Genomic DNA, 65,516 nt, shown 5'->3' with positions numbered 1-65,516 from the left:
CACAATCAGATGAAAAGGTAAAAGCTTTTCTTCCGATTACACCTAATCAGAAGTCATATTCGAGTTTTTGTCTCCCGATTATGCATCAATTTGGGTTCAGAAACTGATATATAGTTATGAGACATATATAATCGAAAGGTATTGAAAATAACATATCAACCGGTTGTCTATACTCGGAAGTAAATAAATAGCCTTTGGCTTCCGATTAAAACGTAGCCCCGAAATAGGATTTTGCTAAAATCACAAAATTTTCAAATTTTAAAACTTACATAATCGGTAGTGTGTTGAATTCGTTTAATCTACGATTATACACAATAGAAAGACAAATACTATATAATATATTCCGATTCTGGGTACCAATTGTGTGTCCCTACATGTTCTAATTCTCTGTTATAATCGGAGGGCAGCATATAACCTATCTACTGATTATGTCAGTTTTATGGTTCAGTGGCAAATAGCTTTGTATAATCGGAAGTAATCTATAAAAATTAACTCCCGATTGTGGTCGATGTAACCGAAAACCCTAGAAAATGGACATAATCAGGAGATAAATGTTAGATCTATCTACCGATTCTGGGAAATAACCGAAAACCCTAGAACTTATTTTCATGGATTCGTCTAATTGAAGAAACATAAACACATAAAACGACAGAAACTTACCTAATTGGGGCCATTTCCTGGAGATTTTGATTATCAGAATCACCACCACCACCTACCCGAGCGACGTCATCCTATTCATGTTCTTCGTGTTCGTGTTCTTCGTCGTTTGAGGCAGTTACAATCGATTTGTTCTTTAGTTTTTCTCAATCTCTCGAGGGTTCATTAGTATCAGTCATCGTTTTATAGAAGAATCGACGATGTTTTTGATTCGGCGATGAACGACTACGATGAATTGAAGTTTGAATAGGGGGGAATAGTGTTTTTACTATCCACAATCTGAAGGGAAGAAGAAGAGGAGAATAAGAGTTGAAAAGAAAAGAAAGAAAATGAAATGAAATTAGATTTTGGGTGGTCTTAATCGTTCAAAGGTTGTGTCAGCAACTATAATCGGTAGTCATATGATGTTCTTTTGCTACTGATTATAGACGGTTGCCCCAAATTCATTGTTTCTTCAAAACATATAAAATTGCGTTAGCATACTAACATATCATATATACCTATTATTAAAGTAGAAAAACGCAATTTTAGTATTGTCCTAAACAAGGGTTTGACAATTATTTCATCCTTCTATGACTCTCAGTGCATTATGAATCTTGATGATATGAGGTCCACAAGTGGTTTTTGTGTGCTTTTTTAGGTTCCAATCATGTTTCTTGGTCCTCAAAGAAAAAACCAAATATTGCAAGAAGCTCCACTGAAACTCAGTATAGATCATTAGAACCTTGATGTTTTATTTCTTTTCTTCTACTATTGTTCGTGATAACAAAAGATCAATTTCATTATTTAGCTCCGTGTCCCAAACTTCATATTAGAATGAGGTATGCAACTATTGACTTTCACTTAATCAGGGAGCTCACCCAAGCTAAAGTGTTGAAGTTATATAAGTTTCTACTTTCTACTGATTCCTTTCCGTTTGTTGATGGGATGGTAAAAGGATGTAGCCCTTATGCTACTCCTGAGTGTCTTTAACACTCTCCACCTTTTTTTTTGGATCTATTGTGATTTCCTACAGCTGCCGGTCTCTTTTGGTATATGACCTACTGTATCCGGTTCACACTTTTCTCTTCTCTGTTGTATATAAAGTCATAAACCCTATGTAGAATCTTCGACTTGTCCAAGATTATCATTGCTTACACAACAGTAGTGTATGCTGTGTCACGGGACGGCTGAGATACATCCGTTGTATCAACTTGCGATTGTGATCTCTCCCTCCCCTCCCAGATTTGTTTGATCCGGTGGCTATCATTGTTAGTTGTCGTTTGTAAATGCCACCTGGTCATTACTATCGTGGCCCACCAACTTTAGAAGGATCAAAGAAACTCCGTTCACTCTCTTTTCTAACGCCTCAATGAAGCCTCTGTTTACTCTGAACGATTCACTTACTCCATTATCTGTGATTGAATCTTCAATGTCCATTAGTTCCGTTTTTTCAATACAATCTCAGGTCGCTCGAAATTCCCCTTCAAACATTTTCAGAGCTTATGAAATAAGTAACGGTTTTAGGTTTGCCCTAATAATTTGATATCTGATCGGATTGATTTATTGGTGGAATGAAAACAAAAGAAACGCACGCCATGAATTTCATTGCCTGCGGCCTCTATAAAGTGTCTCCGAAAATCACAGGAAATCATAAGTCTCACAGGTTCACCATGTAAGTTTCCACTCTGTTAGAGCATAGCTCGGTCGACCTCGCATACGTTGCTATCTCAAGCATGTTTGTCAATGTTAGTGATCAAAACTATGAGTCTTGATTTCTAGCCTACATAGCTAAGTCTCGGACTAGGATAAAAAAGTGTAGTTGAGCTCAAGGACTTCATGACGATTCATCATACAACGACGAAGATCTACTCAAGGAACCGTGAAACTTCATCAACAAAAAGGTATGTGGAGACTTGAACTTATCTATCACTCAAAAGTCTATATGTTCTATCTCCTACTTCTTATGAGACAAAAGTCGTATGCTATATAGACTGGATCATACACATTTGATATCTCGAGCCGAGTATATCTCGCCTGTCTATATCTCGGAATCATGTGTTGGTAAAGCGTTTCGCTTTGATCAAGTTTATCTCCACCTAGTGACGAAAGTCACGAAAAGTTTCAATTACTTTGAGAATTGCATAAGATCTCATAGCAATTGAACAACTCTCTAACTAGTTCATTTGAGTCAATTGAACTAGTTATGGTGAAGAAGAACAAGGTTAATATGAAATGCTTATACGGTTAACCTTTTGGGTTACTATGTTGAACCAACATACACGTACACATTTGGGCATGGTTTTCACAAACCCAGTAAACGTCTACCCAAGGGTGTGTGACAAGCTAATATTTAGATCTAATGGTTGAGAAATATCAGCTTGAATCTAAATCAGGTTTTCATCTAATGTTGAATATGGATTCCTTTGTAACTAAGGAAAAACCCTGATTTGAAGACTATATAAAGGAGACATCTAGCATTGTACAAACTAATCCCCACACGTCTGTGTGATACTAGTGCGCTCGCTAGAGTCGATTCTCCTTTAAGCTTTGGTTTTCTTCTCTAAAACCAGGTTAACGACTTAAAGACTTCATTGGGATTGTGAAGCCAGACCGATACTACTTTTACGTAGTTGTATGATCTGATCTTGCATCTTCTATCGTACGAGTACAATCTTTGATTGGCTTGAGATCGTGAGAGTTCTCCGATAGGCAAGATAAAGAAGTCACAAACATCTTCGTCTCACTGTTTGTGATTCCTCGACAAACCGCCTGTGTAGTCAGGAAGGATTGTAGAGAGGTGATTGATTAATCTAGGCTGTTCTTCGGGAATATAAGACCGGATTATCAATTGGTTCATGTTCACCTTGATTTCATATCTTAAGACGGAACAAAACCTAGGGTTTATATGTGGGAGACAAATTTATTCTTTGATAGACTTTTCTGTGTGAGAGAGATTTGTTTATTATCAAGTCTGCGATTTTGGGTTGCAGCAACTCTTGGTTGTGGGTGAGATCAACTAAGGGAATCAAGTGCGCAGTATCCTGCTGGGATCATAGGCGTAGGAGTACAACTGTACCTTGGATCGGTGGGAGACTGATTGGGGTTCTACTATAGTCCAGTCCGAAGTTAGCTTGGAGTAGGCTAGTGTCTGTAGCGGCTTAATATAGTGTGTCTTCAATCTGGACTAGGTCCCGGGGTTTTTCTGCATTTACGGTTTCCTCGTTAACAAAACTTCTGGTGTCTGTGTTATTTCTTTTCCGCATTATATTTTTTATATAATTTAAATAATACAGGTTGTGCGTTAAAGATCATCAATTGGAAATCCAACCTTTGGTTGTTGATTGATATTGATTGATCCTTGGACATTGGTCTTTGGTACCGTCCAAGTTATTCCTTGTATTTGATAAAGACTCGCTATTGATTTTAGCTTGAGTAAAAATCAAATCAAGAGTGAGATATTAATTCCTTGAGATACTTTTATCTAGATTGAGTCTGACTGTCTAGTTGATTCTCTAGCAAAGTATTTCGGAGTTAGTCCATACAGATTGCTAAGAAAAATATTGGGTGGTGTTGTTAGACCCCCGCCTTTTCAATTGGTATCAAAGCAGGCAAACACGGTAAACCTAATAATTTTGTGTTTATTCGTTCCATATAAATTTCCCTATGGGAAATTTCTTTGGAAAACTTGCTCCTGGCATCTGTAACGCACGCCAGAATTCCTTTAAGATTGTTCAGAGATTGTTATGGTTAAAACCTCTGGGTTCTCATGATAATCTTACTTCATCTAAAAGGGGAGATTTAGATGATAAGAAGCAATCTGAAGGAAAAAAATAAAAAGAAGGAAAAACTGGGAAAACGTTCAATACGCTCAAGGATATGAAACCTCACTAGATTAACTCTTGATCTCTATGAGGAATACTATCATGATGGATCAATTGATAAAAGTCTGTTTAAAGCATTCGAAGGCGTTTTTAAATTCTTAGAAAAACTTAATTCTGTTAAGTCTAAGAATCTTTCCGGAGAGGGTGTTGGCCGTGTTAAAACTGTTAATACCAAATAACCCAGAAATCGGAAATATCCTTCTTCTAGCCCGAACCAACGAAGAATAGAAAGATCCAGCTGCCCTGACTATCATCATTGTTTTGATTATACTACAGGGACTGTTCACACTTATCAACTAGACGTGTCGGATGAGAACTCCTCTGCGCATTATGCCTCTTGGTAACAAGACTGGCTTTTCCCATTTGTACATATCTTGAAGTGGGACAAAAATTGGCTTGAGTTGTGTACAGTTATGCTGTTGATTGATTAACTTTCTATTGCTTCTGTTATCTTCCACACTTATGTTGGTTGTTTACCTCTAATATGGAAAGGGCTAAGATTTTTCCTTACGTCTTGTGAGTTACGGTTCGTGTACAACCCAAGCCCATGAATGAGGAATTTATATATGTTGGTGGTCCGCATACCTCCTCCTTTCTCATCTTCCGTCCGCGTACTAGGGTTTGTGCTTCTCCACCATTAAAGCTTTTTTGAAGAAATCAAAAGAAAGGGTGTTTGAGGTTCTCTTCAAGTAAGTAATTTCCTCTTGTATATCTCTTTATGATGATTTCTAGAAGCATGAAAAGGAGTTCTAAAAGCTCAAAATCCTCTAGCTTGAATCCTCCTTGTGATCAAAATTCTCTTAGAATTAGGTTTGTAATGATTCTTATGATAGAAATTTTGATAGGATTGCTTCCAAAGGTTTTATTCTAGAGAAGAAATTGGAAACCTTTAGTGGAAATGAAGAGGATTTAGCTTGCTTCAAAAATTTCAATCTTGGGAATATCTTTAATGGCCTTGGTGAAGGTTTTGATTCTCTAACAAGGATTTTCTATACCAACATTCATGATGTTGATTTTAAGAAGATGGAATTCGAATCCATGATAAATAGAGAAATATTTCTTGTTAGTAGAGAGCTTATTTCAAGGGTCACCGAAATACTGTTGGGCAACGTACGGTTACCTAGACCAAGTGATGAACGTCCATCATATGATGATATCTCTATTGGAATTTGTGGAAAGAAGGTTGTTTGGAGTCAAGGAAAGTTTCCTACTAATGATATTAGTATTGCTTTGATGGCGTTTGGAAAACTCGGTATCTCTAACCTTTGTCCCACCACAATTGAGAATTCTTGGTGGAGTTATGCGTTTGTAGAATTGATCTTCTTCCTTGCATACGACAATACAAATATTGATATTTGTGGTTTTATCATCTCTCAAATGATGACGATGACTTCTCACATCAAGATGTTAGGATATCCTTGTTTGATTAGCCAAATTTGTCGTGATCATGGACTTGACTTTATTGGAAATTCTCTTGGGGTTCCCAAACTTGTTCGTCCGTGTACCTTTCGGCGTATAAGGGAAAATGTTCGCAAGCGACAAAGAGGTACTCCTCTTGATGTTGAAGACCCTACCACCTTGAGGCTTATTCAAAAAGTTTACAATGGTGTATGCAAGGTGAATGCAAGAGTAAAGTGCTTAAAAGATCAAGTGTCATTAATTGGAACCAAGTGTCCCGAGATCAAGGAAGAGTTGGATTCAATTCAAGCTACTTGGAAATTGTCCGATGATGAAAGTGATGAGTAATGCATCTTCTTATATGCCTAGTATGCCTTCTTTTTGGATTAGTTGGAAGAATAACTAGTGCTTTCAATAGCGAAAATTGTGACTACACATAGCTATTTTTGTTTTCATCTTCTTATGTTATTTTTTAGATTTATTGGTTTCTAAAAATATTTGGAGGATGATGTTATTGCAGTATTGACCGTTATGATTTTGTGATATTGCAATTTGATTATGGGACATGTATTGTTTGCGTCCGTGAACTTGAAGGTCCCATATGCTGTCAAAAGTAAAGTCGTTAATGAATTGGTATTCGTAATGATGAAAGGACGAATGGACTTTTGACAATTACAAAGTTATGCCTATGCAGTCATGTATTTGATAGAAAATAGGATAAAATCTTTTGTTTGACAAGGATAAAGTCTATTATGTCGTTATGATGGAAAATAGAATAGATCCTTGTATGTTATCCACAGTATTGATCTTCATTGATCCATTTTGTTATGTTTTACCGTGAAGGCTCCATTGTGTGTCTTATGTTGAGCACGATACAACTAAGTCGATTATTATTATTGGCTTTGTTGGTTGTTCCATAAGATGTTATATGTTGAGCATTATGAACTAAATTAATTATCTTGGTTGGATATTTAGTTATTTGCTCCGAAAGTCTTCTTTTGTCGAGCAAATCATTTGACAATTAAATTGATTATTTTTGTGATTAGTTTGGTTGTTTGTATTCCAATTAGATTAATTATAAGTTCTCTTGTAATTAGTCTAGTTGAGTTTTCATATATTTCACAAGTTCTTGTGTTAAGTATATGAACGGCTATACAAATCATGTTCTATTGGTTGATGTAGTCGTAGCTCCGTAAGTTTACTTATGTTGAGCACCTTCAATTAAATTGATCACTTTTGTGGTTTGATTTAGTTGCGTATTCCAATTAAATTAATCATGGGTTTTCTTGTGATTAATTTGGTTGAGCTTTGGATATAGAAAATCATTTCTATGGTTTTTGGTGTCCAATTTAAAAATCCTTTTTTCTTTCGAAATTAAGGTCGCTCTTGTTGTTCTTTCGGAAATGACATCAAATGGGGGAGAGTTCTTTTGAACCTGTGCTTAATGGTAATATCTTACGGGGTGTGCGGCTATGGAATTTTATAGGGGTTATCTTGTATCTTAAAACTCCTTGATGAATGCATTTAGCTTTGGCTTTATGATTGCATCTAAATTAAGTTGATATGTGTTTTTCTTTTAGTCTATGAAATGTCTCTTGTGGAAATTTCATTATGATCCCGTTCTTGTACCTTTGCCAATTTTATTGATAAAAAGGGGGAGAAATATTGTAGTTCACACTACAAATACATATGATTTTTGGATCATTGTGTAAGGGGGAGTGGTTTCCATGATCGAGATGGAGTATTGACTAAGGGGAAGTGATACATATCACCATAGTGTTATTGTTAAAGTCGTGATAAAATTGAACTTTGATGTTACATAATAATACTATGACACTGTGTAATAATGATCGAGAATCTCGATTTCTCTCATTGTTATAATTACAAATCTTCAACAACGGTGATGCTAAACTTACAACCTTTGGGATCATTGGAGTACTTGGAAGGACGAATATTTCAGGGAACGTTGAAGATTAGACTATGGAATAGGAGCCACCAAAGTTTATCTTTTTTGTATTTCATATGTATTAATAGTTTTGTAACTAAAATTGACAAAGGGGGAGACTGTTGGAGCATAGATCGGTCGACCTCGCATGCGTTGCTATCTCAAGCATGTTTGTCAATGTTAGTGATTAAAACTATGAGTCTTGATTTCTAGCCTACATAGCTAAGTCTCGGACTAGGATAAAAAAGTGTAGTTGAGCTCAAGGACTTCATGACGATTCATCATACAACGACGAAGATCTACTCAAGGAACCATGAAACTTCATCAACAAAAAGTTATGTGGAGACTTGAACTTATCTATCACTCAAAAGTCTATCTGTTATATCTCCTACTTCTTATGAGACAAAAGTCGTATGCTATATAGACTGGATCATACACATTTGATATCTCGAGCCGAGTATATCTCGCCTGTCTATATCTCGAAATCATGTGTTGGTAAAGCGTTTCGCTTTGATCAAGTTTATCTTCACCTAGTGACGAAAGTCACGAAAAGTTTCAATTACTTTGAGAATTGCTCTGACGCAAAATGGTCTGTGAATAACGGCTATATAACGTCCTCTGAGAATGTCTCAATGATTGGAACGAGAGTTTAGATTACATAACCATGTATTCCTTAATCCGAAGCTTTCGAACTTTGTTGATTGAGAGAAACCGGAGGAATTGGCTTTGCCAAGTCCGCGAACCCAGTCCGCGAACTGACGGAAGTTCTTGTACCGAGAATTTCTGCTGGGATTTTTCAAAAAATCGTTTGCGTGTAAGTCCGCGAACCTAGTCCGCGAACTGGCGAATGTATATTTGCCGAGATTTTCTGCTGAGTTTGGAAAACTCCACCGGTTGTCTTAAGTCCGCGAACTTGTTTGTGAGCTTAAGAGGTTATGATCTAAAGATGTGCTTCGAACACGAAACTTAAATTACTAAGGAATGTTTTATGTAAACAGTGGCTATAAAATTCATGAGACGATTCAATCAAATCGAATCATCTTTGTTTCAATTGTGTCTTGTGTAGTTACATAAGATCTCATAGCAATTGAACAACTCTCTAACTAGTTCATTTGAGTCAATTGAACTAGTTATGGTGAAGAAAAACAAGGTTAATATGAAATGCTTATACGGTTAACCTTTTGGGTTACTATGTTGAACCAACATACACGTACCCGTTTGGGCATGGTTTTCACAAACCCAGTAAACGTCTACCCAAGTGTGTGTGACAAGCTAAGTTTTCGATCTAACGGTTGAGAAATATTAGCTTGAATTTAAATCAGGTTTTCATCTAACGGTGAATATGGATTGCTTTGTAACTAAGGCAAAACCCTGATTTGAAGACTATATAAAGGAGACATCTAGCATTATGCAAAACTAATCCCCACACGTCTGTGTGATACTAGTGCGCTCGCTAGAGTCGATTTTCCTTTTACCTTTGGTTTTCTTCTCTAAAACCAGGTTAACGACTTAAAGACTTCATTGGGATTGTGAAGCCAGACCGATATTACTTTTATCGTAGTTGTGTGATCTGATCTTGCATCTTCTATCGTACGAGTATTATCTTTGATTGGCTTGAGATCGTGAGAGTTCTCCGATAGGCAAGATAAAGAAGTCACAAACATCTTCGTCCCACTGTTTGTGATTCCTCGACAAACCGCCTGTGTAGTCAGGAAGGATTGTAGAGAGGTGATTGATTAATCTAGGCTGTTCTTCGGGAATATAAGACCGGATTACCAATTGGTTCCTGTTCACCTTGATTTCATATCTTAAGACGGAACAAAACCTAGGGTTTATCTGTGAGAGACAGATTTATCCTTTGATAGACTTTTCTGTGTGAGACAGATTTGTTTATTATCAAGTCTGCGATTTTGGGTTGCATCAACTCTTGGTTGTGGGTGAGATCAGCTAAGGGAATCAAGTGCGCAGTATCCTGCTGGGATCAGAGGCGTAGGAGTACAACTGTACCTTGGATCGGTAGGAGATTGATTGGGGTTCAACTATAGTCCAGTCCGAAGTTAGCTTGGAGTAGGCTAGTGTCTGTAGCGGCTTAATACAATGTGTATTCAATCCGGACTAGGTCCCGGGGTTTTTCTGCATTTGCGGTTTCCTCGTTAACATAATTTCCGGTGTCTGTGTTATTTCATTTTCCGCATTATATTGTTTATCTTGATAATTGAAATAATACAGGTTGTGCGTTAAAGGTTAATCGATTGGAGATCCGACCTTGTGGTTGTCGATTTTATTGATTAACACTTGGACATTGGTCTTTGGTACCGTCCAAGTTATTCCTTGTATTTGATAAGGACTCGCTATTGTTTTTAGCTTGAGTAAAAATCAAATCAAGAGAGAGATATTAGCTACTTGAGATACTTTTATCTAGATTGAGTCTGACTGTCTAGTTGATTCTCTAGTAAAGTATTTCGGAGTTAGTCCATACAAATTGCTAAGCGAAATATTGGGTGGTGTTGTTAGACCCCGCTTTTTCACACTCTCTTCCTTCGGTTTACAGTTTCTATCAAATGTTTTTTTGTTATTTTTCATTAGAGTTTCCACTTATGATTTCCTGTTTAGGAATATCACTTGCTTTAATTCGAAATCGCCTTCTCCTCTTCTTGATATTCAATATTTTTCGGCGTTAGATAAAAACGCTCATCTCAGTTTTAAATGTGGAAACCTTTATATGATGTCTCATCCAAATCGAATGTTCCATCAGTTGAGCGAGGTTACTTTTCCTTACCTTTCTTCAGATTTCACCAAAAAAGAATTAAAAAAATGTTGCTCATATGGTTTTGTTGTTATTTTAACAGATTTGATATTGTTAGGGTTTTGTAGGTACTTTAGTTGCGATTCTGCGAAATTGGATTCATCCATGATAATTACGGTTGATTGCTCATCAATATATTTTCAATTTATTTTCTCACGATAAGTTGTCTGTTTAAGGAATAGAATAGATGTATAACTTAACCTGAGAATCGTAGGATAGGTTGCTTTTCAAATTAGGAAATTTTGTGTTCTGTATAAGATTATACAAATTTTCTTTGTTGTTTCTCTGTTGAATTGCTTATATGGTGATGTTACTTTTGTTTTTAGTACGCGGCTACTGCTTATAGCTTTATAATTTTTCTTAATCCAGATTTTACCCCATTATCCCTTTGATGAATATGGCTTTTAAACTGTATGTAGCTACCAATAACCGGTATGGGATCACAGGTTACTTGCAACCCCCAGAAGATAGAAGATAGGATCCTCAATGAGAAGAGTTGAATCAAAATTAAACTTCAAGAGCTTACGATCCCTTGACGAATCAAAATTAAACTTCGTTATAGTACGGGGAAATGGGAAGAGTTGAACTTTATGTTCACCAACGGTCGTTACCAGTGTGGATATGGTTATCATTTTGACAATAATATGTTGTTTGGGGATACAATAATTTTTGTTCTGATGCAGTTTCTTGAATGATATCGCACAACTTATCGTGAGATTTTACAGTCATGCTCATGATGATGCAAATTTTCTGTAACCTCCTCTTTTTGTAGTGAACTTAAGGTAATAGTCACTGTGTTTCCATCTAATATATATAGTACATCAGATGTCTATCCATTTTTTCTGCTCCAGTGTATTGGTGTCACTATGTTAGGGAAAATGTAATTTCTACCATGTTTGCAATGGTGCCTCAATTGGCATGTTGTGCATTGAAGGTTGCCACTTCCGCCCTCCATAAAAGTTTCCTTGCATTCCCTTGGTGAACGAAAATCATTGGCACCAGTGTCGAGTCAGTTTTAATCAGAAGAGCCGGACTTCCTATCCACAAATGACTTCGCAGGTTAATAGAAAAGTTCCACAAAGAAATTTTGTAACCATGAATCCAAATTTCATCTCTTCTACTTCCAAAAAAAAATCTTATTTTTGGCGTTTCTTCTTGCAGCCTGATGTTTGTTGTCCTTGGATTAATTGCAGGATACAGGTGAAGAGATTCGAAGCAACGGGTTTCCTTGGTGAAGGTTGAAAAATTGATTAATTTGTTATTTAATGTCGTGTGTACTCATTGGAAAATTGCACCTGACCACTGGGAAGCTAAATTTCGTCAAGCAAAAAAAAAAAAGAGGAATTTTTAGGCGGGACACATCCGTCGGCTTCCTTGATGTTCACTCTATGTCCATGTTGCCCTTATTCATCAAATCTAAATATACCCAAGATTATTCATCATATATGTGAACACATAAATCACGAAGTCATCCACGTGTTCACAAACAATATTCGTAGACACTCTAATTCTAAAATTGTACGTTGTATGTGTAAAGGGGATGATTATATCGATTCATCGACTCAAAGCCTTCAAGCTTGTCATTGTCTAGTCGAATATTATCATAAGTAATGTTCGTATAAAGGAATAAACAGAGAATCAAGTATAAATGTAAAGCACATGAAGTACAACGCTGAATGTGAAGTGCTGAAATGTAAATACGACAAAGATTTACGTGGTTCGGCACTAAGGCCTTCATCCACGTGGCTGGTGTTTCACTATGTATTGAATGGTTACGAAGATAGTCGAATGACTTTAGAGTATACATAGGTCTGCGGAAGTAGGGGGATTACTTACTCTTCCTATTTCTCTCTCATATGTTCTCCTCTAATTGCTCTGGATTGGTCGACCCCTTCTCTCTTGGTGGAGAGGGGTATTTATAGGGTTGAAACGTGGGTCCTACTTCTGAGATGTCGTTGCAACCTTATCTTCTTGTGCTTTGTGCCCATTACGCAGAGGTCTTCGGCATATGCTGCGATCTAAGCTTGAAACGAAGAGCTATCCTCGCTTATTCCACGAGCTGGTTGACACGTGTATATCTCTTGGTATTTAATGCGGGCAGTTGGACGTCCGCTTGTGTCAGACAAGTGTCTCTTAGTCTGGTCACATCCACGTCAGTCAAACTCTCTCTCAGCCGTTGATCTTGGATCTTCCTCGGGATAGGATGTACTAACACCCAAGGGGTATTATCTGGTGCTCCTCTTTGCCATCATACCTCTGTGATCCTCAGTCCATGACCATCAGATCTGCTGACCGGTGATATTTTCTTATGAGATGCTCCCTAGGTTATGACTGCTTGTTATCATGTTTTGATGTCTCGCTTTGCATGCTTTCCACGTGTCTCTTCCTGTACACGTGGTGGATGATGAAATGTGTACATACAATTTTCCCCTCTTCTTCTGACCTGGGCGTATTTTGCAGTTTAGAAGAAGAAAGATCGTCATACACGTTTTATCTCTCCTGAAATAACTTCCCCTATAAATACGGGCACGTTTCCCACTTTCGCATTAACTGCTCCTTGGTACGAGGGATATTTATTGTCTTCTCTAGCTTTATCTATAGGAAAGAGAATGTGAAAATAACTTTCATCCTCTTCTTGTCAGTGTTCATCCTCTTCTTGTCAGTGTTCATCCTCTTCATGTGTTTTTTGTTTCTATTCTTGTTCTTTAGTCATTGATTATCGTCGTCCTTGTGAGGAAGATAACAACATTCAATTTTCTGACTCTTTCGCTCTCGACTGCTGCTGCCCCTGTATCAAAGATAACTTGCTTTTGATATCTCTGATCTTTCTATCTTCGACTGTGGTTGGTGCTTGTCGTCCTCTTTTATACAGATATGGGGTTTTTCATTATTTCCATCATTGATTCATCTATTTTTTGTTGTTGTATCTACCCGTTTGTCTTCTGGTGCTGTACTTTTGGCTTTGTGATGAAGAACACATATGTCAAAGCATATATGCTTGCTTCTGTTCTTTTTTACAAAGTCTATAAGTCTATATCTAAGTATCATCTCTGGAGTCTGATAGGGTATTTTTGGTTATTTTCAGATTTTAGGGTTTTTGATGTTAATCCGGATGAACCATCAGTTTATGGGTTTTTTGATCTTTAGTGATCCCCTCGTATTCTCCTCTAAACTGTTTTTGTGTTTCCTTGTAGCTATGTATGACCGTCCATGGGATCCTTACCATACCCCGCCTTCTAGTCCGCCAAGATCCCCTCCGCGTAGAGATTCTGAAAGATCTCCACTTGGGGAAGGTTCTTATAAATATTCGCAATCGGATCCTCGTGGTCATAGGGTTTCATCTTCCTATGGTGCGAAGGCTTTTCCTACTAAGAAAGAGGATCTGCCGAAGGGTCCTTCTGGGTCTAGGTATGCTGTTAACCGCGCTCCTTCTCGTCCTCGTGAAGATTCTAGGAGTACGCAGGCTCCTCCTCGTGATGATTCTAGGAGTAAGCGGGCTCCTCCTCCTCGTAATGAAACATTGGATGTTCCGCCCCTTCGTTCAATGGCTCCTCCTTCAGTGCCCCTGCAGAGTTCTTTGTCGCCTCCTCCAATGGTTTCTTTCAAAGGGAAGTACTCCAAGGGTACTATGTCGAAAGCTGGTCCATCTAAAAATCTTCCTTCCAAAAGGAAAGCTTCAGAATTGAGTCCTACGTCAGATTCCGCAGACGAGGAAGAAGCTGCCCCCGTGATACGCAGCGTTTCAGTTGGTAAGAAGAAGGTCACTTTCAAGCATATTGATCTTGAGATGTTCAAGGAAAAACATGATCTTCAAGATTTTGAGGTTCGCTTATATGCCCCTGACGATGATATCACTTACGAACTCCTCTCTAAGTATCAGTTTGATGAGTTCCATCTGTTGACTACGGTTGGAGCCTTCGAGGCGGGTCTCATGTTTCCCTTGTATAATTCGGGTGACTCCTTTTATTATGATGTGCTTGCTAGTCGCGAAGGTTCTTCCACAAACACTCATAATCGTTCCGCGTCACAACTGTCTGGGAATTATCTTCGTGCACTGAAGGAATGTTACCTGCGGAGCAAGGGGGAGACTATGATGACCTTCTACGTTCCAAATCCTGCTGAGAGAGAGTGGTACACTCCTCAAAATTTTAACAGTTCCTTTGGGGATTATGTCAACAGTAGAAATAGTAAGCCGTGGAGTGTTAGTCTTCGTAACATTGCTGCTCCTCGGGGTGAAATTCGTCTTTTGAGTGAAGTGAGTGATGCCAAGCTGAAGTATGTTCCTGGTACTGAGGGATCTGCTAAACGGAAACTCTTTCCTGCTCGTGAAAGGATTAAGCGTGATCATGATTATGAGTGGCATGCTACTGTCATTGAAATAGTTGGCCCTTGGGCTTATGGTTGGATTCCTGGTCCGCGCGGTTGGCGTCCTTCTGAAAATAGCAAGCCTCGTGAAACTCCTCCTGCTCGTTATGGAGATTTCTGTTCTTGGCGTCTGAATTTCGCGGGCATGAATTTTCCTTACGCTCTTGATGTCGTTGATGGAGATGAGGAGGAGGGTTCTGGTGCTACCCTTCCACCGAAAAGTGCTTCTACTGCCAAGGTACAGTTTCTTCCTATATTCTCTATTCTATTTGCCCATTTTTCCTTGGTTGAAAAAAAACATTTTTTAAGTGAGGGAGAAAATGAGCCTTTGTTGGGACGTGTACTGGTTTGTAGGTGTCGAAGAAGAAGAAAATTGGACCCAAACAATCTTCTACTATTGTGACCGGTGAGGCTGAGGTTTATGAGGAGGTTACTAGTCTTGTGAACGAAGGGTATGCTGAGGATTAAGAAATGTACGATGGAGAAGAACGTACTGATACTCTCTCGTCCTGATGACGAGGGTGGCAATGGTGAAGAAGAAGTTTCCGCGGGCGGTGATGGTGAGTATGAGGGTAATATTACCGCAGGTGGTACTGGAGAGGGGGGATCTGCCCCTGGTGGCGATAATATTGGTGGTTTGGGTACTCTGCCCGTTATTTCCCCTGAATTTTCTTTTGGTAGGATATATTATGTGGGGGAATCCTTTGATGTAAACGCTGCCATGGTTCTTGCCGAAGACTTCTCAATGCTTTCCCCAAATGATGATTGGGATGTGCTTGGGAATCTTGGTAAAGAAGGTGCCACTGGTCAGCAGGCTGAAAACGAAGGTGGCCATGCTGAGGGTGGTGATGTCGATACTTGCGCGGGTGAGGAGATAACAACCAAGGGGAAGTCTGCGGTTGAGTCTCCTTCAGAGGATTTCCCTTACTCGCTAATGCCTGAAGGTGAAGATGCCATTTTGGCTTGGCTTAAGAAGAAGAACCTGATGTTCGTCCCTAACCCTGCCCCAGTGGTCACTGGTGAGAAGAATTCCGACGCTTATACTCATCAGATGATGCAATTGTCTTCTGAAGCCCGCGTTGCTGAGATGTGGGAGAAGAATCCGAGAGATTCGGAAGCTAACCTAGTGGTTGACCCTCCCTCCTATGTTGCTGATATGATGGCCATAGATGATGGGTACCAATACGGTTTTCCACAGCAGCGTGTCTTAGAGGTAAATCCTTGTACTTTTTTCTTCATGATATCCGAACATTGTATTCTTCGTGATATCCGATCCCTTTGGTATAATAATGTTTGTTATTTGTGATATAGATGATGAGGAGCGAACATTGTAACCATGTTCTATACCAATTCTTCAAAGCAAAGTCTTTAAAGTTGGAGGCTAAGCTTCGTCATAGAGAAGAGGAATTATCTGCGGCTGAAGTGGAAATAAATGAACTGAGGGGCCGTTTGAAGGAAAAAGAACAGCTGGGTAACGCTGAGGAGAGTCTTCGTTCGTAAATTGCTATAGTCCGCAACGAATTGGAGCAGACTCGTAGAAATGTCTCGTCCCTCACAGGTTCGTATTTTACCGATCTTTCACTCCTCGTGATTCCCTATTTGTACTTTGGTGTTCTGTCTGAGTCTCCCCACCCTATCTTCAGTGGGTGGAGTCCCCAAGCTGATATGGCTTCGGAAAGAAAGGGAACGACATAAATCCCGCATTGCACAGTTGGTGGGTAAGTTGAAAAGTGAAGCCGTAAAGTGGAACGCTCGTGCCGATGAGCACAACGCCTTAGCAGCTGAGTGGCGTGAAAAGCGAACACTAATGGTTGATATGCAAAATAAGTACAACCATGATCGTCGTCTGTTTAATGGTACGCTGCGATGGACACGTGATAACCTGCGGGAAGATCGAGGACATGCTTCGGACTTAGAGGCTAGAGTGCGCCTTTTGGAAGGAGAGTTACAACCGCCTCGTTTTTTCTTAGGCCCCGGGGTTAGGGATAGTATGTTGCATCTTACCGAAGAAAGAGATAATGCTAGGGTTGAGGTCGGCGCTCTTAGTAAAGCCCTAGCAGCGTCTCGAGCTAATGTTGCCCGCCAAGTGGAGTCTGAGAGAGATCTTGAAGTAAATGTGTATCGACTCCATAAAAGGATGGGGGAGATGAATGATGAAGTCAACCATCTTCGTCACTTGGATTCAATGAAGCAGGTAGACTTAGATGCGAGTCAATTTGCTCTTACGAACTTTCAAATGGATTATAAAAAATTACCCGACGAGTATGACTTTCTTGATGAGGCACGGGACGCAGTTGTTAATGAGTATGAAGAGGCTTCGGCTAATGTCGAAGGTATAACCTCGTTTATCGAGTGTGATTCTGTTATTTCTTTGTTTTAACCCCTTGGTATTTCTTGTTTTCAGCGCTCGAGGGACAGCTTCACGCAGCAAATGATGAGCTTAAAAAAGCTCAATCTGCCTTAGTGCAGCAGGAGGGACAAGCCAACTATTTCAAAGGGTGGGCCGCGTCTCGTGAGGAAGCAGCAGAGATTGCCTCCAAAGAGGTGGAACGCCTATCTGCATTGTTGTCTCAGGCCCACCAGCGGACCGCTGTTATCACATATAAAGCTCGATGTCAGTTGGCTGAGGAGACCAACAAAGTCCTAGACAAGATTGAACTTGATCTTAAAGCCGAACATGGTCTTGTCAAGAATTATCCGCGTCGTCCCCTACATGCACCCTTGTCTGGTTCTTCTGGCCCTTCTTCAGGTGGTAGTGTACCTTCATCTCGCAAAGACAACCCTGTTGATGGAGATGTATCGTCCAAGTAGATTTCTTTTATTAGTCATAGAAAGTTGATTCTTGTTGATTATATAATTTCGGATCATTTTTTGATGTGTTTCTTGCTCTATCTTATTTGCTGAACTTGTAATCAACTCTTTATGATATGGATCATCCTTTTGGCATACCTGCGTTATCAATTCATTTTTAGTTTAAGTATTGTGAAGCGTTAAATTAGAAATAACTTTCTTTGTAAAAAGTTAAGAGTGTTTGGGTGCGACATCAAAGGTAAATACCTTCGTGATCATCTTGAGACCTATCACCCCGCTGGCGAATCCTGGTCCAGAGGATTCCCAAACGGTGGGGGCCGAGGCAACGTTCTAGGATATGGGATGCTTATTTGAAATATTTACATGCACCCATTCCGTCGACCCGCTGCCTTAAAATTGGTTGGGTATCTCTTTCTGTTGGGTGCCTTCCCCCTGGTCTTACACTCATAGACACTGATAGGGGATCCCTAAGAGATTGTAGATTAACTACTTTCCCCAATATTGTTAATTTATTATGTAATGTACATGCGTTCACCCAGCGGGTCTTTTGACCATTTCGTTTGCTTGAAGATTTTGCAAAAAGTTTGCTTGATCGATAGGTTGAGGCCTGCTACTCCTCGTCCAGAGATAGAAACATGTAGAGCGGTTACGCTGCCTTCTTCTTCTGGTATTCTTCACGCAGATGCGAAGCTGCGCTGCTCCTATGGGTAGTACGGTTTGAGCCATTTAGCATTCCGAGGGTGTCGGAGGACCTCGCCTTTCAGATTTCGAAGATAGTAGGAACCGTTTCCCGCAATGTCGTGTATTATAAAAGGTCCTCCCCATGTAGGTGCTAACTTGCCCCATTTCTTCTCTCGTTGATACTGCGGGATTGTTCTTAGCACATACTGCCCTTCTACAAAATTTCGAATCTTAACCTTTTTGTTGTATTCTCTCGCTAATCTCCAGTGATAATTTTCCATCTTTTGCAATGCTGCTTCCCTCCTTTCTTCCAGGTCGTCCAGTCTCTCTAACATCATGTCTGTTGTGAGATTTTTCTCCCATGCTTCGGTCTTTGTGGTTGGCATGAGGATCTCTGTTGGGATGACTGCTTCAGCTCCATAAGTGAGGATAAATGGGGATTCCCCGGTGGCAGATCTTCGTGTTGTTCTGTATGCCCATAATACATTGTGTAGTTGTTCACACCACCGCCTCTTATGTTCGTCTAATTGATTTTTGAGGATAAGGGCGAGGGTCTTGTTAGTAGCTTACGCTTGTCCGTTGCTATGAGGGTATATGAGGGTGGACTTGTTCTTCTTTATTTTGAAAGTGTCGAAGAGCATGTCTATATTTTTTCCCTCTAATTGTTTACCATTATCGGACACGATTTCTGCTGGTATGCCAAACCTGCAAATGATGTTTTGGAATATGAAAGTGAACACATCCACGTCTCTGATCCTGGATAAGGCTTTAGCTTCCACCCATTTACTGAAGTAGTCCGTGGCTACTATCAAAAATCGTCTTTTCCCTGACCCTTCGATGAAAGGCCCAACGATATTTATGCCCCATTTTGAAAATGGCCACGGACTATCCACAGAATTTAGCGTTGTTGCTGGTGCGTGTATCTTTTTGGCGAAATGATGACATTCTTCACATCGTCGGGACATTCTTGCGGCATCTTGTATCATTGTGGGCCAGTAATATCCTTGCATTTTTGCTTTGTCAGCTAGTGATCTCATGCCGCTATGATTCCCTGCGTCACCATAATGGATGTCGTTTAGAATTCGATGCCCCTCTTTCCTGGATAAGCAACGTAGTAACGGTCCGAGGAAAGATTTCTTGTACAAGACCCCATCCCGAAGATCATATCTTCCTACTTTGGAGAGTATTTTCCTGGCTTGTTTATGATCCGCGGGTAAAGTTCCCTCCTTGAGAAACGCATGAATCACCATTCTCCAATCATCTTCGCTGCTGAAATCTTCGTCTTGATTTGCTCTTGATAGGATATCTTCTTCGTCGAAATCGTTATGGATGTCTTCTCCCACTTGGTCTTCGATATTTTCTTCTACTGTATCTTGATTGGTAGCAAAGGAGAATTGTGATGCAATTGAAGGCTCGTATACCCTTGTTATTTTGATAGCTTCAATATTTTTGTCCTTCAGCATGGATTGTATATATGCTAGGACATCCACGTGCCTGAGATCTCTCCTGCATAAGTACCTGAACTTGATGTTCGGAATTTGTGATGCCAATGTTTGGACCAAGGCCATGTAAGCTGAGAGGGTGTCGTCGTATGCATTTTATTCGAACCCTATTTGTCGTATGATAAGCTGCGAGTCACTTATCAGTATTACATAAGTTACTCCCATCTCTATTATCAAGCGGAGGGCATGTACGACTGCCTCGTATTCGACGATGTTGTTAGTATGCTCTTTGAATTCCAACCTGAGTGCATGTACGATCCTTTCTCTGGTTGGGGTGGTGATGACAATGCCTATTCCCGCACCTTCCTTATTTTTGGAACCATCGACGAAAACTTACCATCGTCTTTGGCTCATGGGTTCGAGGACGTCAACTGGATCCTTGTTTTCCTCGTCAGCTTCTGGTATGCCCCTAATATTTTCTTCGTTGTCCATGGGGAGGTCTTCTAAGAAATCCGCCAATACTTGGGATTTTTGGGAGTGTTGAATTTCATGGATGATGTTGAATTGGTCCAGGTGGGTGTTCCATTTGGATATTCTCCCTACTTTCCCCGCGCTTTTGAGGACTGCTTCCAATGGTGCTTTGCATGAGACGCGGATGAAGTGAGTTAGGAAATAGGTTCTCAGCTTTTTATTAGCCCATACTAATTCCAGGATGAGTTGTTCAATCTTCGTGTAATTCCTTTCCGCAGAATTGAGGGTCTTGCTGACATAATAGATAGGTTGTTCTATCTTCGTATTGGTTTTAACTAGCACTGCGCTAACTGCGTCTTCTGTCGCTGCTATGTACAGTGCCAAAACCTCATCGGGATCATGTTTCTGTAGGATCGAAATTGAAGCCAGGTATTCTTTGATTTTTTGGAAGGCTTCTTCACATTCTGCGGTCCATTCAAACTTAAACATCGGCTTCGGGTCCCCAAGGACAGGGACGTTATTTAATTGCTATTTGGTATGTTTCTGTCCTTCGCTGGCTGCTGAAGTACTTGCCTCTGTCCTTCGCTGCTTTTTCTGTTCGTTGTTGATACGATCCTGAGTGGCCTGACACTCCTTTGCAAAGACTCGATCTACCTTAATTTCCATTACTCCCTCGGGTGTAGGGAATCTGAGATATTGGTAGTAAGTTGCTGCCACTCCCTTGAGTTTGTGTACCCATTTTCGGCCAATAATGGCGTTATAGGGGGATGGGGCGTCTACCACGCTGAACTGTGTTTCTACTTTCATGGGACCGGTGTTCACCTGCAACATGATATCTCCCAATGGCTTTGTGGGTGCTCCGTTGAACCCGTAGATGGTGTAATAAGAGGACGTTGAGCTTCATCCGTCTGAAGGTGTCGTAGAATAGAACGTTAACTGAGCTTCCCCCGTCGATGAGGATCTTTTTGAGGTTACATCCGACCACTGGTAGTGTGAGGACCAAGGGATCGTTATGGTCTTCCATATCTTCTTCGATGTCTTCAGTATCGACGATATAGGTGCGTCCATCCACTATTCGTGCTCGTCCACCTCTACTCCATCAATCTTATATAACTCGCAGTGATCTTCGAATTGCTTTCTTAGCCTCTTTCCTATCTGCGCTGTAAGTGAGGGTCATACGGCTTCGGAACACGAAATGGTGTTGATTGTGCGGTTTCCTTCTGGAAGTTGGACTTGCTTGGTTCGTTTGGATCTATCCTCGATGACTTCCTTTAGTATGTATTGCTTGAGTTCGCCGGCATCAATCAACTTTTGGATCATTATTTTGAGGTTTTTGCATTTCTCGGTCTGGTGACCATTGAAGCAATGATACTCACAGTAATCTTTTGACTTCTCGGTCCTTGGGGGCTGTTTTCCTTTAGACCATGGCCACTCCAAATTTTCCCTTCCTTTGATCTCTCGCAAGATCCGAGCGTAGCTATCATTGAGCTTTGTATAAACCTGATCTTCGAATTTTCGATCGTCTTTTTGTCGATCATCTCTTTTTTCCTTCCTATCTTCGTGCGGTCGTTCCACTGAGCTATTCCTTTTGGCCCCGCTGGTTTGTTCTGCGGAATTGGTACGGTGAGACCTTTGCGTTTGTGCCCTCGGGTTCTCACGCTGGATTTCTTCAAGATGAGCATACTTCTCAATAATTATTCGAAGATCTCCTTCTGTCTTAGGTACGCTTCCGTGGATCTCAACAAACAGTGGACTCATTCCGTCTAATCCCCATTTTTAGCAGTTGATGCTTACTACGGGATTCACACTCCCTATAGCTTGACAGATCTTATGCCATCTGTTGGTGTATTCCCTTGTTTTCTCCTTGTAACCAATTGCCAGTGAAAAAAGTTTATCCATTCCGGTGTTGACAGCTTTGTTGTACATGTAAGTTCTCAAGAATTTCTCTGCGAGTTGATCGTAGGAGTTGATGGAATCAGGTGGCAGGTTGTCAAACCAAGACAAAGCCGACCCCTTCAGACTTGATGGGAAATACCTACAGAGGACGGCGTCGTTTTGACTCCATCGAGCTAAGATACGATTATAATACCGAATATGTGTCACGGGATCACTGGATCCGTCATATCATTCAAAAGTTGGGACAGGGCACTTCATCGGAATGAGGGTATTTGCCAGGCGATGAGTTAGGGGCGTGGAGTTAGCCTCTTTCATCACATATTCAAGCCTTCCTCCCCCTTGTCTGGATTTTAACTGCCTGATCTCATCCATCATCTCATTACGCAGCTCTTCCATCGCGCGGTAATGTCCCACGTTCTCGTGCTCAGTTGAGCGTTTCTTTCTTCGGTCTTCACTGTCATAATAATCTGAGTCTTCGGCGGCATAATCCGGATCAGATGAAGTGCTTCCCCTAGCGGCGTTTGCTAGGATGATTCTTCGGTCTCGATTAGGCTCTGGCGCCTTAGAATTTGCTTCGTCCAGTTGTTGGCTGGTCTTCGTGCTTTGAGATTCCGATCTTTTAAGTCTTGATTCTCTCTGTCCAGCAGAGCTACGACATCTGCGTAGACCTGCTGGCTCTTCTTCAATTCTTCGAGCTCTACCATCAGTCGATGGGACTGGTTAGACCCCTGATTGGGAGTTCCTGCTTGTACCCCTACGGCCATGGTTCCCCCTTCATCTACTGTGTGTATTAAGGGTGGTAGAGGATCAACTTCGATTGTTGGTATCTCCAAGTTTGGTCCCCTGGGTTGAGTTTCCACCCGCGGTGCTAAAACCACTGGTATAGTTTGATTCTGACCGTTTGTTGACGGCATTCCGAAGGATGGCGGGTGCGCGGGCTGATGTGTCATTGATTCTGCCACCCCTTCTCTTTGTTGATGGACTTGGTTTGTAACCAAAGTCTTGTTAGCTTCTGCAGCCTGGAGGGCCGCAACAGTTGCATTGCTCTTCGTAGATGCTGCTTTGAGAGCCGCGACTGCAATGGAGTTAGTGTTCATAGGTGAGGTGATTTCCGCAGCATCCTGCCTCTGATTAGCTGTCTTAGCTTTGTCTCCTTTCTGCTTACTTCGGGTCATGACCGGGGTAGTCCTCGGTGTCTCATTTGATGAGGCTTTGGTTTTTCCTGCCTCTAGTGTCTTTTCCATCTTGAGTCCTTTTCTGCACAGGGGAATTTCAAATAGAGAGAACCAAAGATATCCACGAGGATCGGGTTAGTGTCATTCGTACCCGAAAAATGTGTGGAATAAAAAGTGTTTACCTTAAGAAAGAAATGAGTTGCCCGAGGGCCTTAATAAAAGAAAAACATAAAGACTTCAACGGTCTTGTTTTCGCAATACAAATCCTCTAATAAACAATCATGGATCTACATCCGCAGTGAAGATAAAAAAAAAAGGAAATCTTTTGAAAAGGCAGATCCGTAGCGAAAACTCATGAATCTGATTATTAAGTATTTTACTTAGTTTAAAAAACGCCGCACGTGTAAATCTGTGATAGATAGCCGTGGATTTGTCTGCTTTGAAATGGTGTTTGTGAAGATAAAGACCATGAACCCAGAATAAAAAAGGTTTTGAAAGCACGCTGAACCCATAATAGAGCACAGCCATAATGCGCGTTTAAGGTGAAATCACAGGATAAGATAAATCTTTTACCGGGACAAAGTCCCTGTTTCTAGCGCCAGATTGTGAACACATAAATCACGAAGTCATCCACGTGTTCACAAACAATATTCGCATACACTCTAATTCTAAAATTGTACGTTGTATGTGTAAAGGGGATGATTATATCGATTCATCGACTCAAAGCCTTCGAGCTTGTCATTGTCTAGTCGAATATTATCATAAGTAATGTTCGTATAATGGAATAAACAGAGAATCAAGTATAAATGTAAAGCACATGAAGTACAACGTTGAATGTAAAGTGCTGAAATGTAAATAATACAAAGATTTACGTGGTTCGGCACTAAGACCTACATCCACGGGGCTGGTGTTTCACTATGTATTGAATGGTTACAAAGATAGTCGAATGACTTTAGAGTATACATAGGTCTGCGGAAGTAGGAGGATTACTTACTCTTCCTATTTCTCTCTCCTATGTTCTCCTCTAATTGCTCTGGATTGGTCGACCCCGTCTCTCTTAGTGGAGAGGGGTATTTATAGGGTTGAAACGTGGGTCCTACTTCTGAGATGCCGTTGCAACCTTATCTTCTTGTGCTTTGTGCCCATTACGCAGAGGTCTTCGGCATATGTTGCGGTCTAAGCTTGAATACGAAGAGCTATCCTCGCTTATTCCACGAGCTGGTTGACACGTGTATATCTCTTAGGAATTTAATGCGTGCAGTTGGACGTCCGCTTGTGTCAGACAAGTGTCTCTTAGTCTGGTCACATCCGCGTCAGTCAAACTCTCTCTCTCAGACGTTGATCTTGGATCTTCCTCGGGATAGGATGTACTAATACCCAAGGGGTATTATCTGGTGCTCCTCTTTGTCATCATACCTCTGTGATCCTCAGTCCCTGACCGTCAGATCTGCTGACCGGTGATATTTTCTGATGAGATGCTCCCCTAGGTTATGACTGCTTGTTATCATGTTTTGATGTCTCGCTTTGCATGCTTTCCACTTGTCTCTTCGTGTACACATGGTGGATGATGAAATGTGTACATACAATATAAATCAAAATTTTAATTTTTTATTGGTGATGCTTAACCATGTGTTGTTTGTTTGATGTTCAGGATGTACCTGCAATGTTCACAAAACTACGTTGGATCACCCTACAAATGGTATCCATTCTATTGAGTAGAAAGACGGTCTTGGAAATATTTTACAAGGGACTATTGGGCTTAAAAGATTGCTACACAGTCCGACATTATCGCTTTGTGTTTTTTGTTAGACAACAAAGTGGATACACTGGATTCAACATGGTTTCCCTTTGGCTCAGCAGATTCGTAAGAAATGAACTTATCATGGAAAACTATACAATTTCAGCAATTGTCATACATCTGGGATCATATGCACTGCAACTTCACAAAGGTGATACATCTGCACTTACTTTGTCATACTCCATCACTCAACTACATTGCACAATAATTTTAAATGACAGGATGGTTAATTCTTACCGAAAAAGGTCCGATTTTCCAAGAAAACGTAGCCACCAGATAAATGCTGGGAAGCTGGGGGTTTATCTACATAACCTGTTTGAATTACATTGTTTTATTTTTTATGGAATTATATTTTTGCATGTATTGTTGCTGAATCCGTCTGGTATTCAAAGTACATAATGATACCTAATTAAACGTGGTTACAATTTTGATTTAACCACTTCCGGGATGGTCACGTAAAAGGTATTCCTATGTGGCCCTGAAGTTTAGTCATCTTTTAGGGTTGTATTAATATGATTTTTTTTTGTCAGTACCTCATTGTTAAACAAGTTATTTTCTTTTGCCGATGAATGAATGTTTACATCCCTAAATTGGGGTGAACATGGTTCCGGTTTTCACCCAAAACCGGATCGAACCAAATCGATTAGAAAAAAACCGAACCAAACCATTTATTAATGGAACGGTTTTGATTAAAAATGTTAAAAACCGATAATAATGGTTCGGTTTTGGTTTCTGTTAAGAACCGAACCAACTCCCAGTGGAAAACCGATTGTTAGTGGAAGGGTTATTATCCTGATTTTCCACCGTAGGATTTAGGTATTAAATCCTACCCATTGATAAAGACAATAAAATTAGAAACTCTAGAAACTAAATCTCTTTTTTTTCTCCCATCTTCTTTCTTCTCCTCGTCTGCGGCTGCTACTCAGTACCCCATTTTTTTCTTCTATTTTTATTTACTTTCTCATCTCTTTCTCATGTTTCTACAAGAACAAGAATATAGCAAAGCTTAATAAGAACAGATATAAATCAGAGAAAGCTTATTTGTGTAATATAAGTTGATTTAGGGTTTTCCATATTGTTTATTTTTATTTATAGAATTGTAGATATTGTTTACTGACTGTTGAATTGATTGGGTTATTTTTTTTTTGTAACGGAGAAGATGTGGTGGTCGTCGTTAGTGATGGTGGTGTTTTTTGTATGCAGTGGTGGTGGAGACGTGGTGGTTACTGATATATATTATACTATGACCTCTTCTTTTTTCTGGTGAGGTGAGAAACTTGTTTTCTCCTTTTCAATTATCTGATTCATTATATCTTTCAATTGAATGTTTGCATGTTAATTTTAACATAATAATGTTTTTGTTTGATAGGTTGTTTGTAGGTTTAAATTTGGATCCAATTATTTGATTTTTACTTCAATCCAGGATAATGTTGCTGGACGTCTTGAGTATTATGTAGATCTTGCAGGAGCTGCAAATTCCAAGCACAAGATTCCTTTTAACGTCCCAAATCCCACTCAAGGACATTTACGATTCATGTTCTCAAGGAACCTTGGTTGATCCCTGGTTATACATGTTTCTTCTTCAATCTTTGTAAACTCTTGGTTACATTGTCCTGTAACTTTTTTGGGGGTACATACCCATCTTGTGAATCCAATTTCATAGATAAGATAATCATATATGTAAATTCCTTTTGATGTTAATGATGAATTTAGGTAAGGTTCTTTTGTGATATTTTATTTTCTGTGACACAATTATCGGTTATCCAAAACCTAATGGTTAAAACCGAAACCGAAGGATAAAACTGAAACCGAAACCATTGGTTAATGGCTCGGTTTTGGTTTGAAAAATTAGAAACCGAGAGTAGTGGTTTCGGTTTTGGTTTTGCTAGAAATCGAGCCGAAACCGACCTTGAACAGCCCTATCCCTAAATGCTTCAAACATATGCAGGAGTGGAAATGACGTCATCTCTGTAAAATATGCCTGACTAAAGTCGAACCTACGTCAAAGTATCAGTCCCACATGAACTGTTGATCCAAAATTTTCATTTCTATCTATAAATCAAATTCCTAGACTCAGCCTTAACATGGAGGTAGGCAATCGAACAGGTACCTCACCTTTTTCATGTGATAAACCTTGTATTATATACTTCAAAAAATAGGATATGACATATCATATATCAGTCGTTGCAGAAACCAGAAAGGGAAGACAACAATGGCATAGACTCCGACGAAGGATTGGCCAACAGGATTACGGAAGAACATCTTGAGCTACTTCTTAAGCAACTACATATACATAGCACGCCCTTGGAAGGAGATTTGGGAGGAACTGGATTGTCTTTATGGCATATATGAAGGATGAAAGTTGGAAACATTATTCGATCTATCAGGAAAAGTACCTAGACTTGAATTGACGTTATGGCATGTGAAGGATGAATGTCGGAAACATTATAATACTTCGAAGGAGAAGTAATGGGTTATAAAAGTGAAGCGTGTAGGGGTTTAAACTTAGTAAAAATTAGTATGGGTGAAATGGACAAAAAGAAAATAGCAAGATGAAACTGGATTCATCGCGCCTTAAACTTAAAAAATAGCAAGGATGAAACTGGATGCATCCTGATATAAATTAAAAATAAGAAAAAATATTTGAAAACGGGTAGGATGAAACTGATTACATCCTGGCTATTTTTATATTTTTGTCCATTTGAACAGTATCTTTTTAATTTTTGTCCATTTAAACAGTATTAAAATGTACAAGTCTTTTTCACCCAGGAATTCTTGATTTTGTTCTTTTTAACCAATTTTGCGTTTAATCATCGGTAAATGTCTTATTTTTCCGAAAATGAAGTCCGTAGACCACGAGGCTTTTAATCATCTATAATTGTCTTATGGAGTTTTAAAAATGAGAGAAAAAAATTATGTTATTTTATAAATATATGCTATATAATGCAAAATATTTTTTCTCAGTAAATATGAGTATCCATCCGAATAGGATACAAGTTACGTGTGGAATGAAAAACAAACCAACGGATGAAGAAAACAGATCTTTTTCTTTGCGTGAAAGGGACCGGGACATTATTTACAAAAATAGCAACAATAACACTCCTACATTCTAACCTCCCTTGGATTATCTCCACAGTTAAAACGAAAATCCACTAAGCTGCAATTCCTTTGATCCCTTGAGACTTTATGGAATCAATTTAAAATGAAGACAAGCTTCTCAGTTTTCATCCATATTGAAAAACTTTGATACTATTCAGTCAATTCAAGTTATTTTTCACTCTTCTCTTCTATTTTGTTCTAATTGCATGCCCTAAATTGACTTCTTTCTTACTGTTGCCTTCTCCCATTGTCACCGCCAACACTACCCTCCTCTGCCACCACCACTACTATATCAAGCAACTCGGTTATGTACAACTTGAATCGAAATAGAAAATTGGTATGAATTGAAATTGGATTTATCAAAGTTGGTCTTGATACAACTTCGTTTTCAAATCATACTAATTTCGTTTTCATACAACAGATACACCTTCAGATTTCTAAGAGAACACGATGAATTTTCAAAGACATTGGTAAGAACTACTTTACAATGGGTCAGTTCCACGCCCTAATTGAAATTTTTGCTTACTTTTTGAATTCTTATTGTGTCTGTTTCCCTTTGCTATACTCCGTAGTACTAAAGATTAAGGTTGTGAGCATTTGTTATTTGTAAAAATGCCTAACAGAATTTAGTAATGAATATGTGATAATGGAATCTGTGACTCTATGAATTGAATGCAAGTTTAGGGATTGAAAATGTCTACTTTCCGTGCTTTTAATCCTAAGTTTCTCTTTGCACCAGTTTATCACTTTTGATTGGGAAGCATATTTACTTTTAAATTTTAGTGCTAGAAACACCAATTTGAGTAGCAGTCATCTAGTAGTAAATACACAAAAAACAAACCCCTCATTTACGTTCTTCTCTTTCGTCTTCAAGAATCGCTGTTTCTTTGGGAATCGATGAATTTCCTACTTCGTCTTTTTCCTGTAGCATATTTTTTTTACTATTTTTTAAATTCTTCGGCTCGTAATAATCATCTTTAAAGAAATACAGAAACACAGAAGAAGGAAATTGCGGATGCAATTGGAAGAGATTTTAAGAAACTTAAGGCAGGGTAATTGAAGTTTGATTAGGTTTCAGAGAAGTTAGTGTAGTGATGGATGAAGAAGAAGAAAAGAAAGGGCCAATTATTTTTCTTTAAAAATGATCATACTTTTGTAATTCAGTCACAAAATGATACTTTTATAATTCATTTACAAAATGGTCTTTTTCCATCCGATTTAACACTTTTGAATAAAACGGTGTTATGTTTTCCAAATATACCCTCCCTCCAAATACCTTTTTGGTTAACTAATTGGTTGGAGTGGTGGTGGTGGTGGTAGAAGCTTAAGAATACCTGTTAAACCCCGGGAGGCAAGCGGTGAACCCTTTGGGTGAATGCGGTATAACGATCCTGAATGCGGTGTAACGAACCTGAATGTGGTTTTACGATCCTAAATGCGGTGTAACGATATGTAAGCGGCACCACCACCACCTACAAATAGCACCACCGTCAAAATAATTATTAATGAAGGCAAAAGTTAAAATTGTGTGTAGAAGGATAATATGAAGGACATATAGGTAATTTTATTAACATATTTAACTGTGAATCAACACTTAACTCCATTTTTAACGGAAGTATGATCATTTTGTTAATAGTTTGTAACCGTATGATGCTTTTGTGAATCGGGTCCTAATACTAGGACTGTTTTGTACATTTTCCAAGAAAAAAAATGGTGGAGTTGATATCTAGGGCTTTGGATGAAGAAATAAATAAAGAAGAAACTAAAGATTCAGTGAAAGATGTAATTAGTGGTGAACAACATATCATTCTTGTACTAACAACAGCACAAGATGATTTTCTTGAAACTAAACCTATTCTCCATCTCAAAATCTTGTTGAGATGAGTAATTGGAGGGATCTTATTTTAGGCGATTTTGATTTTGATACCCTAGAAATGATGATCATAAAATTCTGGGGGAAATGGTGCGATTCAGTAAAAGAGGAGGTATGTCAAGTTCATTCCTTAACCCTTTCTATGTCTCATTCTGAACTAGTGGGCAAAGGTAGTACTGAACTGGATGATTCATTCATTGCTGAAAAAAATAAAGAAAAGCAGATTTATTCTAAAGATTCAGCAAAAGAGGAGGTATGTCAGGTTCATTCTTTACCCCCATTTATGTCTCAATTGGTAAATGCTGTAGTCACAAGATGATTTTCTTGAAACTAATTCAATTTCTCCATCTCAAAATCTTGTTGAGATGAGTAATTGGGATCTTTGGATGATCCAGATTAGTGGTAGTAGTAATGGAACATTGGTGGAAATAGGAAGTAGTTGCATTGTTAATGGAAATGGCTGTGGAAGGAAAGTAATGAGGAGATGCATTTCTTTGGGTAAAAAGGGCTAGAATTGGCTGTGATGAGATTAAATGGGGGAAGTGCTCAGCCTCAGGTAGCAGTAGTAATAATGGAATGTCTTCGGAAATCGGAAGTACTCACATTGTTAGTGGATATGGCTGTGCAAGGAAAGAAATGGTGAGTTCCATTGCTTTGGTAAGAAAAGGGCTGGATATTGTTTTGAGAACATAAGGCAACAAGTCGAGAAATGTTCCAGGAGAGAGTTTACTGAAACAAGCTTGAAGAAAGATGTTTTGAGTAAGTTTGTTGAAGCTAGAAATGTCTTCTGTCAAAAGAATTTGGATGCAAGTTATTCAAGTGAAGAAATGGAAGTGCTGAGGTTTGAAAATTCATATCAACAGAGTCAGATATGGCGAGAGATTACTCTGGGTTGGGTCCTATTGTGGCCAAACAACTTAATCTTTTGGCAGAGGCTAGGAAGAATGGTAAGGCCATCACTGACCAACAACAGCAACATCACCATCCCCAGCCGCATCACCAACACCCACGACAACACCAGCAACATCACCGATACCCACTGCAACATCACCAATACTCACAGCAGCAGCAGCAACACCACCAACACCCAAGGAAACCTCGGCAGCATCAACACCAACTTGCTGGGTTGCACAGAGAGGATACCTCATTTCTAGGTGTGTCTTTTGTTCTACTCTTAGATTCTTACATATGATGTTTGAGGTATGCTAGTAGTGTGAGTATAATCTATAATGCATGCTTCTTGGATATGTTTTCTGATTTGTCGACATTGCATGATTTACTTTTTGTAGTTCCAAGCAGATTAGCTTCTTGTTAGAGCAGTTTAAATATTGGTAGAAATAGGTTAGCTAGATTAAGGGCATTTGCTGATACTCAGACATGAATCACTGCTTCTATCATTATATAGTTACATTAGCAAACTTTGGCATCACCTAATTGCTTCTTACAGAACTCTAATTCCATCTCTCAAAATGGAGAACAAGGTCTTAGTATGTACCCTTGTGCCACTTTCATGTTACGACTCTTCATCATGTCAGTCCCTGTTTGCCTTTATTTGCTTTCTGCCGGATTTCCAATTAGCTAATGCCTAATGATCCTCCGGGTTTCCAATTGAACTGTCGAAGATATATTTAAGCTACTAAGAGTTATTATTATCCGGTTTTGCATAAAAGTAATGCATGATTTCAGAGGATCCTGTGTCAGCTCTTTGATGTCGTGTTTGTGTCCATCGTCTTCTATCTTTCTTCCTTGTACCAGTTACATCACACCTGGGATATTGTAATGAAAAAAGGACTTGAGAAATGATTATATACACTGAAATTTCTGTATGAAATACATACACCCTTTTTATATTTTGTAGCTCTTTACCAGCATCTAATTCTTCCCTCTGGATAGTTGTGTATTTGCTTCTCCTCTGGCTTAATGCATACCAGATTATGTCAATTTGATGGGTTTTGTTTCTACTCGCAGGTGCTGGCACTGCCATAGGGAGACCAATCCACTTGTGAATCAACATGAAGAATGCCCGAACAAACTGCTATGTCTCTTATGCTCATCATATACCAGTATACTACAACATGAGTCATTAAACTCAACTGACTACGCGGATACAGCCACGTCCCAGTACATGTACATGATATGCCTACTGTTACCCATATTCAGCCGACTTGTGAAGAAGATATTATATGTTTCAACTGTACAGCATTGAGAAAACCGTATGGTAGACGTTAACAAACTCGTACTCTATAAATACGTGTATTCCTTGTGTGAATCAAACAAACTTTCTTTTGTTTATAAATGCGTGTTGTTTCAAATCGGTTGCCAAATTTTATGGAAATATAATTTTGTTTTGGTAATGTCACTCCTGGTTTGTTTTTGCACCCATTGCCACGATGCACAGTTTGAATTGTGTGTATAAGTCCATTTTACGGGTCTTGGTTGCAGTTCTTTGGTAAAGACAACTATTCCTGTTTTGCCTCCCTCACATTATGTGAATTCCAATTCACAGGCTTCTTGCACTCACAGAGATCATCAAAGCCATGTGGTTGGTGTAAGAGGTTTGGAGCATTCAGGTTCACGAGTTTCTTCTACTACTAAAGTTCTTCAGCCGATTGTCATAAGAAGATGTTCAGATAATTCACATTCAAGGGTACATGTTAGTGGACAGCATCAAAACCATGGGTTCAGAGGAAAATGGAGATAGGAGAATTCTCATTTAAGCAAGGGACAGCATCAAAACCATGGGTTTGCCAGAAAATGGAGAGACGACGATCCTCATTTAAGGGTTTCACCAGGTAATGCACACCATCAAAATTATGGGTTCGGCAGAAAATGGACAGAGGAGAATTCACATTCACTGGGTTCACCCATTAATGGAGATCGTCTAATTCATCAACCAGCTCTAGTTGAGGAATATTCTGGCAGTGAAACTACCGATAGTCTGATGAGCACCACTCCTTCGACCCAAGAAGCAATGAGTGGTTCAGGTTCTAGTTTCGGACACTGGAAACCTTTTTGCTCCTGTAAGAGTGAGAAAAGTTGGGCAGATATGGTTGAAGAAGAAGAGGAAGAACGTTTTGCCGAGGTTTTGTTCCGTATACATAACCATATGGCTGAAATTAGACTTTAGGTGACAGTTTTTGAAGCAGAAACAGTGATCTAATGCTGTCAAAATCGGGGCTAAAGGGCAGTTTCGGGTTTGGAATGTCTACAAGGTTTACTTGGATTAGGAAACTTGTATGACGGTTTGGAGGAGTGTTTTCCAAGTTTAGGGTTTCCTAATTAAGGTATTAGACTATTTTTACGAGTTCTAAAACTTGGGGAGCAAGGATTGTCTACTATATAAGAGGGCTTATATTGTGAGCAAGAACCATTCTCTTGGTTAATTCTCTTGTAGAATCCTCTTTCTTTATGAGAGTGATTGTGTCACAACCCTTGTGTCCTACGATGGTGGGTGATGGGGGAAAATTCATGTGAGAAGCGAGACTTGTAGTGAGAATGGGTATGGGAGAAATCTAGGGTTTCTAGGGTTCGTATGGGAGAAGCTAGAATTCATGATGTTCTTCGTGTTCTTCTCTAAAGTCAAAGCAACCATGGCGGTGGAGGTTTATGGAAGAAGAAGGACAAAGGAAGAGGTAAACTCTTCGTAATATGTCTTGTTGTTTCTAACGTTTAGCGCCAGTGGGTTATATAACTAGTTGATTATCTGATGTGTGCCGATGTAATAACTTGTTATGATAATGAAGATTCTCGGGGTGGTTTTGGCCGTTGATGTAGCCTACAAAGGTGAACCACGTAATCTTTGTGTCGTGTGAGATTGTCTATTATCATATTGATTATATATTCGTGCTAGTATTATCCGACCATGCTAATCTAAATATGTAAGTGGAGGATTCGAGCTAAGTTATCTAAAGTAGGATGTTTCATGGAATTGACTTTTTATGGAAACATGCCGGTTCGAGATGGACGTAACCTCGGTTTCCCGACAAGTGGTGCGGTGAGCGTGGATGAAGATGGCAGTGATTCGGTGATTTGAACAAGAGGTTTCATAGGTAGAGAAAATCTTGGTTCATAGCAGAATGATATAGATCATGAAGATGATGAGTAAATCAAGACCGAAAAAAGAATAGGACGACATCAAGAAAGATTCGACAACTTTGCTTGATGTGAATATGATTCGTGTTGAAGGTGTTTTCTTTGCAAGAGAAGATCATTCGTGGGTTCAACTGGCGTCTGCAAATATTGTCAGGAGAATGTTTTGAATCATGGTGGTGCTAAGTGACAATCGTTCATACACAACATATGAAGATTGTAGCATGTTTTGTCTACATGGAGGATGATTCAAGATTGTTGGTTCTTGGAGTTGGTTAAATCCGTCTGGAATTGTTTGATGGCTCAGTTCAAACAATGTCAAGTGTTAGACATGTGTCGAAAAAGGAAGTATTCTACGAAGGTGGAATAATGAGTGATCATGGCAACGAAGTAGTTTGATATAAGTCATGCAGAAACTTGTATAAATTATATGAAGAAGTTGTTTGTGGTGATGCTAGAAGATCGACAAATAGCGATTCTGGTGATGCAAGTGCAAAGAAGGAATTTGACTTAGGTGGTGGTTCAAGCTCAAGAGTACAAGACAATTTTGATTCGTGCTAGTGATGATGTCCGCGAGGATGACCTTGTATAAGGTGGGAAACATTCATGTTTTGTTGGACTGAAGATGGTTGTTTTGTTCACGTCACAAAAGGTGGTGATTGTTGAGGTTTTGTTCCGTATACATAACCATATGGCTGAAATTGGACTTTAGCGGACGGTTTTTGAAGCAGAAACAGTGATCTAATGCTGTCAAAACCGTGGCTAAAAGGCAGTTTCGGGTTTGGAATGTCTACAAGGTTTACTTTGATTAGAAAACTTGTATGACGGTTTGGAGGAGTGTTTTCCAAGTTTAGGGTTTCCTAATTAAGGTATTAGACTATTTTTACGAGTTTTAAAACTTGGGGAGCAAGGATTTGTCTACTATATAAGAGGGCTTATATTGTGAGTAGAAACCATTCTCTTAGTTAATTCTCTTGTAGAATCCTCTCTCTTTATGAGAGTGATTGTGTCGCAGCCGTTGTGTCCTGCGGTGATGGGTGATGGAGAAAAATTCATGTGAGAAGCGAGACTTGTAGTAAGAATGGGTATGGGGGAAATCTAGGGTTTCTAGGGTTCGTATGGGAGAAGCTAGAATTCATGATGTTCTTCGTGTTCTTGTCTAAATTCAAAGCAACCATGGCGGTGGAGGTTTATGGAAGAAGAAGAACAAAGGAAGAGGTAAACTCTTCGTAATATGTCTTGTTGTTTCTAACGTTTAGCGCTAGTGGGTTATATAACTAGTTGACTATCTTATGTGTGCCGATGTAATAACTTGTTATGATAATGAAGATTCTCGGGGTGGTTTTGGCCGTGGATGTAGCCTACAAAGGTGAACCACGTAATCTTTGTGTCGTGTGAGATTGTCTATTATCATATTGATTATATATTTGTGCTAGTATTATCCGATCATGCTAATCTAAAGATGTAAGTGGAGGATTCGAGCTAAGTTATCTAAAGTATGATGTTTCATGGAATTGACTTTTTATGGAAACATGCCGGTTCGAGATGAACGTAACCTCGGTTTCCCGATAAGTGGTGCGGTGAGCGTGGATGAAGATGGCAGTGAATCGGTGATTTGAACAAGAGGTTTCATAGGTAGAGAAAATCTTGGTTCGTAGCAGAATGATATAGATCATGAAGATGATGAGTAAATCAAGACCGAACAAAGAATAGGACGACATCAAGAAAGATTCGACAACTTTGCTTGATGTGACTATGATTCGTGTTGAAGGTGTTTTCTTTGCAAGAGAAGATTGTTCGTGGGTTCAACTGGCGTCTGCAAATATTGTCAGGAGAATGTTTTGAATCATGGTGGTGCTAAGTGACAATCGTTCATACACAACATATGAAGATTGTAGCATGTTTTGTCTACATGGAGAATGATTCAAGATTGTTGGTTCTTGGAGTTGGTTAAATCCGTCTTGAATTGTTTGGTGGCTCAGTTCAAACAATGTCAAGTGTTAGACATGTGTCGAAAAAGGAAGTATTCTACGAAGGTGGAATAATGAGTGATCATGGCAACGAAGTAGTTTGATATAAGTCATGCAGAAACTTGTATAAATTATATGAAGAAGTTGTTTGTGGTGATGCTAGAATATCGACAAATAGCGATTCCGGTGATGCAAGTGCAAAGAAGCAATTTGACTTAGGTGGTGGTTCAAGCTCAAGAGTACAAGACAATTTTGATTCGTGCTAGTGATGATGTCCGCGAGGATGACCTTGTATAAGGTGGGAAACATTCATGTTTTGTTTGACTGAAGATGGTTGTTTTGTTCACGTCACAAAAGGTGGTGATTGTTGAGGTTTTGTTCCGTATACATAACCATATGGCTGAAATTGGACTTTAGCTGACAGTTTTTGAAGCAGAAACAGTGATCTAATGCTGTCAAAACCGTGGCTAAAGGGCAGTTTCGGGTTTGGAATGTCTACAAGGTTTACTTGGATTAGGAAACTTGTATGACGGTTTGGAGGAGTGTTTTCCAAGTTTAGGGTTTCCTAATTAAGGTAATAGACTATTTTTACGAGTTCTAAAACTTGGGGAGCAAGGATTTGTCTACTATATAAGAGGGCTTATATTGTGAGTAGAAACCATTCTCTTAGTTAATTCTCTTGTAGAATCCTCTCTCTTTATGAGAGTGATTGTGTCACAACCGTTGTGTCCTACGATGGTGGGTGATGGGGGAAAATTCATGTGAGAAGCGAGACTTGTAGTGAGAATGAGTATGGGAGAAATCTAGAGTTTCTAGGGTTCGTATGGGAGAAGCTAGAATTCATGATGTTCTTCGTGTTCTTGTCTAAAGTCAAAGCAACCATGGCGGTGGAGGTTTATGGAAGAAGAAGAACAAAGGAAGAGGTAAACTTTTCGTAATATGTCTTGTTGTTTCTAACGTTTAGCGCTAGTGGGTTATATAACTAGTTGATTATCTGATGTGTGCCGATGTAATAACTTGTTATGATAATGAAGATTCTCGGGGTGGTTTTGGCCGTGGATGTAGCCTACAAAGGTGAACCACGTAATCTTTGTGTCGTGTGAGATTGTCTATTATCATATTGATTATATATTCGTGCTAGTATTATCCGATCATGCTAATCTAAAGATGTAAGTGGAGGATTCGAGCTAAGTTATCTAAAGTAGAATGTTTCATGAAATTGACTTTTATGGAAACATGCCGGTTCGAGATGAACGTAACCTCAATTTCCCGACACGTTTAACTATATTCAGCCACTGTTTTGCAAATATGGTTGATTCAGTTGGTGAGTGGGATAGGGAAAATTCGAGTTACATGTCACTCAAAACTCATATTATTTCAACACTGCTATTAGTTGATAAATGGAACGAAAAGAACGAAGCTGTTTGCAGCAGTCATAATCTGAATTCCGAAGATTGCTATCATCAATTGTCATCAGCGAACAATTTAGAGGATAATCTACATAGGGAGTTTGAAGCAGTGATAGTAATGGAGAATCCAGAAAATCAGCAGCTCGACGTTCGCTATACTTTGATCAGAAGCAGCAAGATCACCAACCCACAACACCACAACCAACACCCAGAAACTTCCACAGAACCATCATCATCAACGCCAACAGGTTAGCATGCTAAGCAAAAAATTGCCCAAATTCTAGGTATGTTTTATTTTCTGTTCTTCTAAATGGATGTTTAAAGTATTTTAGTCTATGAATGTTAATCTGCACAAGGAAACTACACTACAGATTGGCCGAGACTAAATTGCCATTTAAATCTGCAGTATCTTTTTGGATTTGTTGACAAAACAAATACAACAATTACATGACTAGCAACTGATGTATTTATTCCCTTTGGGTTGTTTTGTTTTTGTATTTGAAGGACATGACTAGATTGTGCCAATTTTGATGAGTTTCATTTCTGTTCACAGGAGCTGCCAGGTTATGCTTAAACCAATCCACTTGTGAACCACGAAGAATGTCCAAAGAAACTGTTACCCTTATGTTCAGTAAATACCAGTATACTACTCCATAAGTAGTTAGACTCAGCCGATTTGGCAGATACAACCACACCTAGTACATGTTCATGATATGCTTACTGTTAGCATTTTGAGCTGACCTGCATTTCAATTGTAGAGCAGTATGAAAAACTGATGTAGCTAGATGTCGATGAACTCATATCCGTTATGTGAATGAAACAAACTTATTTTTGCTGTACATGTTCTTTCAAATATTTGTTTTAGTTAATGATTTTATAGTAGCGTGTCTAATCTGCTCTTTTGTAGCCCTCGTTCCAAAAAGCTGAGATTAGCGATGCTGCCATTCTGCCAATGTGACCAATGCCCAGTCACTTGCAAATCAACAAGAAGATCACCCAAACAAATTGTAATGTCCCTTATCACACCAGTATTTTTGGCAGTATTGCCACCCTAAAGCTAATAGACTCGACTTAAAACAGGAAATAAAATAGAAAAACTTAACTAAAAACTAAAATTGAATAGAACTCAATTGCTCAGTTTGCCCGTCAATACGATTCTGTAAAATTATTACAAATACGATTTATTCTAAATGTTAAATTTCCCTGTATATGTATTCCTCTAAAACAAAGAATGCCACAATTTCAACGGACATACAAAATACTCCAGTGAAGAGAAATGTCACCAGTTTGTCATAGTTAATGCCAAAATACTTAAAACTCAAACTAGAAGAATCCCGGATAACCAATTTTGTTGCTGAAGTTTCAGGATCAAAACATATAAGATCCGACTTGTTATACCAATATAGGATTTCATTCTTCTCCGTTACAAGGAATGGGTAATCGTCCAAGGTAATGTTTTTTGTTATGGTATTCAGCTTAATCTCCAAACTCCAGTAACTTGATTTTATAGAATAACTAGAATCCTTATTATAGAACCATATATCGATAAACTTATGATGAACAACACAAATACATCCTCTCAATTTTCTGAGCCTAAAAACTGCAGCTTCAACCAAATGTAAGCATGGTGGTAACGCGAGTAACTGAAACTTTTCATCTTTCAAACTGAGCCCCACGATTTTCATTGACTTGTAATCTATTCAATGCAGTATTCCGTCGACAAGGATACCGGCCGGTGATGAGCATAAAGAGTATGCAACCTCTCCTATATTTCTCCACCCGGTGCCACCACCGAGAGTGTACACTTCCACATGTCCAACATCGAGGTTTTTGTCAGGGTAGTAGATTCTGACAACCTTGTACTGTTCGTTATGCAAATCAAAACCAAACCCGCTCACTACTAAGCCATCTGGGCTGATTGCTGCTGCTAACCTCGGAAGATTTACAGATTCTCTTGTGAAAGGGTTGCAGATATAAACAGGATCATCTATAACATTGTTGGGGATAGTAAAACAAACTAAACCGTTGCACGAACCACCAATGACATCTTTGTAAGGGGTTTTCGCGATACCTGTTTTGGATGGGAGGATGGTGGTATTCTGCTAGGAGGTCAGCGTATGTCTGACCTTCTTTGATATTGTTCTTAATCATGTCACGCGCTGCATAATAAAGTCTAAAAGAAGGCTTTTCTTTGTTGTTTAAACCGATGGCAAAAATCATACCTTCGTTAATATGATCGAAGAAATTACGCCAAGTTCTTGATACTTGCTTGCACTGAAACGCAGACTCAACTGGTACACGAGAAAGTATTTCGTAGGTTACTTCAGGAGGATAATTATCCAAATTCATGGGATTAATCCTCATACTCGCTTGCATTGAAAAACAGATGTGTAGCTAGTGAAAGACCATGTTCAGATTCCTTGGACGATGAAACCGGCTGTATATATAGGATTTAGACTCGTAGTCCAGTAGTATAAGCATATAAGGATTAGGATCCCCTTTCTCTAGTAAAACATCTAGATATCACTGCCAGACCATTCTTGACCCGTTGATAAATTATACTGGGTTAGGATATTTAGACCCGTTAAAAATGCCCAGCCCGGACTACAAAGTTGGGGCTACGGGCCCCCAGAACCTTGAATTATGACATGTACGCATGTTCAAAAAAGTATTGTGTGAGTGTTAGTTTTCCAAATGAGTAATTCTGTACAGACCGTGGAAGTGAACCACGTAAAACCATTGAGACACAAAACAGGTGGGCTCCACCCCAAAGAGAAAAACAGGGGTCTTATTTTTGGGCCGTCTGCGAGAGAGTTGTTTTTACGTGGTTCACTTTTCACGGTTCAAAAACAATTCATTATGATTCTACTCTATCCTAGAATGTTATCAGAAAATTCTTTTAAGGAAAAGATGCTTTGAAAGAAGAATGGCTTCAAAGTTCTAACCGCAGATCAAGCTTTGGATAATTTAGGAGTAAGAACTGAAGGTGTTGATATACCTCTGGACAACTTAGCAAAACGAACTTAATGTACAGAGAATGCGGCAGTAAATCAAAAGAAATCAGTACGTGATCCAATCATAGTGTGGGTTAAGGGGAGGCATGGTAGAATACAATTTAATTTATTCTTGAGGAACGAGTTAGCAAAAAGAAATCAACGATTCATTATTTATTTTAGAACACATGCTAATTTTTATTTCATTTTACAAAAAAAGAGAATGATGTTGAAAAGATGACGAAGACTAGAAGAATTATACAATCTATACCAGAAGACAACAATTCAATTTTTTTTTGTTTGTTATTAGGGTTCTGAACAAATATTAAGTAAGAACAAAGCTTTGATCCGTTGAATTGGAGATCAGCCACCAAATATTAAAAAGAAAAGAAGAAAAATAATAACTTGAGTTTTGTATTGATTCATAATTCTACGTTAACAGAGCTAGCACACATATATATCTAACTTAACTTGTTACCTAAGTTGCAGTAATTAAGGTAATTGCATGATTTCTTAACTAAGCTAGATGAATTAAAGGCAACTGTCTACCTAAGGAAATCTAAACAAGGAAATACTAATTAAGGAAATAAGGAAGATGTAGTGTTGGAGTTGCAACATCCCATCCCGCGTGAAACATGACTTGTCCTCAAGTATGAAAATTCTGGAAATCGGGTGATAAACTTATCTGCATCTTCCCAAGTGGCTTCATCATTAGAACGATCCTTCCACTTAACAAGCCTGCTAGTTCCGGCAATATTACCCTTTTTGAACATCTTAAGGTCCTAAAGCTGCCAAGGTTCCCATTTTTCATAATTCATAGTTGTTGGTAGATCAGCATTGACCACAACTGAAGAACCAAGTTTCAATTTTAACTGAGAAACATGGAAGACTGGATGTATGCAACTTGTTACTGGTAATTCTAATTTGTATGCCACTGTTCCAATTCTCTCAACAATACGGAATGGTCCATAAAACTTTGGAGATAGTTTAGAAAAAGATTTATCACAAACTGTATTCTGATGGTATGGCTGAAGACGAAGGACAACCCAATCATTCACATCAAAAGAACGTTCAGTCTATGATTGTCAGCATAATTTTTCATTCTATCTTGAGCATCATGCAAATTAGAGTGAAGAATTCCCAGAATATGATATCTAGCTCTTAGTAACTCATTCACTGCATGCACAAAAGTTGTTCCAGGAAGATAAGTTGAAATTGTTGGTGGAGCTCGACAGTATAAAGCTTGATAAGGAGTCATCTTGATAGCTAAATGATAACTAGTGTTATACCACCACTCAACCCATGGAAGCCATTTTAACCAATCTATTTTCCTGACTCCAGTAAAACATCGTAAATAACATTCCAAAGTTCTGTTTGTGACCTCAGTTTGACCATTCGTTTGAGGATGATATGTTGAACTGCGACAAATATGACTATCTTGTAGGGCGAAAAATGCTTCCTAAAAGTTACTCATGAAAATAGGATCCCGATCATTAGTTATTGTTTTAGGCATTCCATGAAGACAAACAATTTCTCTCACAAAGACATCAAGAATGGTTGAAGCAGAATAAGGATGAGATAATGCTATGAAGTGAGCATATTTAGATAAACGATCTACAACCACCAGTATTGAATTCTTCTTGTTAGATAATGGAAAACCATCAATAAAATCCATTGAAATATCAATCAAGGCATCAGTAGGGATAGATAATGATTGTAATAGTCTGGGAGGAGCGAGAGCTTCATATTTATTTTGTTGGCAGACTTCACATTGTTATATGAACAGCTTGATTGAATTTTTCATCCCCTTCCAATATTTTTTTTTTGCTAAAGACGCTTATAGGTTCTTAAATAACCAGAATGTCCACCGAATGGAGTTGAATGAAACTCAATAAGTAATTTGTTACACCATTCAGAAGTAGGTACCATAACAATATGTCCTTTAAATCGTAAAACTTCATCAATATATGAGTAATTACGCTTATAGTTTGAATCTTGGCATAATTTTTGAATAAGAGTACCTAAGACAGCATCTGCATGGCATTCTTGAACAATTTCAGTAATTTCAGAAAAAATGGGAGCAGTGATGGCCAAAAGTTTAGAACTAGCCATCCTTGATAAAGCATCTGCAGCTCTATTTGCAGCTCCACATTTATATATGATTTCATAATCATAGCCTAATAATTTGGACAACCATTTTTGTTGTTCAACAGAAGACAATCTATGCTCAAGAAAATATTTAAGACTTCTCTGATCTGTATAGATTTTAAAATGTCTTCAAGAAAGTTAAGGTCTCCATTTATTCACTGCAAAGACAATAGCAAGCATCTCCTTGTCATAAACTGATAGATTCAAATTCTTACCTGATAAAGGTTTACTGAAATACGCAATAGGTTTGTTAGAATGCATTAAGACTTCCCCAATCCATTACCTGAAGCATCACATTCTAAACAAAATTCCTTCGTAAATATGGTAATGCCAAAACCGGAGTGCTTGTTAAGGCAGATTTGAGCTGATTAAATGCTTTTGTAGCTTTCTCAGACCATTTGAAACTATCTTGTTTCAATAACTTAGTTAATGGAACACATATTTTACCATAATCACGCACAAACTTGCGATAGTAGCCTGCCAAACCCAAAAAGCCTCAAAGATCTTTAATTGTAGAAGGAATAGGCCAATTCTTAATGCTTGAAATTTTATCTTCTTCCACAGCAACACCTTCAGCTGAGATCATGTAGCCAGGATATCCAATGGATGACTTTGCAAAGTCACACTTAGATTTATTTAAAAATAATTTGTGTATTCGAAGTAATTCGAATACAATTTCCAGATGCTCGAACAAAGATTTACTGTAAATAAATATGTCATCGAAAAATATCAAAACAAATTTTCGAAGGTGAGATCGAAAATATCATTCATCAAACTCTGAAATGTCGCAGGTGCATTAGATAATCCAAATGGGATTACTAAGAATTCATAGTGACCGTCATGTGTTCTAAAAGTTGTTTTGTGAATATCGGCATCATACAATCTGATTTGATGAAAGCCAAATCACAAATCTACCTTTAACAAAATTATAGTTGTATTCAGTTTATCAATCAATTCATCCACAACTGGAATTGGAAATCTGTCTTTTACAGTAACTTTGTTAAGTGCTCGATAATCAACACACATACACCAACTATTATCCTTTTTTCGAACTAACAACACAGGAGAAGAATAAGGGCTAGAGCTTTGACTAATGAACCCTGCTTTCTTAAGTTCAGACACAATTTTCTCAATCTCAGCTTTTTGAAAGTATGGATATCGATATGGTCTAACATTTACTTGTGTATTGTTAGGAAGTATAGGTATGCGATGATCATGATCTCTAGAAGGTGGTAAGGATGTTGGAGGTTCAAAAATATCTGAATAACGCAAAAGTAATTCTGAAAATTCAGTGGGTACCTTATCAGAAGATGTTGTTGACAAAGTAGGAGTAAGTTGCAGTAGAAAATCATTGTGTGCACAATCCAAAAATTTTGTAGTGGAGAACTTCCCACTTACTCTAATTTTTATCATCAACGGTGAGATACTTTCGGCCCGTCAAATTAAAATGGTTCCAAGTTCTATCTAAGACCGCGGTCCGCCACTAAAATTTGGTCGATATGTGTCCTCTAATTTTTCTTAATTGAAAGAACAGAAATTTTAGATGGACTATATGATATGCATCCCCAATTCTTTCAAAGAATTCAGATTCGATAATGACAAATTTCAATTTTAATAAGTATCCGATGCGCATCACCAATTATTCCTAAGAATTCAAACTAATTTTAATAAGTATCCGATACACCAAGATGTGTACGTTTCAGCTGTTCCTAGCGTCAACACAAAATTGAACGAATCCGAAATAACGTTGTCACCGATATAACGTGATATTGGTTCAGCAATTTGTGCACACTGTTGTTAATCCTCAATAGATTGAAATGCGAGCCGTTGGATGGTATCCGATGAGAAATGATACCAGTAAAACCACGTGGGGCATTTTGATTAGGCTCTTACGTATACAGCTGTCATAACGAAAAGTACGATACAAAACCGATTCAGAAAACAAAAGCAAAGTACAATTCTGTTACACTGCAACTCACTCCCCTCGCCTTTCTCCCTTTATAAATCTCTTCCCTCCATTCTTATTTTCTCTCTTTCTTTTTCACTGCTCCAGAATCCACATTGTATCACCAATTGAAACCCTAACTTTCATTAATCCACAAAAAGTTCCAAGAAAACCAAGTAATCTCAAAACATTTCACTAATTTTCATCAAGAAACTGAAATTTCTCTAATGGATTCCGTCATCCTTGTAATTCTAGGGTTATTCTGTGTCCTTGTAATGATTCCTCTTATCATCATCATCTTCTGTAGCGATAAAGAGGGGAGAAAGGCATTCAATCGTGGTATGTCAAGAATCAAGTTTCCTTAGAAGAAGATTACAGGTTTTCATTAGTTTCGATTAGGTTTTTCAGTATAAATTCTTTCGTTGTAGTATAGTGGTAAGTATTCCAGTTCACAAACGAAGTTATAAGAATAAGTATACCTAGCAGACTCATAGATATCTAGTATCCATCTAGATTCCAGATATTAATAACAGTGCCCCTTCCTAAACACCACGAGCTATGCTTCTAACATCTGTACATCTATCAAAAATGTACACCCACACTCTCGTGCCGTGCTGCGGTTAAAAATTTGATCTTCTAACGGATGGGACCATGGTGCTAGCTTCATGTCCTCTCCCACGCTGCGTGCTAGATAGCACCAATGCTAGATAGTACATCACTAGTCACAGACGCTCCTAGATTCGCCAATTCAACCTTCCTTCAACGAAACCTCTGTTAAATAACCTTGTCAGAAGGTCGTTAAGATCACAGCTGCCAATTCGTTAAACAACAGCTAATAGTGTTGAGGTAAATTCATGAAGTTCACTAGCATTATGCCGTCCTCTTCCCAATTACATGATTCTTATAGGATTAACTAAAATTGTTTAAGCCGCATTTCAAGTGCTAAATTCTGCATGTCATGGATAACCTCTAGCCAGTGAGGTGTTTTTGTGAAATCTCAGTCGATGTGATTCTGTAAAAATTCTATTTTTTGACCATATGGACAAAAAATGTGCTTCTAAAAGGTGTTTTCCTTTCAGATGAAATAGGAAACGGAAAGCATAAAAGACCGAGATAAATCTGAAAGTCAGATATTGTGCCTATAAATGCTTCAAACTGAGGTATCTTATATTTCTACACTAATACCACAACAGTGACAAGACTGTCAACTGCAATTTTGCACCAACAGCAGTCAAATAGCAGTTACTGACAGAATGGGAACGGGTTATCACAAAGAACTCTGCTTGTGGGTTCTTGTGAAGTTTATGGATGAATGAAGATAACCATCAGCGTATTTTTTTTTTGGTATGGAACTACCATTTTTTTAGCAATATCATAGTGATGATAACACTAACATAGCAGGAAATTGTTACGGACACCTAACATTATCTATCAAATATTGTTTAAATGCAAAAACAAGATATATTCCCTCGATACTACTGGGAAAGCCCTCACTTTCCCCAATCGTGTCTATTCGACTCCCATTCATAAACGAGAAAAGTTTAAGGGTGCACACGGTACGGTTCGGCTCGGTTCTTGCCGAGGCCGAGTACCTGTACCCCCAGAGGTCGGTACTGAACTTTTGGGACCGATACCGGTACCGTGTACCTCGGTTCCGGTACCATTCGGTTCCGGTCCGGGACCGGTACCAGTCGGTACCTTTTCAGCAAAAAACTATCTGTCACTCTGCCTTTTCTTTTACCTGTTTTTTACCTGTTTTTTCTATATAACAAATTCTCATTCAAAGCAGCAACTAATAAGTAGCAATATTACTAACAAACCAAACAAACAATGTCTTGAAAATATGGAAAAAACAGTAGCAGTAGCCACACTAAGTCTTGAAAATGAGAAAATCTGGAAAAAAAACAACTAGCAGTGCAGCTAGTGCTGCAGTAGTCTTGAATCTTGATCTTCTAATCCATGTCAGCAGCACTTGTGGTGTCATCAGTGTTGATAGGACCAAGTACCGCTGCAAAAACAAATAATAGCAGTTAGTAACTATTAGACTATATCTATTACTGCCAAACACAAGTAATAATGTAATATGTTACCTTCTTCAACTTCAACATCATCATCTGGTATGTAATCAGATAGAAGATCAAGTTGTATTGGCTTCCTTAGCCAGATTTGTGTGCAAAGCAATGCCTCAACTGTCCTTGTAGATAAAGAGCTTCTACAAGGACTTAAGACTCGCTTTCCTGTGCTAAAAGCAGACTCAGAGGCAACAGAAGACACAGGAATGGCTAATATGTCCTTAGCCATATGTCCAAGTATCTTATACTTTGTACTGTTGGTCTTCCACCAACCCAATAAGTCAAACTCCTCAGAGTTTGTTGTCCTTTTGGCTTTGGCTTGTTAGGATTCTGCTTGCATCTGTTGAAGTGCTTCCACATTCCACTTGTACCATTCTTTCCAGTATGAGCCTTTATCACCTTCTTGCAGTAATTGCATCCAGCATCTTGAACATTCAACCTCTTGAAATGATTCCAAATGTCAGAAGTTATCTTACCACCCATACATGTAGAAGTAGCTTCTACATCTACTGTTGTTGTCTCTGGCTGTGCTGCTTCATTTGTTGGTTGGATTGAGGATCCAACAATTGCATCTGTGGCAGTGGTAGGTGTAGCAGTTGTAGGTGTAGGGGTATCTGTTCCATGAGCTTGACTTCATTCATCCATGCCAGCTTATCACTGAGAAAACAAATTTAAGTGCTGAAAAATTAAATAAGAACTAAAATGAAACTGAAATGAAATAAGAAATGAAATAAGAACTGAAATGAAAAATGAAATAAGAACTGAAATGAAACTGAAATGAAATAAGAAATGAAATAAGAACTCAACTGAAAAATTAAATAAGAAACTTGATCCATTCTATACTTATAAAATGAAGAAGAAATAAGAACTTCATAACTGGACATTGTTCAAGGAGCATTGAGCTCTGTTATAGAAAATAAGAATTGTACATTGTTCTAAGCATAACTGCATAAGTTCTAAGCATAATTTCATTAAGCATAACTGCATAAGTTACAAATTCTAAGCATTATTTATGTAAGCTCTGTTATGATTAGGATTGCTGGGGCATCTTTTAAAGTGCTTCCACAAGGCAGAAGTTCCATTTCTGAACATGTTAGCCCTATAAGTCCTTCCACAATAATTGCAAGTGGCTTCTTCAACATTTCTCCGAGTGAAATGGCGCCATATTTCCATCACTGACAAGAGAAAAGACTTTTAATGATAACAAAAATTATTAAAAGATGTACTATGTTGTAATGGATGGTAAAGATAAATGTTAAAAGGGTTCTTTGCTCAAAATTCATATAAAACTTAATTTCACATGTAAGTATAAAGAGTCATTTCAAGTGAAAGCTAACATTGGTCGATTGAGGTATAGACCAGGTAGTTGAAACCTTAAAAATATGATCAATATAATGGGGTTTTAAAGTATAGCCAAGGCAGGAGAAAAGCATGACTCAGATTTCATGGAAGGCAAATATTTATCACAAGCCAAATTATAAGTATGACTTAAGGTAGGAGATCTAATAGCATTTGAGCGAACATCATAATTCCCAACAACATGGGAGTTTGCATAATGACAACAAAAATTACTCAAAACTGAGTATGCAGCATAGAAATTCAAGGAGCATTGAGATAAAATTTAGACAAAACATCATAAAATTAAAAACTGAAAACAACAAAATTAATTAAAAAAATTATAAAAAGCCTAAAGAAATACAAAGTACCTTAATGGGTTTCCTTCAGCTTCTTCCTTGAATCCTTTCGCTTCGTCTTCTTCCTGACGTGATTGATAACTTACCCTGTGAAACTGAAACCCTAAATTAAATTAATCAAAAGTCCTAGGATCATCCAGAACTCGACTTCATATAGAAATCCATAGTCCTAGGATTAAAATTGGAGAAGAAAAAAAGCAACAAAAGTAAAAAACTTACACAAATCAAATCATTGAAATCACTGACTTTTTCTCCTTCTTCTTCTGGATCGAGAGGTGTTGTTCTTGTTTGGTGTTCCGTGTTCACTGATTAATGGAGTTCACTTTCAGACTTCAGAGAATCAGAGACTCAAGAACTCAGTTCTCTCTCTATATGACTATATCAGTCTCTCAGAGGGAAGACCGGAAGAGTCGAAGACGAAGAAGGAAAAGAAAAACGAAAATGAGAAACCCTATTGTTAAGGTAGTATATATACCCCCCCCCCCCTAATCTAACGGCTGTATTTGTTCAGTACCCCTAAATCTAATGGCTACGAATGGTCGGTTCTTTCGGTCCGGACGGTACGGGACTTGTACAGGACCGTGTACCTGTACCTCATCAACCTCGGTTCCTATTTTATGGACCGGTACCTGTACCCCGTTCCTCGGTTCGGGACAAATATCGGCTCGGTTCCGCCGGTTCCGGGACGGTTCCTCGGTCCAGGTCGGTTCCTGTGCACTCTTAGAAAAGTTACTAAAGTGTATATCAGACTCTCCCTTTCAGATAAGGTCAAGTCACTAACAAAGTGCAAAGTTCACAAAGAAATAGAGCTTTAACCTAAAACAAGAAAGTAAGATAACACTCACATAAATTTTGATCGATGACATAAAGACATAATAGCAGTAGTCCACATATGTTAGTTGTGATGACAATGTGATTATCATTTAGGTTCACACAAAGGTTACTTTGGTACCTAATTTCGAAATGAATCGCAACGAAGATTACCCGTTTATAAGTAGGAATCCAGGGTAAGCTGGTTGAAAGGCTGAGCAAGGCTTTCTGTCTCCTCAATTTCAACTGACTCCATCATCTTCGTATCTTCTTCCCCTAATTCTTTCAACGAAACAAAGGTGTTCTTGTGAGGAAATACTCTAATAAAACGTTCTTCAAGATCTACAAATATTTTCGAGGTTGAAGCTTCTAACTCTTGATTTTTGATATGTTTACTCCAACCCAATGGTTGATTATCAACCTTCTTTTTCAATATCCACGTGTTCCAGCAATCAGCTCCATTGACAGGCAAATTCATAGCACAAACCAAACACCCATCCAAACCCCGTAGTTTATAATCAGCTGAAGCATTGTCCTCTGGTGGTACAGGAAATGACAGAGGTTCAAAAAACTTTTCCTCAGCTAAATCGAAGGGAGCGATCGTTTCTGATTCATAGTCCAGCCAATAAAGAACTCCATCGACAAAGATACCTTCTTCCAAATATGCTCCAAAATTGAACTTTCCAACGTTTCTCCACCCATTTCCACTCCCTAGAGTGTATATGTAAACTTCCACAAACTCGGTATCGTTACTAAACATTACTCTTACAACTTTATACTCATTAGTTGAAGAAACGTAACCAAATCCGCTTGTCTCAGCATCCATTCCAACTCTGTTAGTTTCTGGAAGCATAACACACTCTCTGGTTATGGGGTTACAAATGTAAGTTTTTCCTGGTAAGAGATATCTGATTTGATAAAGACAGATCAATCCATTACACGATCCAAGCAAGGTAGTATCCTCCCCCAAACGGAGGGCTGATGTTAAACCTTCCAAACCTCTCAATGGATATTATGGATTCATGATTCTCTCTTCTCGTGAAAAGTTAAACCAATGAAGCCCAACTTACCAGAATCATGGTGATTAAGCTATGATGTAAGTGCATCTTAGAGAATGATGGATGACGAACAAGATCTCTCCAAGTTTTTGATACTACTTTGCATTCGAGAACCGATTCGGTAGGTACTCGACTGATAATATCCAACGTAATCTCTCTGGGTAGAAGATCGAAATTCCCCATCAGATTCAAAACCCTCTTTTACTTGAAGTTGGAAAGATTTACAGAGAAGATGGTTTAGGGAAATTCTAGGGTTTGAGAAATAGTGACTGATTTTTGGCTGAGGACAGAAGAAGAGTAAAGGTGAAAATGAAATGAACCCAATAATGTAATGGGATCCAACATTTATCCCGTGACTGTTTTAATGGTCTTTGTTTCGCAATAATCTTTGTAGCATCCAATGTCCTCTTTGAAGTCTGTAAAATTGTTCAAACAGAAACTAATATCAGAACCAATTGAAGTGTCAATATAATCAGAAAGAACCAAATGTCCTGAATTTCAGAGATCAAATACAACGAAGAAGAAACTCACTTGAGGAATGAATCTTATCAAAAACTATGAGAAACCAGAAAACTCTGAGTCTGGATCAAAACCAAAAAGAAAAATCCATAATTCTAGGGTTTATTCTCATTAAACCAGGAAGCTCAATGAGCGATTGAATTCGACGAGAAATGAATAATCCATATCCTATCAAAAAGCAAAAAGGGAAGAAAAAAAAATGATTCCTGATAACAATTAAAGAAACCCCTAAAGCAAATTCATTCACAAAATCAATGAAAACTACTTACAAAAAAACAATATTTTGGCAAATCAGAATTTCAAAATCCTAAATTATAATCATAGTATGAAAACAAAAAGATCGGGGGAGTTAGTAAGAACATACATTTTCATTAATGGCGTTTTCCAGTGGCTTAGATCTTAGGAGCTTCGTTTCAGGGTGTAGAGGGAGAGCGAGGGAGTGAGTGAGTGAGTGGTGAAATAGCCGTTTTTCATTGTGCCCCGGCTAGAGTAGGCCAAATAAATGGCCGTTATTTCCGAGAAAACGGCTGTGAAGACCGCCGTATGCAAGAATCGCCACAAAGTTTATCGTGCCTTCCGTGGGCTGTAGCAACTTTTACGAAGTTTATCGTGCCTTGGGAACAGGGACGGAGCCAGAAATATTTTTTAGGGGAGGCAAATTAGACAAAACATAAATTCAAGGAGGGCTAACTAACAATTTTTTTTTTCTAAATAACAAAAGTTCCAAAGTGTTTTTAATGAATTAACGGGAAACAGGGTAGGCGGGGGCCACCCCTGAACTACACTAAGCTTCTTCCCTGCTTGGGAATTATCTAATATAAGAAATTGGTTTTAAAAAGTTGTTGTTGTATCAATCCATATTTCGGTTGGTGAAAATTAACTTGGATTTTCCACCTGGTCAGCTCCTCTGTTTGCCAATGCGTCAGCCGTTTTGTTTCCTTCTCGATATGTATGTGAGATGCGTACATGAGGAATTTATTGCAGGAGCTTGTGGATGTCCTTCAGTAGATGATACTGATGGTACGGATAGTTCGATTCATTCGTATGTGTCTTAAGCCAATGCACTAAAGTTGCAGAGTCTGTTTCCAGATATGGATGAGTTGTGCGAAGATTAACCACTTCCCAGAGTCCAAAAAAACAAGCTTTTGATTCCGCCATTATTGCCAGTGTAATCCCTAAAGGAATCGCTGCTTATACCAAGTGCTTCCCCCCGTGATTTCTGAAAATATATCCTGCCCCTGCAATATATCCTTCATGATTACTAGCTAAACGTATTGTTTTGATATTTCAACTGTTTCAGTAAAATGTAATCGAAACAACTAATCGATTTCAGAAATAACATAGTACAATAATGTTGCACAGGGCCTTTGCCACTCTTTTCCTCTTATTCTCTTTCTCCCACTCTTAATTGACATTGTAAACCCTAGAATATCATTGTCAAGAAACAAACTAAATCTCTATCAATGGGTAGTCTTTGTGCTTCTAGTTTCGGTTTTAGTTTCACAAATGTCTCAAATAAGATATCTATATAGAAAAATTGGTATTCGTTATTGTGGACGTAAAGGGATCTGTAACATCTAATTAAGCATTAATTAGAAGTTTTAGACGAAAGTTAACACAAATCTCAACCCCTTCTGAATATATACAAGAATTCTTCTCAGATGATACATGTAATATTGAGTTGATCTGTAAATAGGATATAAATACAAAGTAAACACAAGAAGTTAACCATAATGGACTCAATTTCTCAAAGCTTCCAAGTCCTACACGGTCATCGTGACATGCACTGCTTGATCTGTTTCTGAAACTAAAAGTTGATTTGGAGTGAACACATCACCCCTAAAGAGGTTACCAATGGAATAATAACTAACTTTCAAGTAATCACTAGCATGATTTAAAAATAATTTAGTCATTCTTTATAAACTTTTTCACTCTTTCGTATATAAAAACTTCCTATCATGATAATAAATCAATGATCATACAAAACTACTTTTCTTCCTATCATAAAAAATAGGATAAGTAAATCAATCACAAAAAACTACTTTTATCTTTCTAAGCGTGCAACAATAGCCTAAGATTTTAGCACGCTTAGGCCAAGCACTATGGTTAAGAATTTCGCCTCGTTATAGCTTAATTGAAGCTAAGCTAAATGAGCATGAAGGTGCACCTTACTACGGAGGAGGCGCGTCGATTAAATAACGCCAAATGGAAACTTAGTTCCCAGTGGGTCAAAGCATTGACCTTTACCAGACGGAAACTCAGTTTCCGTTTTCGTTTCCAAAGTACAAACTCTTAGGAGAAGTGCAGGTTTGGCACTTCCCCTTCCTCGCACTTTTTTATTTCTCTCTGAACCCTCATATGTTGTTCTTACCCCTTTTTGATTTTGATGGTGTTTTAGTTTGATTTATTGGTTGAATTTAGAAGGGTTAGATCTATACTTAAGGATTGACCTATTGCATGTTTCAATTTCGAATTCCAGCCACAAAATCATATAAGGTAAGTCATTTTCACTCTAGGGTTTATAGTGAAATTTTATTTTGATTGTCATGAAATTCTTAATATTATGTTGATTTTTTATGTTGTATATAAGTCAATAGCAACATTAGGAGATAAATGTAGTTAAAAATCCATAATTTTTACTTGTTTTGTGATGTATTGGTGATTTAAATTGTACCGAATGGTTATTTTGTTGGTTTATATATTGTTGATTGAATCAAATTCATCATGATTTTTGTGATGCCAATGTGTGTTGTAGGATTAAATGCATTCATAACATTTTCATCATGTTATGAATTCTAGAAATCTGGTTTCTTCGTCGGATAATCATGAGCATCTGTTAAAATACCCCAAGGGAGCAGATATGACTGATATAAGGAGACATCGAGGTAGTACAAGCGATGTGAATGAGTTGTATGCCACTATTTGCAAAAATCCTCTTGCTAGAGAAATTATTGATAATTTTGGGTTCGGATCCATGTTTAGAATACATTACTCAAGACTTGACGACTTGGTTCTAACTAGTGATATATTCGAGAGGTGGTGGCATACCACCAATACATTCACTTCCCTAATTTGGAAATCGGGCTTACACCAGTAGACTCCACACGGTTATCAGGAATTTCCATTGGTGTAGGAATTTCCACACAGTTATGAGGGAACGAAAAGTATGAAACTGGTTTGGCTAGTTACGATGGAGAAAACTTTTTTTTCTATTATCCCGAGATAAGGAACCTACTAGCTTCTAGATCCAAACTAACTTCGACCAGATTAACCATCCATAAGTTTGAAAGGAACATTGAGTGATACGGAGTTGAATGAACCTTCTCCCAAAACCATAGATTGTTTGGTCTTGTACATTGGCGCAGGTGTGAATAGAAAAATGAAAGAATGAGAAGGAGACAGTGTATAAGGAGAACAACAAGAAGAAAGGAAATGAAAAAATACCATAATATAACGTCTTATGATTACAAGATTTGGCACCCGAAACATAATCGCTTTGAGAAAGAAACTTTTCAAACGAAGCCAAGGGATCACTTTGAGTGTAACAAAATTGGTTCTTGACCAAAGACCAAGTTAACGATATCCAATGTCATGAACAGACGACAAGGTGGTTTTTGTTATGGGTTGTGGTGATTGTACTTTTTCCAAACAAGAACGACGTTATTATGAAAATCTGGCTACCTATATTCAGGGATTTGGATGTAATCCATACTAAAATATTTGACTACTTGTATTCTGGGATTTGGATGTATTCATCTATTTATGGTCGTATATTATGGGGATCGAATACGAGAGCTCAGAACGAACTTACCTGTAAGTTTGTCTAAGAACAATCATTCTTTTTACGAGCAAAATCGCTTATGATGTTCTCTTTGGGAATGACAACAAATAGGGAGGTTTCAGTTTTGAACTTGTTCTTAATTGTTATATCTTTTTGGGGAGTGCGGCTATGGAATTTTACGAGAGAATTATACCTTTAATATTTTTGTGATGAAGAAGATATTGTAAGTAGCAAAATTTAGAAAACTTATCTTAAAAAGTTGGTATGTTATCTTTAGTTCGATGATTTCTTGTAGGTGTAGTTCATTAAGATCTTTTTTCTCGAAACCTTTGTCATTTTTTTCAAAAAAAAAAGGATACCTATTTAGTAGAAATCTACTAATACATATGTCTTTTTGTAGAAATATATAAAGGGAGGTGGATTACTTGCGGATTAATGTCATATTTTGGTACAATAAACTTTAAGGAGGTAAAGATATTGTGCATCGGCATAAATAATTTGATCTCTTAAATGTTAAAACTCAAACTTGAATAATCATGAAAGTTGTTATCAAGCTACGGATCTTCAACAACAGGTGTTGGACGAACATATGCAGAATCATAAAGGAACTTTAATGAACAGAGAATTTAAGGTGCTAAAGATTCGGAAAATCAAGAATAAGCATATTGGAGAATGAGTTGAATATTTGTTTATCTTTAATCCATATGAAATTGATAGGTCATTCAAATTGAAAAAGTAGGAGATTTTTATAGCACTAATTTATAGTCTAGTAAGATCAACCTTGGACTAGGATTAGAGCATGGTAATTGAGTATAAAAATTCATCGAATAAGCCTTGAAGATTTAATACTGAAGATCACGACCACAACTGTAAGAACTTCATCAACATGGATATGTGAAGACTGACATCCTATTTACTTATTATTTCTACAATTATATCTACAAAGAGAGTGTTAGATGATTTTAGTGTTATGCTGAATTCCAAAAAAAGAAGTTTCAATTTCAAGCTAGTACTTGACAAATCTCGAAAAATAGATTCAACCAATGGTTGTTCAATAAGACTTATATCACATAAAAGGTTTAGGAAAAATCCTTGTTCAACAAATTATGTTTCCACAAAAAAGATCATAAAATACATTAAGTAATGTTCATGTTCATAAGTTGTTTTGACCTGTTTCGCGAACTTTGAACTCATAAATTAATTTATTTCTTATTTAGTCACGTATATGAATTAATTTGACTAGTTCTGTAACGATGATTTTAGATATTCCTGGACACTTTGATTTAGGGATAATTGGGCTTTCGTACTCAGGTCTTTTACAGATTTAGGCTTTGGTCTAACATTTGTCCAATGTTAGTGCTTGGTACCTGGACTGGATTTTGACATGCATTGATTGTTTATAACCAGACTTTAATTAATTTATAAAATAAAAATATTGTAGAATTTCGAGTTTACAATTCTACCTCTGAAGTGAGCATAAGATTTGATGGTTACAATCTAAACAGTACAGTCTACGGTCTTGATTGATCCTTCTCTTTTCCATATCTACTGGTGGGTGATAACGTGCGCGTTATAGTCCCGAAGCCGTCAACATCCGTGTAATAAAACTCCACCAAAACAAATGAAATTAAAAAAAAAAACAAATTTTCGAACTTTCTAAAACACCCTTTATTTTTATTCAGGCCAAAACTAACTAAACAAATCAACCCTACGTCTTTTCTCGATTCCATCGTTTATCTTTTCTCTAATTCTCTTTCCTAATCTCTCAAAATTAAGAAAAAAAATCATATCTACGAAACTATTTTCCCTTTCGATTCTCTTTCCTTCTCTTGAAACCTCATATTAGAAACCAGAAATCATAAAATGAAACAAGTTATGACCTAAAATCAAAAAAGTAGAAACCAATATCGGAAAAGCTGGTAAAAATGGTGAAGAAAAATGCCCAACAAGAAAAAGAAAAAGAAAAAAAAGATGAACAACTCAGTAAAACGATTAAAAATGCTCAAAAAGGTAAATTGAATCTTTTGTTTCATGTTCTTTGTAAATTACTAAGTGTTTGAACTCACATGCATCGGTATTTTCTCTGTTTGGATTCAAGTGATTTGGTTTCATCAACTATTGTGTTGATTATTATGGTTAGATTTAGATAAAACAAATTATACTCATATTTTTCTTATTGGATCGAAAACATTTTAAGTTTCGCCATTTTCCTTTTTGACAAATTTGGTTCCACCAGTATTGTGTTGGTGGTGTTGAATAATTTTATTCAAATAAACTGCAATAAGAGGGTCTCTGGTAATCTTAGGATTACCAAATGGGTCATGTGTAAAAAAATCAAATCAATGCTTAGGTTGTGAGAGAGGGGGTGGGAATTAGAGTTTAAAAGGGAAGGAGAGAAGAACATACAGAGTCCAATAGAAGAACACAGTAGAGCTCTGTAAACAACATTATCATGACTAAGAATGTTTATGACATAAATACTACCACCTTGTATTTGATTCAATTCTGTCACTTTAATTAGTCCATATTAAGTACTATGCGGAGTTGACTTATGACAGACTAACAATCGTTCTCCAAGGATGATATTCTCCGGGTACTCTCTACTCGTTTTATGACCGATTCGATTTCCCATTTCAAGCTTTCCGATTTTTAGGATTAAGGTGTCTGATTTTGGTGATTTGGATCGATTTTCGAGCAACAGAGTTGAAGATTTTTCCAATTTTTGCTTTGAATGTATCAAAATAAAAACCTCTGAAAACATGATAAATAAGTTAAATACAACAATGTTAACGCTTAAATTACATGATAGTGTTAAAATTTTCATTTTAATTAGGTACAAGTTATATGACCCTTGAATAACAATATATAAGTCTCTAATAAACCTTATTTTGGCGATTTTCAAGTCTGAACCAAGGTAGTTAATATCGTGTATCGTCTCGTATCGGCCGGGTCCGATACACCTATACAAAAGATAATATCGGTTTTTATCAGTGATACATCATTTAATATAGAATTTTAAATTGTTATAAGACCATAATAAAAAATAATAAGAATCATACACATATCTCAAATTTCCAAAATACAAGGTGGTTTAATAGCCAACGTTGTGATTGTTGTCCCATTATGCTGGTAAATGTTTTTTATTATCCTTCATATTTATCTTTTGTATTTCTATTCCTTGTAGTCGAAATATGGTTTTCATCTTATATCCTACCATAACGTCATTGTTTTTATATTATAAATATATTAGGGCTTTTTACCTTGTCCAATTGACATTGTACTTGTCTGTAAAGACTAGATGTATGTTGATGAATTTATTTTTTTACGGTATCGATATTATTGATGTACAAGTAAAAATGATATATCGGTCTGTATCGGCCTGTACAACCGATAATATCATTCCGTCTTTGTATCGCCGATATTCTCGATATCGTATAGGTATTTTCCCATATCCGATAAAAACTTGTAATATCGGCATCCACAACTAATATTGACTACCTTGGTCTGAACTCATTGCTCCTAGCTCCCAAACCGAGTAGGACCTAGGAGCGTTTTCAACTGCTTTGGGTGAGTCCCTTTTTAAACCTCGTGAACCAATAGATTCATTGGTCTGCATTTGGCTCCTTTTTTTTTGGTCTACAATAAGTATTTTTTTTAAGTGTTATTATCTAGAAGTACTTATGTTTGATTCTCTTCATTCGTTTTAAACGAACCGTGAAACTGGACAAGCTAAAAATCGTATAGACATATTAGTTGGGCCCCGTACCTCTGGGATTTGTAGGGAGCTTGTTGTGGGTCCTGGCATGTTTCTATGCGGTTTTTAGAGATTTCGAAACGGCAGTTTCTTAAGAACAAAATTTTCGTTAAACTTATTGCATTCTTGATTCTTTTCCTGGAGTTGTCAAAGAAACTTTCAGTTTTCAGTAAGGAGTTGCACTAATATACTTCCGAGCTGGAAAAGAATTGAAGAAAAAAACTCGAATAACCGGGGTTTTAGGTAAAGTTTTCCTGATCAAAACCGAAAAGGTCGACTTGTTGTCCTAATACAATACTCTATTTTCCTCTGTCACGAGGAATGAGTAATCCTCGTCCAAGGGCATACACCTTTTTATTTTGCGTTTTTCCTCTTAATTTCCAAGCGCTTTCATGCATTTTGTATGTAGACAAAGGGATTATCTAAGGAAAAACCAAATTTATACTTTTCAAAGCTGAAATTGTGTAATAATACCACCGGTCTAACGCAAAGAACTGTATATAAACACCATTTTGTTCTCTAGAGTTGAAAATAAAAATACAATAGTCAAAATTTAAATTAATAAAAAGGATAATTCTTATCACTATCAGCACTGTTGAGAAAATTCTGATAAAATTGAACAAAACTTAATAGTTGATCAGTTTGCGTTCCTAGAAGCACATAATATCACAAAGAAGAAAAAAACTAAACCTAGAGGGATGGAACAAATAAACAAACACATATACAAAAATAACACAAACATAAACGTCATGACGGTGATAAATGGCTCTACTATGTTCTTATAGAGTTGATAAAACCATCCGAAGGTTCTAAACCATCCTACTGTATTTGCGCACCAGGTAAACAAAGGGATGATAACCGAAGGAATAGCAGTCCTCAAATTTGGTAAAATATCAACATCTGAAAGCACTCTTGTGGGGTGATGTTGTTTGACAAGAGGTGGATCTTCCAGCTCTTCTTTGCACCCATCCTATTCTTGTACAACACAGTTTTCTTTTTCTAGAGTTTTCAATGAAATCATTGTGTTCACGTGAGGGGTTGTGCTAAAATATTTCCGTCCCAAACCATAAGAATCCCTGATGACCCACTTTTTACTTGAAGTTTCAGGATCAAAACAGACAAGATCCGACTTATTGTACCAATATAGGACTCTATTATTCTCTGTCACCAGGAACGGGTCATAATCCTCCAAGATACGGTACCCTATCATTGATGTGCTTTCCATCTTGATCTTTAAACTCCAATGTCCATAACTCGCTTCCATATTCATGTTGTAGGGAGAATTTAAACTCCAATGGTTATAACTTGATTTTATATTTGTGTTGTAGGGAGAACTAGTGTTGTAATCCTTGGTATATAACCATATGTCGACACAGTTATAGTCTTGATAATGGTGAACAACACAAAGACATCCTATCAATTTTTTGAGCCTACGATCAAACAAAATGTTTGCACGTTGACCCACATAAAAACAGGGTGGTGAGGGAAGAAATTGAAAATTTTCATCTTTCAAACTGAGCCCCACGATCTTCATTGCCTTGTAATCTATCCAATGCATCACTATATCAACAAGGATACCCAGTGATGAGCGTAAAGAGTATGTAACCTCTCTAATATTTGTCCACCCGGTGCCAGCACCAAGAGTGTAAACTTCTACATGTCCACAGAGGTTTCTGTCAGGGTAATAGATTCTGAGAACCTTGTACTGTTTGCTATGCAAATCAAAAGAAAACCCACTCACTAGTAATCCCCTTGGGTTGATTGATTCTATCAGAGATTTATACGATTAAGCGGAAGCGGGTATCGGTTCATACCTTGATCTTGAGCTCCGATTAGCAAGAACAAGCAGTAGCAGCAACAACAACGTTTCAACACGACGATCAACGGGTACTACAATCTCCAAAGATGAGCACAAACTTGATTCACAGGCTAAGAACTTAAAACCTTTATCTCCTTATGGTAACTCTCTTTTAGGGTTAGAGATACCACTTTTCTAATGGTAAAACCTTGTGTGTGATATAGGTGGGAATGACGTAACCCTTTACACATATGCTAGAGATGTTTATATAGGTTCCAAACCCTAAGGAATATGGAACCCTACCGGGCTTACCACATACAATATGGGCGACCATATTCGGATCCAACCCTAATATCTAACATCTCCCACTCGCACATAGTATGTGTGGATTGTACCAGAAGAAAGAAAAGTTCATATTAGTAAATATCCCGTGCGACCGTCGAGGTACCTGCATTTTGGGAGATCCATACGAGCATCTCAATATGAGTCAGCATAGAGACATCAACCCTTTTTAAAAAAACGTTTGTATCTCGTAGTATTCTAGGTCCATCAAAATCTCATTGGTCTAAACTACTCTGATCCCTCATAGAGCTAGTCTAACCCTCATGCTAGATTATTATAAATACATTCACACTTGTGTTGAAACTCCAGCAAGGCAACTCAAGTTATCGAATGTGAATATAAAACATTCATGAGTTTGATGACCTTCCTCTCGCCCTATTGCCATGAAGTTTCAGAATCAACTGCTTTCCCAGATATGTACCCTTTAAGCCGGATCATCCATGGCCACATGACATATACTAAAGTAGAAATCATCGAATCTTTACTTAATAACAAAGTCAAAAGTCGTAAGGTTACCTGTGTATAATCTAATTATCATACGGACTCACATGGTGAGAAAAGAAGGGAACAATTTTCGCACCTCCGTTGTGTTCGCAAGCACGCATAATATGAAAATGTGCTAGAGTGGAGTTTTACTTGACTACACAAGTATATGTCACAAACTATTACACTCTACAAATCTTGACTTAGTCGCAACTCTTGCGCCTAATCCGAAATTTCTAACTGCTCGCTTTCAACAAGCGACGTGAAAGAGATTTCTTATTTGGCTATCCTTTAAGGTATGATGAACAGTAGGTACATTCATCATCGATCTTCACTATATAGATCTCATCTTGGTATTGCCAAGGCGATGCATTATCTCATCTTTGCTCGCTTTCCTTAGCGCCAAAAGGTGACTGCTTATGTGAGTAAGCCAGTCCATACATGGTGACATATCAATCAAGTTTGACATAATGCATTCTTTATGCACCAATGTCAGCGTGTATATCCATAACCATAAGTAAATAATTAATCACAAAAATAATCCATTATCGAATTGTATTGATTATTAATAAATATCCATAAAACATATGCATCTACGATCATCATGTCTTAAAAAAAATGAAATAAATATAGAGACATCCATTACCACCTACGTAAACCTAATGCTCTAACATGAGACAAGAAAACATCTCTTGGTATAGGTTTAGTAAGGGGATCAACTATCATCAATTCTGTAGGCATGTACTCCAAAACTATTTCTTTCTTCACAAGAGCAGCTCTAATAAAGCAACACCTCCTATCAATGTGCTTAGTCTTTCCATGGTACTTTGGGTCTTTTGCATAAGCAATCATTGATGTGCTATCAGTGTGAATTTTCACCGCATCAGTAGCGTGAGTGACAAATTCAAAACTCTCAAAGAGCCTCCTTAACCAATTAGATTCTTGTACTGCAGCTTGACAAGCTACAAACTCAGATTCCATTGATGAAATAACGACAATTGACTGTTTCTTACTACTCCATGTGATGGCCCCGCCATTTAGCAAGAAAGCATACCCTGATGTGCATTTTTGCTATCCCATTTTGCCATTCCAGTTAGCATCACAATAACCACTGAGACGTAGATCTGAACCCTTGTAGCATAACATGAGGTCGCTCGTCCCTTTGATATACCTTAGTATCCTCTTGACCGCTTGTCAGTGTTCAAAACCAGGATTCGACTGGTACCGACTAACTAATCCAATAGCATATGTCAGGCCGAGTACACATCATAGCATACATCAGGCTCCCAATTGCGTTGGAATAGGGTACCCGTGACATCCTGTCTTTCTCTTCAGGGGTATTAGGGCACATCTCAAGGCTTAAGTTCTGACCTTTAGCAACTGGTGTATCTATGGGCTTGCAATCTTTCATGTGAAATCGCTCAAGAACCCTTTTAATGTATTCTCTTGTGACATACCCAAAAGTCTCTTTGAACGATCTCTAAGGATCTTAATCCCGAGCACATAGCTTGCTTCTCCCATGTCCTTCATCTTAAAAGTTGAGGACAACCACTCTTTTGTGGCGACAACAATTTACATGTTACTTCCATCTATAAGGATATCATCAACATATAAGGACAAGATAAGGAAACCTTTATGGACCGTTTAACGTACACACAATGGTCTTCCTCTATCATCGTAAACCCATTGGAAACAATGGCTCGATCAAATTTTAAATACCATTGTCTAGATGATTGCTTTAGGCCATAAATAGATTTTTGGAGCTTGCAAACTTTGCGCTCTTGACCTTTAATCACGAAGCCCTCTGGTTGCTCCATGTGATGCAGTTTTAACATCCATTTGATGAAGTTCCAAATCCATATGTGCGATAATAGCTAGCATAAGGCGTATCGAGGCAATTCTCACCACATGGGAGAAAGTTTCCTCGTAGTCAACACCCTCCTGTTGGGTGTAACCTTTCTCCACAAGGAGAGCCCTATATCTTTCATCTAAACCATCCGCATTGTGTTTGACTTTGAAAACTCATTTTTTTCCGATATCCTTGTGCCCTTCTGGGAGGTCAACGTATTGCCACACACCATTTATCCTCATTGATTCTATCTCTTTTTCCTGTGCAATAATACATTTTTCCCTTTTAGGAGATGACATAGCCTCTTTGAAATTCTTAGGCTCTGCGTCATCATGTGAACAAACCATGAAACTTTCCCCCTCAATCTGAAAACTACGACGAGGGACTTTTCCACGTTCACTTCTCCGAGATTGGGGATCCTGATTTGATGGAGCCAATCCATTATCAAGTGGAACACTCTCACTTTTCCTAGGAGAATGAGGAATTTCTTCGTTATTCTCAACTAAACGAATTGGTGTGTCTTCCATTGACTCTTTCACCTCAAAGAGGCTAATATCTCCCGCTACCTCGTTTCTTCTAGGAAAATCCTGTTCTAGGAAATCTGCATCATGTGACTCAACCTCAGTTATACTTCCATCAGGATGCTCACCAATGAACACATGGCCTTTTGAGTGATCAGAATATCTGATAAAGATACACTTTTTCGCTCGAGGTCCCAACTTCCCATACCGATGAGAACTGTTGTGTACATAAGCATCTGAACCCCATCGTCGCAAATTACCCAATTCAGGTTTTCCGCCGGTCCATAATTCATATGGGGTGGAAGGCACTGACTTCGAAGGCACACGATTAAGGACATAGGCAGCAGTCAGTAACGCATCTCCCCAAAAAGAAATAGGAAGATGAGCTTGCGCCATCATTGACCTAACCATGTCTAACAAAGTACGATTCCTTCTCTCTGCTACACCATTTTGTTGCGGAGTACCAGGAATAGTCAATTGTCTCAGGATCCCTTTTCCCTCACAATACCCTTTGAATAGGTCAGATAGATACTCGCGTCCACGGTCAGTTCTGAGAGCCTTAATGCTCTTATTTAGTCAATTTTCCACTTCGCATACATAGCGTCTAAAGCAGTCCAATGCTTCTGATTTATGGGCCATCAAGTAAATATGACCATATCGCGTAAAGTCATCTACGAAAGTGATGAAATAAGAGGCTCCATGTCTTTCCTTAACGTTCATTGGGCCACATATATCAGAATGAATTAATTGCAAAGGCTCAGAGGCCCTTTTGGCTGTCCCAAACGGTTTTCTAATGGATTTACCTGCAAGACAATGTTCACAGGTGGGCAAGGAGACTTTAGCGATGGGTACTAAAAGACCTTCTCTATCTAGCCTAGTCATCCTTTCTTGCCTTATATGACCTAATCTATCATGCCAAATAACAGAATCGTTATTAACATCTGAGGAAGACGCAACTAATGAAATAGATTTATTAGCATCATAAGAACTAGAATTGTCAATATCCAAAACCATAAAACCATCCGACATAAAACCAAAACCATAAAACTCAGTTTCCAAGAAAATATTAACAAAATTACCCTCGAAAAGAAAACTAAAGCCTAGACGCAACATACTATTAACTGAAACTAAATTTCGTTGAATATCTGGAGCATAAAGTACATCATGGAGGATTAACGTGCGCCCTTGTCGCATATTTAGCATATAGGTACCGATGCCAAGTACTTTTATGCTAGTAATGTTCCTCATATAAACTCTCATGCTCCCAGCAGGAACTCGACGATAATCTAGGAACCCATCTTGGTTCCTCGCTACATGGTCGGTTGCTCCCGAATCTACAACCCACAAATTAGGACAATGAGCAACTAATGCTTGACTAGAAACAAAACATTCATAGCGAGGAATAGATTCAAAAATTACCTTCTTTGGCTCAATGCATTCACGAGCAAAGTGTCCTTTCTTATCACAGTTAAAGCATTTCATCTCTGCTTTGTCTTTCTTACCAGCACGCTTCCCTCTTTTGCGCTTAGGTGCGTTGATAGTGGATGGCCCAGATCCATCACGAGGATTCTTAGCAGAAGAACCTTTACCCCTCTTGCGCTTAGACCCATTGGTCTTATGCGAAACAGATTCAACAGTGAAAACATAACTGTCAGTCCTAGCAGCTTCTAAGCGCTCGACTTCTAGTTCCACGCGACGAGAAATATCCTCAAAAGTGCGGATATTATCATTATGTGTCATGTTTTGCTTCATCTGCTCCCAAGAGTAAGGTAACGATCGAATAACAGCTTGTACCTGTTGTTCATCTGTCAAGTGATGACCTGCAGCCTCAAGTTCGCGTATCATTGACAACATTGTCCTCAAATATTGTTGCATTGTAACATTCGGCTTCTTTTGACAAGTGTCAAACTTCATAGTTAAAGCGTGCAACTTATCCACAGAGGTAACTCCAAATTTCTGCCTGACTGCCTCTAGCATGTCATGAGCAAACTGGTGGTTCTC

The 65,516-nt window shown here is 38.1% G+C and overlaps 3 protein-coding genes and 1 long non-coding RNA gene across 4 annotated transcripts; 1 reads left to right on the top strand and 3 right to left on the bottom strand.

The window, feature by feature from the left end:
* The first annotated feature begins 30,131 nt into the window (after nt 1-30,131).
* Nucleotides 30,132-32,582, top strand: LOC113337129 (G-box-binding factor-like). Its single transcript, XM_026582811.1, has 2 exons — nt 30,132-31,434; nt 32,249-32,582. Exons 1-2 carry the CDS (start codon nt 31,152-31,154, stop codon nt 32,284-32,286), a joined length of 321 nt encoding a protein of 106 aa, XP_026438596.1. The 5' UTR covers nt 30,132-31,151; the 3' UTR covers nt 32,287-32,582.
* A 6,866-nt stretch (nt 32,583-39,448) lies between these two features.
* Nucleotides 39,449-40,112, bottom strand: LOC113360467. The gene is made up of 2 exons (XM_026603977.1): nt 39,875-40,112; nt 39,449-39,735 (listed from the first exon to the last, which is right to left on the bottom strand). The coding sequence occupies exons 1-2, from the start codon at nt 40,110-40,112 to the stop codon at nt 39,449-39,451; spliced, it is 525 nt and encodes a 174-aa protein (XP_026459762.1).
* Nucleotides 40,113-47,969: 7,857 nt separating this feature from the next.
* Nucleotides 47,970-48,942, bottom strand: LOC113340405. Its single transcript, XR_003355474.1, has 3 exons — nt 48,820-48,942; nt 48,613-48,695; nt 47,970-48,081 (listed from the first exon to the last, which is right to left on the bottom strand). It is a non-coding gene; the product is annotated as an uncharacterized LOC113340405 (long non-coding RNA).
* A 569-nt stretch (nt 48,943-49,511) lies between these two features.
* Nucleotides 49,512-51,417, bottom strand: LOC113337121 (F-box/kelch-repeat protein At3g06240-like). The gene is made up of 2 exons (XM_026582802.1): nt 51,352-51,417; nt 49,512-50,884 (listed from the first exon to the last, which is right to left on the bottom strand). Exon 2 carries the CDS (start codon nt 50,261-50,263, stop codon nt 49,589-49,591), a length of 675 nt encoding a protein of 224 aa, XP_026438587.1. The 5' UTR covers nt 50,264-50,884; nt 51,352-51,417; the 3' UTR covers nt 49,512-49,588.
* Between the last annotated feature and the right edge of the window lie 14,099 nt (nt 51,418-65,516).

The sequence above is a fragment of the Papaver somniferum genome, chromosome 1 (genome assembly GCF_003573695.1).
Source record: "Papaver somniferum cultivar HN1 chromosome 1, ASM357369v1, whole genome shotgun sequence".
Classification (NCBI taxonomy): domain Eukaryota; kingdom Viridiplantae; phylum Streptophyta; class Magnoliopsida; order Ranunculales; family Papaveraceae; genus Papaver; species Papaver somniferum.
Note: the sequence above shows the minus strand (reverse complement) of the source record. Positions and strands in the feature narration are given on the sequence as shown.

What these genes read in the sequence shown, in the direction of transcription:
- LOC113337121 (XM_026582802.1), bottom strand. Translation starts at nt 50,263, where the DNA reads ATGCTTCCAGAAACTAACAGAGTTGGAATGGATGCTGAGACAAGCGGA.
- LOC113337129 (XM_026582811.1), top strand. Translation starts at nt 31,152, where the DNA reads ATGGCGAGAGATTACTCTGGGTTGGGTCCTATTGTGGCCAAACAACTT. An exon ending in AGAGGATACCTCATTTCTAG is followed by an intron (nt 31,435 to 32,248) that starts GTGTGTCTTTTG and finishes TTCTACTCGCAG; the next exon opens with GTGCTGGCACTGCCATAGGG.
- LOC113360467 (XM_026603977.1), bottom strand. Translation starts at nt 40,112, where the DNA reads ATGAGGATTAATCCCATGAATTTGGATAATTATCCTCCTGAAGTAACC. An exon ending in TAAGAACAATATCAAAGAAG is followed by an intron (nt 39,736 to 39,874) that starts GTCAGACATACG and finishes ACAATGTTATAG; the next exon opens with ATGATCCTGTTTATATCTGC.